The 72,089-nt window shown below is 37.4% G+C and overlaps 1 protein-coding gene across 3 annotated transcripts; it reads right to left on the bottom strand.

The window, feature by feature from the left end:
* Window positions 1-18,316: 18,316 nt before the first annotated feature.
* On the bottom strand, window positions 18,317-64,881 carry dag1 (dystroglycan 1). 3 transcript variants are annotated; one of them, XM_089117936.1, is made up of 3 exons: window positions 64,774-64,881; window positions 32,411-32,941; window positions 18,317-24,246 (listed from the first exon to the last, which is right to left on the bottom strand). In XM_089117936.1, exons 2-3 carry the CDS (start codon window positions 32,738-32,740, stop codon window positions 21,967-21,969), a joined length of 2,610 nt encoding a protein of 869 aa, XP_088974062.1. In that variant the 5' UTR covers window positions 32,741-32,941; window positions 64,774-64,881; the 3' UTR covers window positions 18,317-21,966. The 3 variants fall into 3 exon arrangements, with proteins under 3 accessions (XP_088974062.1, XP_039524542.2, XP_039524540.2); XM_039668608.2 differs by lacking the exon at window positions 64,774-64,881 and adding an exon at window positions 62,585-63,103; XM_039668606.2 differs by lacking the exon at window positions 64,774-64,881 and adding an exon at window positions 61,343-61,581.
* Window positions 64,882-72,089: the final 7,208 nt, after the last annotated feature.

The following is a 72,089-nucleotide window of genomic DNA, read 5'->3' as shown; positions in this document are numbered from 1 at the left end:
TAAATAAACTTATCTGATTGGCTTACGGTAACCAATGATTTTAAACTTCAGACAAGCGCCCCGTTGCCAGAGCGAAAACACTTCTCTATTATGCAATTCCAGACTCTGCCTATGAAGCAAAGTGAAGTAGCAGAGTCTGGTATCCAGGTTAGCCAATCGGCAGTGCAGCAGCAGAAATGATTGTCTTCAAATTTATTAACCACTGTGAATTGCTCAGATTCAGATGTGCTCAGATGTGGGATGATGATGATTATTTGAATGTACGTTCCATGAACCGTTTTTTTTTTTTTTTTTTTTTTTGCTATTTAGCAATTATTAATTATAATTTATTATAATTATTATATAATTATAATCATTCATCTAGAAACTGCATTAAGACAATACAGAAAACATTGCAATTTGCATTAATAGTGACTTGAAATTGGAATTTTTTTTGCTTTTTTGGCAAAATGACAAAAAAAAAAACAACGAACCCTTTTGTTAAACATTTCCTTCTTTTCCACTAATTAATACAAGAAAGAATTGACCTTGTAATCAAACATCCTATAGCTTTCCATCTCCTCTCACTTAATTGCCATAGTTAAATTCCATAACATGCCAATTACATGTGAAACCAATTTCAAGTGTTCGCACACATAACACATAACGCATAATTACATTTTTTAGTAGTTCTTAGTTATTGTCTTGATAATAGAAAATATGAGCTGGGCATCAGAAATGAAAGTTGCCAAAGTGAGATCACTTTGGCAACTGTCACAAAGAAAAAACTGCATAACAGTACAGTTGAAATTGTATATCTCTCTCTCTCTCTCTCTCTCTCTCTCTCTCTCTCTCTCTCTCTCTCTCTCTCTCTCTCTCTCTCTCTATATATATATATATATATGAAGAGTTCAGATGCAAAAGCCTCTAAGTGCCATTTGAAATTTTCTTCAAGAATGATCATTTGTATCAAGCTAGAAGAAACATTCAATGGCAATTAGAGGCTTTTGCATCTGAACTCTTCATATTTATTTATTTTAGCAATAGTGACATATACACTCTAAAAATGCTTTGGGTCAAACATGGACAAATCCAAATGTTGGGTTAAAAATGCAATTAAAAAATGTACAGTTGAAAGTGAAAGTTGAATTTGGGTTAAAATGACATTTTTAAAACAACATTTGGGTTTGCCCATATTTAACCCAAATTTGGGTTCAAACAACCCAGAATTGTTTAGAGTGTATGAGCTACAAATGACCAGATCCTGCCATGAGCTATAGGATAGCACTTATAAGTAAATATAAATATGTGGATATAAAGAAGCAATACGGGAGAATATGGCCTGTATATGCACATATGCACCTCAAATTGCCTATATGTGCCATATTTACATAAGCTACATATGCAGCATATATGCGGTAACACTTTACGGTAAGGGTACATGAATTATCATGAATTCATGTATAAGTTAATGCATGAATTATGCATTCATTCATGAATTAATATCTCATAAATCATCAGGAACTAACACGAGTTCAACGTTTTCCATTCATGACTTCATGAATGAACAACATCTTAATTAAAACATTAACTAAGATGAGCACATCATCATGAATTATGATTTATTACGCATGATCATGATGTTTTCTTAGTTCACATTTATGCCACCTTTCAATAGTACATTGTTCATCCGTGTTTCAAAGGACCTAGTCACCGCTTTAGTTAAGGGGCCACACACATGATGAAGTCATTGATAGATAATGCTTAGTTAATGATGACTTCTGTATTTGATTTACAGTATGTGTGTGCTATGAGCTGTGATTGGTCTATTATGGTGTCTGTCCAATAGTCATCATTAAGCATCTATTAATGACTTCATCATGTGTGTGGCCCCTTAACTAAAGTGGTGACTAGGTCACTGACCTAGACAAAGAACAAAGAATATCTTAGTTAATGTTTTAATTAAGGTGTTGTTCATTCATGAAGTCATGAATGAAAAACGTTGAACTTGTGTTAGTTCCTGATGATTTATGATAAAATAATGCATAATTCATGCATTAATTTATACATGAATTCATGACAATTCATGTACCCTTACCGTAAAGTGTTACCATATGCTGCATATAAACTGCATATAGGTTTCATATGCGCATATACTCATATTATCCTCATACTCTTTCCATGTGGGGTCTTACCTCAGTGAGTTTGACGATCACCCATCCTCCAGCTTCGGAATCGCTGGCGATAGGCTTCAGGAAAAGATTCGTAGGCCTTCAAAATAACCTTGTCATAATCCTTACGGTCCTTGTGAGCGATGCATATGCCTCCTAATTCCTGTGATCACCGTTTGAAGCATGACAATTCGGATAGACCTCGGCCAGTTCCTGTCTTCGGACATAGTTTCAAACAAAGAAAAAAAAAACATCAGGGTCACATTTATTAAATTTGGGAAGCAACCTTAGGCCAAGTCAAACCCTCCGGATAAACCCAAATAAACCTCTCTCCCCTGTATCTGACATTCTCCCTTCCCTTTCCAGCTCATGATCTGCGGACTTCTCAGCATCTTTTTATTTTTTCCAAGTTAATCTCACGTTGTCGGAGGACATTCTCATTTCTTTCTATCTCAAATTCATAACGTGTTGCTTCTTTCAACAACTGTTTATCGTGAAGCTGTTGCATGTGCAAAATCTCGGAGAACAATCAGGAGAAAAATCCGGAGAAAATATCTAAAGAACCCTTTGCCTCAATGTCGCACTTTTTCTGTGGAGAACCATAAGACCATTTTCACATAACCAATTCTTCACGTAATTCCCTTTTCCGTGTTTTCTTGTCTACCTCACTCATGATTTTAAAATGATCTACAAGTTCCCACAATTGTTGTTTTACAAAAGAGTTTAACATTTCCTCCGAAGGATCATCAATAAATTCTTCTATAGACGACATTATGTTCTCACTATATAGCAAATAGCCTAGGCCTACTGTTAAACAAAAAGCAAGTGCATTTATTTTCAGGTGAAACAATTATTCACTCTCCCCCCTTCTAAACTACATACCAAACCACTAAAGTAACTTATGCCTAGTCCGCGTGCATCTTTCCAGAGTCAAGAGACTTTTCAACACCAAAATACCGATGGCTTAAAAACTGAACAACGGTTCAATCCAAAACCACGGCGGTATACTTAACCCAAAAGCCTGCACAAAAATTAAAAAGGCAAAATAACAAATCAACGTTAATAAGCGTTGCTAATTCCTACCAGGGAGAAAATTAACAATGCACTTCCCTTACGAACTAGCCTCTCAAACTCGTGAGTCGACTTAAACGAAATAACTATTTACGTTACTCAGAACAACGTTTATATCGAAAGCTCAATATTTACATATTTTACTTCAATCGAATCGACATCAATGTATTCCAAATTTTAATCAAATTTCATTTTATGATACAAATTCGCTTTAGGACGAGCCCCCATTTGTTACGATCTCTTCCTAATCGCAACAAAATAAGAGTCACCACACGTAACACTGTCATAATTCATGAGTTTATTTATCCGTGTAAGACAGAACAACATTAATGATCAGTATAAATGATAATCATGATGTCAGCAAATGATTATAGGTGTACTTATGAAAAACAGCAGGCCAGCCCATCATGAAACGTTCAGAGACAACAGAGGTGGCTCAAGCGACGGTGGTGATCTCCCATACTCTGAACCTCTCAACGAGTCCTCCTCATCCTTGTGACAGGAACCCCAAAGTATTTCCAAGCGAACAAAAGAGCACAAGCTCAACCGACTCTCTTGCACTCATCTCAGTCCCAGTCTTTTATTGAGCCGCATGATGACATTCAGGTGTATGACCACGCCCTTCAGCCAAATCACCTGCAACTCGGAAATGACGAGTTACTCACTGAAACCGTCACAACTGTATGGGTATAATTCTTTATATATCTTTATATATAGGTATAACTGACCATTAGTTTTTTTCTACTTAATAGAAATTAAGTATTATGGGCATCTGAAGTCGAAAAATGTGACATTTCTCCAAAATGCTGCAGTAAAATGGTTTGATATATCATATGAGGTGTGTATACTGTATGGGATGCCCCCTACAAGAATTAGCCATTAGTTTTTTCTACTTATTAGAAATTAAGTATTTATGGACCTCTGAAGTAGAATAATGGGACATTTCTCCAAAATGATAGAGTAAAATGGTTTGATATGAGGTGTGTATACTGTAGAAATGACCTTTATTATTTTCTACTTATTAGAAATGAGGTATTTATGTGCCTCTGAAGTCGAATAATGTGACATTTCTCTAAAATGCTACAGTAAAATGGTAGAAAGAAAGAAAGAAAGAAAGAAAGAAAGAAAGAAAGAAAGAAAGAAAGAAAGAAAGAAAGAAAGAAAGAAAGAAAATGTAATGCGTTACTGTCCGCACCCACGTACAGTGATAGAGATTTTGTTTACATTTTTTGCCGCTCCAGTCAGAAAGACTAAGAGAAAATGAAAACAAGTTAAATTTAGTTTTAAAAACCTAAAAGATTCGGGACTTTTGACAAAACATTTGGGGCTTAAGTCCAATAAGCCAGAGCTGAGATATTGAGATATTTATAATGGCGTAAATGCTACGTGGAATCTCAATATCTCAGCTCTGGAAGGGTCTAGAGCCTCCAATTTTGCACTCCGGTCTAAGTCTCATGGCCCTCTATCAGAATCCAGAGTTTCAAGAAGTTCAGAGAAACTCAAAATTTCGACCCCCCCCCCCCCCCCCCCCCCAAAAAAAAACAAAACAAAACACAGGGTGCTTTTTCGGTGCAAGAAAATCAGTTTCTTTGATCTTCATAAAACTCTGAATTCTGATAGAGGGCCATGGGACTTAGACTGAGTGCAAAAACGGAGGCTCAGATTCTTCCAGAGCTGAGATAATGAGATTCCACGTTACATTGATTTATGCCATTATAAATATCTCAATATCTCAGCTCTGGAAGGGTCTAGAGACTACATTTTTGCTCTCAGGTCTAAGTCTCATGGCCCTCAATTCAATTCTCATGCAATTCAGAACTGTGGTTATACGTTCAAACTCCATATACAAAACGTTGCCATATTCATGTTAATCTGCACAGCGTTTTGCTAAAATACGTTTTTCCAATGATCCTTGGCTGCTTAGAAGGCCTTCTTGCCACTTGATTTGACATAATTCAATTTCATCTGATCATATGCTCCCTATAAATTTAGGGATTTGTTTAGGGATGATGAGCAATGTCAGATGTAAAATTATACTATTATGCCGATTATTTCTGTTGTTTTCTTTTCCGTTTTCTCAGATCCCACTTATGGTAATTTCTTGCTCAATGGCCACTACACAACCCCCAAAAGTCTGTATTTATACTAAAAAGCTCATTAGAGGGGAAATAACATGTAGAGGGCTTTATTAGAGACTGACAAGAGGACGTCAGGATTTATGTGACCTGGTAATGAAAAAGATTGCTAAAGTGTCATCCAGTCTGCTACTGCAATGATCCAATAATATGCGTCGAGCAGCCTCGGCAAGAAAGCTGGCATTAACAGCAGTGATCACACTTAAGGGCCATCATGCAGTTATCAGGCGGGCATTAATTCTCCTCGCCACTGACGAGATTTACAATCCCATTCCAACCAGTGAAGGAGGCTTCTGTGAAATCCCCCATAGAGGCTGAAGCCGATTTCCACATAAATTAGGTTCACTGGATTTGCTAGATTATTTCGATTTGTGGCACAATGGCAGGAAACTGATTGTTCTTAAGGCTTGTTTATTTTCGGTTCTAGACTAATCATAAGGATGTTTAAGGATCATAAGGATCATTGATGTAAGAGCAACTAACCCTGGCTGTTAGTCTAAACTTGACATAAACTGTAAACGTCTCCCTCAAATCTGATTGGTTGATTGGGATGTTGTTCCAGGATCCACAAAGATGTTGATCCAGGAACATGTTGTACTTGGTGAAATCTTGTTCACCCTAGCCAAATGGTGACAATTTTGTAGTAAGTCGTGACATTTTATTCATATAAATTAGATGTGAACAATATAAATTAGCTATATATTGGCATGGGACTGCATTGATTGTAACTTCGAATTAAAATTCTAAAAGAATTCATGGCAACACTTCCGTTCACTGTAAAAATAATCGTGATTTTAACGGTATAAGACTGTAAAAATGCTTCAGTGCAAAACTGTTAATTGGTTAGCAGAAAGTTTCCATAATATGTATGGTAAATAACTGTGATATAAATTTACTGTAAAATACCGTTAAATTTAGAGTTTTTGAAAGTGAAAAAGAACAACTTATTTTATAATTTACAGTGAAAAAACGTAAATTGACATTCTCACAATTCCCTGTTTGACACTTCACATTTTATGTATTTTGTTGAAATTATGGTTCCTCATAGTTTTCTTGTTTTTTTTTTCTAATCAATTATGTATATTAGGGTTTTATGTTACATTTAAGGCTCTTAAATTATTGTTTATTGCATTTTTTTTATATCATGTGTGTGTTACCATGATGGTCTTTACTGTTTGTGTGAATGACACTGTGCAGCTTCTTTATATAAGTATAATCTTTCTTGTGGAAAAATATTTGCGAGGAGCTTTGATTGATCATGTGTGACACATAACTGTTGTGATGATTTTTGATTGTCAGTGCATTACAATGATACAAAACAGATAGCCATACATCAACAGGTTGGTAAATTAACATTATATCAAGTAATGAAATACGGTTTATTACTGTAAATTTTAAGTTAAGTCTGCAAAACCATAACGTTGCTACCGTATTTTTGACAGTAAAGTTCTGGCAACCACAGCTGCATTTTTTTTTTTTTTAAATTACAGTTTTATTTTTTTTACAGTGTACATAATTTAATTGACTAATTTATAATTAAAAATAAAAAGTTGCATCTGTTAATATTAGTTGATTGACCTAACACGAACTAACCAACGTTTATAAAAATCAACAAATTCTTTAACAAATATACATTGTTTATTTATTTTATTTGAAATATCGTTTACATTCCTTTTTTAAAATCTTATTTTAAAACTATTTCATTTCAATCCCTTTAAAGTTTTAATTTTGTCAAATGTATCTGCATTGAATTTCTTGGACCCGAGTAGATTTCAATCACTCGCTGTGCACACATGGACGCACATGCTTGTACCAAAACGGGGCGCTTTGCCCCAAACCTCCATTTGCTTCTGAAGATTAAAAAATGATTCCATGCTAGCATGTAGAAAATGTGCATCTGTGGTCACATAACAATCCCTTATGGCTAACTAATGGGCCTGAAATAACGGCTTCCACTCAACAAGTACAAAGTAATGAGTTCTAGCTAGCTAGCCAACAAGAGAGGAAGGGAGGGAGAGAGATCGAGAGAGGCCAAATCTCATCATGCATAATAGATTGTGCCAACAGCCTGCGTGGAGCTCTTGAGGCCCAGTGCTTCATCATTCCTGGAACGGCGCAACGCGAGGGGACACCTGGGTTACTGAAGACGAATCTGAATGAGATCGCGAGAGCAGGAGCGGAGAGGAACATACTCATCTGATGTCCTCTGCTCTTTTATCTTCAAGTCCATCCAAGCTGACCTTTTTTTTTTTTTTGCTCTGGTATAACGGCACATCTGATCTGCGTTAAAAATAGTGTCCTTAAAGGGATAGTTCGCTGCAAAATAAGGATTTTGTTGGAGTTTACTCACCCTAATATTGTTTTGAACCAGTGTGATCTTCTTTCCTTATAGAAGATAGTTAGCAGAATGTCATTGGTTATGTTTCCATTACAGATTTGCGCTCAACTTTTGCAATAGTTTCTAAATGTCAATAAAAAACGAATCCGCAATGATGGCGTTTCCATTAACCGTTGTCATGCGACTTAGGGTATGTTTACACAACAATGGTATTCTTAAAACGGAGACGTTTTCCTTTGAGTTTTCCATGTACAGACGACACCATTGTCAAAACGATCCCCATTCACACAGATCCGCGAAAACGACTAAAAATGCTGTATTCTGCTCCAGGCCACTAGATGGCGCAGAGACACTATATATTGAACAAATAACACTCATGTGAATGACGATTCTCATTTTTGTTGTTTGCTGTTTTCAAAAACTTGTACTCCGAAACCCGTTTGCGTTTTCAGGCATTTTGGAACCTGTTTTCAGGCTCCAAAACACTGTTGCCGAACGACCAAAACGCATCAAAAGTTTTACGTTTTCAGTTGAAAATGGTTAAATAACAGCCCCTAAGATGTTTGTAAACAGCCCCTAAGATGTAATTGTTTCCTCTTGCGATAAGTCTTTACAAAAATCATGGCAACAGATGTTAGTAGGTTTTTGTATATCCAACACTATCTCACGACCAATTCGTACGAATTCGACGCATGATTAAAAAGTGGCTAATTCGTACTAATTCGTACGACCTCACTCGTACTAATTCGTACGATTTGTCTAAACCCACGTGATGGTTAGGTTTAGGGGCGGGGTAAGGGGTAGGTCATTCGTACGAATTCATACGAATTGGTCAATTCGTAAAATATGTACGATTTAGCAAAATCGTATTAATTCGCACGAGTGAGGTCGTATGAATTGCTACGAATTAGCCACTTTTTAATCATTCGTCGAATTCGTACGACTTGGTCGTGAGATCGAGTTGGTATATCTCAGCCACCACACTAGACACCATTTTTAATCGGAGGAGACTTGTTATCCAAGCGTAAATGGCAAAGAAAGTACTTTGTACTTGGAAGCTGTTTATCCCTTCTTCTGCTTCAAGGTCTTGATAAATTGTGGCATTTCTTTGTTGTGTTGTTTAGAATCCAGTGATACCTTTGTTTTTTATGAGTTTAATAAAGAAATCTGTCTCGTCTACTGTCGAAACACACTGCGTCATCTTTAAAGAATGATCGACTTTTACATACGCCAGGTGACCTTTAAATGCGCAAAAACTGTTTTAATCTCAGTTTTGCAAAATATTCCTTTTTTGAATTGCCAGAAAAAACACCTCATGCGAGCCTAAAAACCTTTGTGCGACATATGGGAGTTTTTGTGAATTTGACGTGTTTCCATTGGGCACATTTTCAGTTTAAATTTTTGAGTGTCAAGTTTAGGCTTAAAACCATGGTTATGTGCTTCTACAACAGTGTTATTCTCCTATCATTTCACTTCGATTTTAGGGAATAGGGATAACATATACTGTACACTCACCTAAAGTATTATTAGGAACACCATATTAAAACTGTGTTTGACCCCCTTTCGCCTCCAGAACTGCCTTAATTCTACGTGGAATTGATTCAACAAGACAAAGAAAGCGTCCTTTAGAAATGTTGGCCCAACATAGGATAGGATATGATTAGGAATCATGTTGTTCCAGATTCAGGTTAGTTGACTCAGGAATGCATTTAACTTGGAAAAGTCAGGACGTGCAAAACAGAAATTTGAAGACGGGACACTTTCTGCTTCCCATAGTGACGCTCTCACAGTGTATGTGTACTTTATCACAGACACCACTCGCACGAAGCTACTTTATGGCGTCACAATACCTGGAATATAGTGCTCAAATGATACAAGCTACTTTTTCGAAGCTTGGTAGCATTTTCCTTGTAAGAAAACGGAATTCGGGACATCCCGAAATATTGAGTCCAGGTGTCGTCAGGTTTGTTCAATTTGTAATCTGAGGTGTCGGTCCACATGAAGACGCGTTTCGCATACGTATACATTTTTTTTTTTTATCGTATTGGCATTTCATTCACACGGATCTGGCATTTTGGGAGAGTGAAACCGCAATGTTTTGAAACCGGGTCCCAAAGTGGATAAAACTACACCCTTGCTGTTTCGTGTGTACAGCCAATCCGTATATTTTGTGAAACGATGATGTCATCACATCACATGTCGGCTGCGTCACACGCCATCTTCTTCGTCTTCTTCTTGGTTCATATACAGCGCGCAAGGTTAATATGCGCATGCTTAAAGTCTTTGTGGCAGAATTACAGCGCCCCATATTGGTCTGGCTACATCGTTTTCAGTCGGTTTCAGTGGTTTCGTGTGTTCGCAGATATTTCTTGAGACGACGCTGTGTTAACAGATTTTTTGTTTTAGAACGAGGAAAAAAAATATCGGATTGGGAACGCACCAGCTTCATGTGGACGTGGCCTGCGAGATGACAGAGTAAATGTCACAGTTTTTCCTTAGATGCTGAGAAACTGCTTGCCATTGTTTATGTTCTCTGGAAACAACCCTTAAGTAACACTGGGAAAGGAAAGCTTAAAGCATTATAGAAGGCAGTGGTCTCTCAGAATACACATTTCAAAGGGATAAATGTAAGAGAATATTACTCCGGACCTGTTACCACTGGCGTTCCCCGCTCATATGGTGATGTCCTGAACAGAGACCGTGTTCGGCAAGCAAACAGCCTCGATTTAAAGCTGTGCATGTGGGCTTGATTCACACGTCTGCTCTAAATTGACAACAGACGTGGGTAATTTCTGTCTACGTGGTCCTTGAGATAAGCTCTCCCATCACAGTGCATGTCTGATTAGAATTTGCATAGATTTACTTCATGAATATTTCCGACTCATAATGATTTTTCCCTTTAGGTATAACAATCTAGTATACTCTTTTTACCAGTGAATCTATGAAATGCATCAGAAAAAAGTTTACTGTATATTTGAGCTCTGCCATATGTTGATTTTATGAATTTTTTAACCTTTATGTGTTGACTATAAAAAGTTATAATAATGGTAATACCATATTTTCATATTCAGCATATCATGGCATTTACACAAACAAAGACTAGCATCCACTTGTACTAAAAACAAGTATAGTGACATCACAGCAGTTTGATATATATATATATTAGGGCTGTCATACGATTAATCGAGATTAATCGCATCCAAAAGTTTGTGTTTACATAGTATATGTGGGTGCACTGTGTATAATTATTTTGTATATATATATATATAAATATAAATATTTTATATATAAATAATATTTTTTTTCTTAAATATACATGGATCTGTGTGTGTATTTATATATATATATATATATATATATACAACATAATTATACACAGTGCATTATACAGAGTTTTTATACAGAGTAATTATACAGAGTTTACATATAATGTAAACACAAACTTTTATTTTTGATGCGATTAATCGTGATTAATCATTTGACAGCCCTAATATATACAGTATATATATATATATATATATATATATATATATATAGTGTTTTCCCCAGTGTTTTCTCCAATCTTCTAAAAACTCTGGATTCTGATAGAGGGCCATGAGACTTAGACCTGAGTGCAAAAATTGAGGCTTTAGACCCTTCCAGAGCTGAGATATCAAAACTCTAAATTTCGACCAGAAAAAAAAAAAAAAACGACAGTGTTACCTCTTACGTTTTTTTTTTTTTTTTTTTTTTGGGCAAAAAATTAAGTATCCCCAATCTTCTTGAAACTCTGGATTCTAATAGAGGGCCATGAGACTTAGACCTGAGTGCAACAATGGAGGCTCTAGACCCTTCCAGAGCTTAGATATCGAAACTCAAAATTTCGACCAAAAAAAAAAAAAAACGACAGTGTTACCCCTTACGTTTTTTGTTTTGTTTTTTGTGCGAAAAATTACGTTTCCCCAATCTTCTCAAAACTCTGGATTCTTATAGAAGGCCATGAGTCTTAGACCTGAGTGCAACAATGGAGGCTCTATATATAGAGGCTCTATAGAGGCTATATATATATATATATATATATCATGGTACTGCATGATTGCCATATTCAAATACAATGGTTTTTAAATGGTATGTCACAAAGATAAATGATGGTACTGTATGTCTAAAATACATATTTAAATACAATTTGAACGGTATGTCACAAAAAAAAATAATCTAAAACACATTGTACAGTATGTTCAAAAACAAAACACGGTGATAAATATATTCAATGGTTTTTACAAGATGCCTCTAATTGTGTTACAGGAAAAAAATATTAACATGATTATCATGTGGTACATTTACAAAATGTGATGTGATGTTGTGTCATAATACCACGGTATTATCATAGAACGTTAAGAGCAAAAGAGAAAAGGTGGCAAACGTATACAAGCATACCTCACAGCAACGTGTTAAAATCTTGCTCATCCAACATTTTGACAATCAAACCCATTGGAATGAATTATATTCGGCTGTACCCAACATATCTCACCACATAAAGTCTCTTCCTCTTCTCCTACACTGAGACCCAATGGAACTGCAGTCCAGATTTCCGGCACGTTGCGAGCAGATCTTGGGAATAACTCCTGTTTGCGTCGCCACGTGGAGTCCCAGCTCCTCCGCTTGATGTTCTCAACCACATGCATTTCAATGCTGCATCAAACACACGTGAGATGATGAACTGCCACCATCTACCGCGTGGCGCCTGGATATTTTCAATGGGAGGAACACAAACATCGTTCTTGCATTTGTTACCAAGTTCTACATTCATGTTCTTGTTTTAAAATGGGAACAGTCTTACCTCAGAGAACAATTTCTTGAGTTCTTGAGTTTTCCTTGTTTTACATCATCTGATGTAAAACATATCACTCATGACCAATGCAATGCAACGACACAGCAAAGAGTACTCATATGCTACAAGAACAAAAAACATTGATTACTCTGGTAATTTTGGGTGTATTTACAGTGCTAAATGGGTGAATCTATAGCCCCTTTCACACAGAGATTAATGTGACCCGGCATTTGTCCCGGGATTGTTTGATTTCGGTTCATTCACACTGCCAGTGATTTGCCGGGATGTGTGAGTGCATTCACACACAACCCGGGAAGATCACGGAAAGACACACGACGTCAGGATGAGACGTGTAAAGTACGCGTCGATGTACATCCGCATAACGTTCCGCAAAGCTGGTGAACGATCTCCGCTTCAGCACGGATAGTGAGGAGCTCCTGGTCTCTGCTTCGTTCCAATTTGCAGACATTTGTTAGTCCTTTTTTTGTTGATTACGAACACAAACTTCTTGCGTCATCAATGTGACACACCCCTTATGGCATTGGTCCTGGCTTTTGTTCACTCAGCGCACGTTCCGGGACTGATTCCGGCAATGTTACTACTGTAGGTCCCCAACCCGGCATCGATGCCTGTATCAATCCCGGGTCGTGTTTGCGTTCACACAGAAGGCGTTCTGGCAACGCGAAAGGGTGAAAGGGGCTTAACAAAAATGCTGGTAACACTTCATTTTTAAGTTGACACAGTTACACGTTACTACATGTACTTACTATAGTAATAACAATAGATTATGCATTATTAAGTTAACTAACTCTAAACCAAACCTTAACCATAACTCTATGGTTATATATATATAATATATATATATATAAATAAGTAAGTTGATGATTTTATAATACTTTTACTTAAAGGAGTAGTTCACTTAAAAAAAATGCTGATAATTTACTCACCCCCATGTCATCCAAGATGTCCATGTCATTCTTTCTTCAGTCGAAAAGAAATTAAGGTTTTTGATGAAAACATTCCAGGATTTTCCTCCATTCAATGGTCCAAATGAGAGTTTCAGTGCAGCTTCAAAGGGCTTTAAACGGCACCAGACAATGAATAAGGGTCTTATATATATCTCATCAAATTGAACAAATCTTTTTTTCGAGTCATTTCATTCATTTTGATGACCGAGTTCAAACAGGAGAGTAACAAACGAGCATCACAGAACAGAGCAAGGCGAGCATTTGTGCTTATAAAACTTAAACTTTACTTATTTATTAAATGAGCGATCGTTTCGCTTGATAAGAACCTTATTCATCGTCTGGAATCGTTTAAAGCCCTTTGAACAGTTTGCACTGAAACTGTCATTTGGACCTTGCAATTATTTTCGGTTCCCATTGAAGTCCATTATATGGAGAAAAATCCTGGAATGTTTTCATCAAAAACTATAATTTCTTTTCGACTGAAGAAAGACAGACATGCACATCTTGGATGACATGGGTTTTTTTTTTTTTTTTTAAAGTGAACTACTCCTTTAATTGAGTAAATGAAACTAGAAAAAGAAAGTAAATGAGTAAATGAAATCATAAAAAGAAGCCCTATTTCAGGAACAATATTTTCATAGCAATTAAGCACCAACATTACCGTAATGAGTCCAAACATTCTCCCCGCAATTATTTTCTTTACCGCGATACATCATTTTTGTACCAACTTTTTATTTGAACATTAATCTACATAAAGCAGCAGAACAACTACTGGAATAATGTTTAATTAATTATATTTACGTTTTGGCTTTATGCTAATGAGAAGTGGGGGCAAAAGTGCTCAATTGTCATGAAAATGTTCTCATTTCTTCAGATTTTTGGGGGTGAAATACCGGCCATATTCTTGATGCATTTGAAGAGTTTTGAGGAGGTGCGACTAAACCACAACAACGATATACATCATTTTGAATCGTAAGTACAAATAAACCCAGTAATGGTGTAAAGCTCCCGAGTTTGACATATGTTCATTTTAAAATTCAATAGTGCAAACACACCAAGAACGCCCGGCCATCTCGAGTTTTCGTTTTGTGGGGAATCATTGCAGTATCTGGAGAGAGTAAAAGGCTCATCCATCCTAATGCCCATGGCTAAGTAAACACAAGAGTTTAGAGACAGAACCATCTGTACGTTTTAACAAGAGGCGTCCTTAGAGGCGAAACGCCTTTAATCTTCATATGTACTCGGCACTAAAACTACAATCTGTAAACTGCTACACTGCGTCCTATTAGAAACTTCAAGGGCTTAACGTCGCAGTCCATGTGGAGGCGAGGAAACGTTGTCCTTAATGTGATCTGAACAGCTCAGAGAATTGGGAGAACATTATTAAAATACATTGAATGCCCGCTATTATTGTACATGCAGCATCTGGATGTTTTTCAGCTCACAACCATTGAGAAAAACACAATGCGACTATGAACTGGTTCATATTTTTTAAGCCATCAATGCAATGGAAATAATCCTGTTAATCTTGAAATCTTCCTGTGAGGGAAGAACAGGGAAATAAAAGACGATTGAAACTGGCGTTGGAAACACATCTTTCATCTTTGCCTGCTCGACACCTTGTCTACTTGTGTTTCTTATTCTAAATTAAGACAAAGGGAATGTAACGGGTATGGTGTGTATAATTTATCTTGTGGAACAGATGAATCTTGTTTGTGATGGATGAGCAGTAAATGAACAGAAAGATGTGGGATCTCTAGCTGTCTCGGGGGGAGATGGGGGGTTAAAGGCCGCGATGCCATCGAGGGCGCTTCAGATCCTCACAAACGAAAGGGTTTTATCAAGGGTGCTCTACCCAAAAGGTCACTTGCTGGAGGGTTCACGGGCTTTGATGGTAATGAGGGGTCTTAGTGAGGAGGATCCTTTGGAAAAAGTGCTGTAGATGTACAAAAAATAAATGTTTGAGATTGTGGGGAATACCAAAGGATTTTGTGAAATGGAAGACGGATATGTTAATCCGTGAATATGATATTCCAAAGTAATTAAAGAAATGTTTCTGGAGCTCTTTGTGAGTGTCTGTCAAAAAGTAATGTTTTATTATTTAATTGTACTATGCTTTAGTTCGAGTTTTTTTGTAATTCAATATTTTTAGGGGATTTTATGCAAGATTATATTTACGCTGTATTTTAATCCATTCCAATTTAAACTGTCGTAAATCTTGAATGCTTTAAAGCACAAACTTAAGTTTGATCTCTTTTCAAAGACGACACTTGGCAGTGGACGACACTTGAAAAACGTTTAAAAAAGTGAACTTAAGTTACAGAATTTTACATTTATTGTTTTGAAAAATGCACATTTTTTATAAGTGATATATATTTTCAAAAACACGTTTTATTTAAAACCGCAAGAAAATCAAAGCCATAAACCTAAACAAGTTGTGCTCCAAATTTGAGCCCAATATCTCAAAATAATTGCTTTCAGGAAGATTTTGGCCCCGTTTACACAAAGGGAAAACGCAGATATTTCCATGCGGATCGGCCTCTCGGGTACACGAAAACCCCGTTTTTAAAAACTCCGGCCAAAGTGGAGATTTGTGAAAACGCCGGTTATGTGTTGTCGTGTGAACTGGGAGAAACGGCGTTTTAGGTTCTCTCTTGTCGATTCTGATTAGCTAGCATGGCTTTATCCTTAATCCCTACACTGCCGCCAAACGGTTTGGCAGTTATGATGGCCTCGACGGCGTATTTATGCGGGTGTGTGAACGATGTTATTTTTGAAAACGGAGAGGGGGAAAATATTTGTTTTGCTAAATACCCGGCTTTGTGTAAACGTGGCCTTTGTTTCCACTAGGATAGATGAAATTAATCCCCATTCATTTCCAATACGCACATTTTTGACTGCAAGGAGCACAATTGTGACTATTTTTTTTCGGGTCCATTCCCAGATAGCAAACTGACATTGAATCAACGTGGAAATATGACATCGAAACAACGTTGATCTGACATTGTTTTGCTCATCGAATTAACGTTGAACCAACGTCAGACGCGTCATTCTTTCAAAACTAACGGAAAATCAACTTAAAAATAAACGCGTTGTTTCAACGTTATGAAAGCAAACCAATTTTCGATTTTCATTTAGCTTTGAAGAATGCCGCGTCTGACGTTGGTTCAACGTTAATTCGATGAGCAAAATCAACGTTGTTTCAATGTCATGAGAGACGTCGTTTCCACGTTGATTCAATGTCAGTTTGCTGTCTGGGTTTAACCTTTTCGAAGTCGATGTTTTTTTTTTATGTTCACATAGCAAGTGCCAAAATATTTACCAAGTTTTGTACCGTTGCGATGGAGTTAAAATTTCTAAAAAAAAATAAATAAAAAAAAAACTTAAAATTTTTCTGTCAAAAATAACTGAAGAGAACCAGAGGGTTAACACAAATTGAGTTGTGAAATGAGGCCAGTTACATCAGAATATAAATACTGCAATCCAACGCATTCTCACCCCAAGGCGTCACCTTTGACCATGCTTCAATATTTGACGTTTTTAGGCGCCCTTTAGCGTCACTTACATGACGCGATCCTACGGCGTCATCTAACTGACGCTAAAGGAAAGCGTCAGTTAGAGGACGCGGTTAGGTTTAGGTGTGGGGGTAGGGTACACGCGATCCTAGGGCGTCATCTAACTGACGCTAAAGGGCGCCTAAAGCGTCAGATATTGAAGCATGTCCAAATGCTTCCCAAGGCGTCAGTTAGGTGACGCCTTGGGAGTGAGAATGGGCTGTGCAATCCCATGAAGCACTACAAACAGAATAATGTAATTAAAATGGAGAAATATAAAACTACTCATTCAAAAATGTTGATATATATACAATATATTTTAAGTTTATTTTATTTTAAGTTAATATGCATACACTGTAAAAATGAATATGCTTTATCTAATCAATAAAATTGAGGCAACAGATTACAGCAATATTATTAATTAAATTGAACAAATTAGAATTGAACAAATAATAATTAATCAAAAAACTTAACAAAAATATCTGAATAACAGACAGACGTCCAAGATTAATTAAGAACCCTTTATTTTAAATTGCCAACTCTGAAGACACCTGATGTTAACAAGCAGAATCACTGCGGAGAAAACCGTAATTTTAAAACAAACACAGATCACCATATAATGGTGACTTATGTCTGTTTTTTTTTTGTTTTACTCATTTTAAATGGTTAACTTTTAAGGAATTAATTTGATTAATTATTACTCAATTCTATTTTTAAATTGAATTAATAATATTGCCACAATTTTTTTTGATTAGATAAAGCGCATTAATTTTATATATTCAAATATGTCAGCATTTTGAGTGCATAGGGAGATTGACTCTATGCTATTCACTGTGCTCATTGGAAGAGGGCGAGGCTAACGAGATCTTTTGACAGGTTTTGCTTCTTTCTGATTGGTGGAATTTTCTGTACGGCAACATGGGTAATGTAGTTTTGTCTATTAATTTTCCAAAGTTAAACACGATTATTTTAAGACCAAGTTGAAAAAATGCAGACTGACGGTTCAACAAAAGCAAAAACTATTGATTCCACCAATTCCTAGCTCATTGTCTTTAAAAGTTTCTAAGTTAAGGTTAAAAATCAATTTCCCTCACTTTCAATGCGCATTACCGTAACCACAATTTATATTTGTTTCAACAAATTTAGCCACAAGTCAAATTATAATCAGCGAACTAGTTAATGCATCTTAGTTGTTTGAACCCAGAACATTTCTTTAATCCCAAACTATGAATGAAATGGTTATATGATATGAAATTTCTAAATAATGAATTATCAAAGAGCCCACACACATTCCCGGTGAGAACACTTTTTAATACAAGATTCAAACATACAGTGTTTGGTGGTATAAATGAACCAATGCCGTTTAACATGAAAGAGAATGAATAAAGTGGTTTTCGTCATTACGTTGGTGTTGAATTCTTTACTAGGTTGCACTTCATCGCAGCATCTGCGTGTTGTCAGACCTCAAAGGCGTCTCATTTAACACATCACTGTCATTTGTTACACCTGGCCCCCAAGGTCAACCTCAGCACCTTTAGAAATGCATTGCTTAAATGTTCGACGTCAACTCGGCTTGTCTCTGCAATACAGCTTGCACACATCGATAAAAACAAAAAGAAACAGAACTCATACACACAAAACATACTGACCGTTTCCCCCTCTTATCAAACGTAAAAGCATGATATTCCAGTTTTACGTATTAAAGTTATATTCATACTAATCAAACAAAATGCATATGATTTTTTTTTCTTCTGCAGGCTGAAATTCTGTAAAAAAAAAAAAAAAAATTAAGGCTAACTTGATTTCACAATTAAAAAAAATGTATAGACATCATAACTGTGCCGGAGAATGAAACGAATATTGCGATACAGATTAAAATCTTTAGCTCAGGGTTTGTGAAAATAACCATATAGATTGAATATATGTAATCTTATTCTCCATTGACCTACAACACTTGTAGGAAAAACAAGCAACCATTCTTAAAAGGGGAAACTGTTGTACTTTTACATATTCGTCATTCCGTTTAACAACATAAAGCAGCAGACTTAACATTGGCAAACAACAGCTATTTTGTAATCTGCATCTTTGGTTTTTTCCAAGTAAAATATTTATTCAGAGTTGTGCTAATGAGAAAGCAGTAGACTTAATGCTACGTAAACGTATAAATAATGTATTGAAACAAAAGAATCTGTTTCTTTGCTGATTTTGTATTCCTGTAAATTATAAAAGTGATTTCTTACCTTACTGGCAAATTGCTCGAACTTTAGTTTCAACTAGGGCTGTGAAACGATTAATCGCGATTGATCGCATCCAAAAAAAAGTTTGTGTTTATATAATATACGAGTGTGTAGTGTAATTATTTTGTATATATAAAAACACACACATGCATATATTTCTTAAATATATACATGCATATGTGTGTATTTATATATACAAAATAATTATACACACTGCACAGTGCGCACACATATAATAATGTAAACAAAAACTTTTATTTTGGATTCGATTAATCGCGATTAATCATTTCACAGCCCTAACAGATAACTTTGCTTCTTTGTTAAACTGCAAAAATAATCAGTATTTTTTTTTTCAACGTCGTACCAAGATGAAGTGCATGTTGCAATATTTTTGTACCTCAATCCTAACTTGTATCTTTTGCAAGACCGACATTTCCAACTTGAAACTGCTGGTACGTACTAAAGAGACATGGATATTGGTTAACTGATAAATGGAAGCATTAAAAAACGAGTTAGCATTACACCCCAAAAGTAAGCTACATCCATACATAACTCTCTGCATGGCCAAACAATTCAGTCATCTAGGGTTGTCAGAATCGAGGACGCATCACACACATCTTGCACACTACTCATACTGACCAGCCGTGACTACGTCACACCTTTATTATTGCAAATGTCACTTTTGAAATCAAACCTCAAAACAAAGGAGCGTAAAAAGGAATCAGAAAAAAAAACACGAATCAGAAAGAAAAAAAAAATATTACAAAAGGGCAACATTTTTCCCGACAACACAATCCGCCTTTTCTATTTTGTTAAATAAATTTAAAGCAAACAAAGAAATCCACTTAAAAAATAAGACAGATGAGGAAAAGCTATAGATAATGAATCAATCAATTACCAAGACTAAAGATTTACAAATTGCAGAACACTATATATTTATTGTTCTTAATAAACAATTTGAGGCTGTATCAAAAACTTTATAAAAAATTAGATCGTGATTTTATCAACCTTTTTTTCTGTGACGATTTTGTAAATGAAACCGGCTCTTTTCACTCCTATTCCAGGCCTTGCGCAAAGATTTTTTTTGTTAAATAACCATCACTATATATGTATAAAAAATAATCACCCCTCATCTAAAACAAACGGTAATTTTTTTTCTCCTATTTTTTTTTTCTTTTTTTTTTTTTACCATATCTGATTTACACACGTTTTGACTATAAATACAGTTATATCCACAGGCAGAATATTATGTACAGAAGACACTTGCTGCGATACCACCAAGGCAAAATATGGCATTCAACTGCAAATATATAATAATAATGACATGACATAATAAACAATGCCGTTGTGTAGAGGATTGGGTCACTATTATCAAAATCATCAGTTTTTATTTAGAATTATTTTGAGTGGATCCAAGGCATATACTCCATAATCATCACTGAAATTATACATATATATATATATATATATATATATATATATAATTTTTTTATTTTAAATAACAACAGAAAAAGAAAAGAAAAAGAAACTACAAATCATTTGAAACCAGAACTTGTTCTGATTAAATCAAGTCTGAAATTGAGCAATCGGTCTCAATGGCTGTCAGTAGCTTGAGTTTAACTGGTGAAACAGTATATTGGTGGTTTTGACTTGAGGGTGCTGAACATTGTTCCTGCAGTTTTATGAGAGAATTAAGGACACGGAGATGCCGTCATCCAATTACATCACAAGATTTCTTGATGACCTATGGGAAATATGACTAAGTGAGATCAGTACTGGGCTTCAGCCTGACAGGTCAAAGGCAGAATCTGCATAGACGACTCACTCATGAGATTACCTCCTCCAAAAGTTTCACATGGCCTGCACGAAACTATACAGCACTATACATTTCTCAAGTCAGAACACACTTTGCGATGTTCACTCAGTGATTTAATATTAGCTTTTTTTTCTTCAGAATTGAGGGGTGGAAAATAGTGTTTTCAGTGTGATACTTAAAAAAAGTAATAAAAATATATATAATAAAAATTAAAGATGTTCTAGCATAACTTTCAAATATACAGTGGATTAAACAAATCTTTCGTTTTGGCTACCTCTTCTTGTAGTGATTTAACTAGACATGTGAATAACAATAAAAACAGTTTAATTTTGTGTTAAAAGGCAAAACCATAATGAATCGACATCCCACAAAACTGTCTGCATGCCTGTCCAAGTCTCTCAAGGCCATTCTTCTATTCCCCTCCTCTTATTGAATTTCTCTATGAAACATTTTGCACCTGCAGTCAGCTTTATTGTCCGCTTATATTATTCAAGATTAACGAATTCAGAAGATAAAAAGAGTGCTGTTAGGCAAGGAGTTTGATTCTGAGTCAAAAAAAAGGAAAATCAAAAAACAAAGAAATAAAACAAAACCAAAAATTAGTGAAAAAAAGCCCATCTAGACACAAAAGCGCCAGGACTGGAGGGTACATCCCCAACAGTTTAGCAATAACCAGAGTAGTCAGAGGCTGAGGTTGTTCTTGCTGTCCTTCGCAGACTATCCACTCACCCCACCCTCCCACTTCTCCTTAAGAGTCCTGTTTAACAAAAACCTTCCCATCACATTCAAACCCAAACCCCCTTCTAAAAATCCCATAATGCAAAGAGACAACACTGGTGTGGAACTACAAGTTCCCCATCCTCCTGCTCCGGAGGTTTCAGCAAACATTAGGGTGGCACGTAAGGGGGTGGAGATCTGTATGGGGTCATGTTCTTAGGACGGGATCCTTTCCCCTCCATTGGGACAGTGAAGGGTGGTGGTGGCTGGTAGGGAGGGGCGTTAGGATCCTCATCGTGTAGAGGGGTGTACTCTCCCAAAAGGTCCTGGTTCAGAGGTGTTGTCTCTGGACTAGCCATGTTGGGATACTCTGGTGGAGGAAGCGGAGGCTTTTCCTCTTGAAGGATAAGGGGCATGCTGGAAGAGGGGGGTGGCTTAGAGTCATCGAGCTCATCAGCAAAAATAATGGGCACTCCTTTCTTGATGAAAGTTGCTTGGTCTTCTATAGTCAGCTTGCCCTTGCGCTTCTTGCGATAGCAAATCATGGCAATGATTCCGGCAATCAGCAAAATGGCTGCAACCACCACTGCCGGTATGACGGTGTGAAGATAAACATCATCAGTGCTCTGTCTTCCCGCGCCCACAGCGGGAGTAACAGGAGATGGGGTCGGATCGGGGATCTCACCTAGCGGTACAAACATGTAGTTACGGCAGCTTCCTGTGCCCCTGACAGTGATATTTATTGGCTTGAAGTCGGGCTCCATGACTTTGGTGAATTGTACAGAAGGTTTACCCTCATTATCAGAGATCTTTCTGCTCAATTGCTGTATTTGCTCTTTTGGGCAGGGGTTTTGCTGAAGGCTGTTGTTGGTCCATTCCACGATGATGGAGCCCTTGATGATGTTCTTCAGTGTAACAGTGCTGCCGTTTCGATCACCGAAAGACTGTGCCAGTTTCTTGACGAGAAGGATTTTCTTGTGAATGTCATTGGTGACTGTACGTGCATCCCCCTCAAACACAGCAGTAAACAACACCGGTGACTTAGCACTGGCACCCCATCGATTGACACGGACCTCAAAGGCATCTATTGAATAAAGACCTCCTTTGTCAGTTGCTTGCATGAAATACTCATGTTTTCCTTCGTGCCCCTGGTCTGGTAATCCATACAGCAACTGGCTTGTGCTATTGAACTGTATCCAGGAATCATCCCCAACTACCTCATTGCCTTTGCGCAAGGTGAGCCTTAACTTATCTGTAGTTCCATCCTCTTTGTCGAAAAATGTATCAGATGGAACCTTCACCTCAAAGTAGGTGCCAACGTAGGCATTCACCTGATCGATTGGGTTACGCAGCTGGGGTTTTACATTGCCATCAATAACCGCGGGAGTGGTGCGTCTTGGTGGTTTGGTTGTGGTGGACTTGGGTTCTTTTGGTGTTGGTGTTGTCTTGGGTTTCTTTGGAGGCCTTTTTGTTGGTTTTGTCCTGGTGGTGGGTGTTGCTGGGGTCACAGAGGTTCCCACATATACAGGCCTGGTCATGGTGGGCTGGATGCCAATAGTGCTGGTGGTTTCCATTACACGTGTTGGTTGAGGGGGGCCTAAGGTTGGAGTGTAGGCAATAGGATCTTTGTTGTGAATGGTAGGTTTCACGGGAAGTGGCATAGGACCACGAACAGGTGGGGCAGAACTTTCTGAGGTAGGGGCAATAGAAGGAGAGGTTGGTGTGGGGACAATACGGATCGGGGGCTCAGGGTAAGCTGTTGGGGGGAGTAATGAGGGAATGGGAGTGGGGGTGTTGTTGAGCTGCCTTCGCACCCTTTTGGGTACATGGGGCTTTTTGTTAGCGATATGCCATCCAACAACTGGATACCCCAACTGTGCGGACATGGTACCCTCTTTTGCCGGGACCTGAACACTACTAATATCAGGAATGCTGCTTTGATCCAGACTGCAGCCAAGTTTCCAGGACAAAAGGGCTCCGTTTTCAACCACCTTCTTGGCATTTCCTGGTCCTGCCATGAAAGCAGACATGTCAAACAAACGGTTGTTAACCACTGGCAAAATCTTCATGTGCTGAAGCCCCATGCCAGAGAACTTTTTCATGTTGGCAAGTAGTCCAACCCTCTGCTTTGAGCTCATCTTTGTGAGGTCAGCATCCAGAATGACGGTAAGCACAGTAACGGGCTCCTCATTGCCACAGATGAAAGGTTGGACATCATTGCTGGCTGATTGCTGGATTGCAAGCTGAAAAGGGTCTGTATCAGCATGCTCCTCTGGGTGCACCTCAATGGAGAACACATCTGGGCTCTGGGAGACTTGGCTTTCATTGGAAACAGAAACAGATATGTAGTGAACGCCCTTGTCTGTCTCTAGAGGAAGGCCTTGAAGTGTGACACTCTCTGCATCCCAATGCAACCATGCTGGGAGCACATCCTTGCTTGCTTCTGTGATCTGTAAAATGGGAGGAGAAATAACGATTACTGCAACTGAATGACTCGCATCTGAAATTTAACAAGACAAATGAGCTTACAGTGATGCCAGACATGCACTGCCAAGTAAAACACGTAAAAAAACTGAAAGTAAATTTCACTTTTATAATGCGACTAATCACATGAATCAAAGTCGTCTTTCTCAAATGATACATCATTTTTAGTTTTTGTATATCTTTCCTGGTTGTGAGCATGAATTCAGTAACACAGGAGGAATGAAGACTATAATGAATGAGTGCTCTCAGAGTGGCATAGAGCTCCCTGCGGCATGAGATTCTCCACCAGCTGGAGAGCCATTCAATGAGCGCTCAGTCAAAAATAACCAATAATGAATCAATGGCATTGCGATGATCCGTTAACATAAGTCTCTTTGTAAATTCAAAAATGCATCCTTTCCTTCCATTCCCTTATTTGATTGGTAATTAATCCTGGTTAATACATTATGTAGAGCCAGCGCCCATGAGTTGGGCCATTAAAACTCAAACCAGTACATAACAGTCACTAAGGGAGCAGTGGCATCAGCAGATGGGCTTTTTATTTCAATTGACAGGCTTCAAAAGTTTAGACACAAAAATCCAACAGCACCGCGCCCCTCTCTGCCTTTCGCAATCCTGCTTTTGAATATTCCCATCTACCAGTCAGAGCATGTGTGCGAGTTTGACTGTGGACCTATTTGATCGCTTAGAGACATTAATAATTCAGGTGAGAGTCTAATTATAGGCTGATCTATAGTCTTGTTGATTGATAGTGTGCTTGAAACATCAACACTGCTGCACTTCAAATAGTACTTGGCTTGCACAGAACAGTTGTATTTTGAGGGTTTAAAGGGTTAGCACACACAATTACAATTCTGTCATCATTTACATAGTCGCAGCTTTCAAATTCAATTTGCTTCCAGATATTTTTAAATATGGCACCTTAAGAGGGGTCATAAACCATAAAGTGAAATGACAATTTAGTTATCATACTAAGCTAAACCTCTCCTTTTGTATTCCATGAAAGTCAAACCAAACTAAAATGACATGAGTACCAGCCTATATAATGGCAGTATTTTTATTTTTTGGGTGAACTACTCCTTTAAAACACAAAAATGGGCCACAGCTATCCATTACAGAATGTGTCAAACTACGATCAATTGTAGAATTATCCTTCAATTAGTGAATTGATTCGGCAATGCCACTGAATCTATATTTACTTTTCACCTCATTATCTGTAAAAACCACAGCAATATCTAATAGGCCTATACGGCACTGACAAAAAATACCTTACATATTCTGTTTATAGCCAAACTGACACCATACATGCATTGAAACATATGGTGCAGATGGCATGCGTCTACTTTCGGTGCCTTTTTAGACCTTGGTTTAGATTAAAACAGAAGGTTAAGGCAAGTATTTTTCTTCTGAAACTAGAGCATCAGTGGCAACACACACACAGCCACTGACATTTAGGGAACCACATAGTTTCCATAGTGATGATTCATGCAACCCACACTAAAGACAGTATAACTTCTGCCAAAGGCATGTTTCTCTTGACTTAAGTGAAGAAAGCAAGGAAAGGCAGAAACGAGTGCAGAGAGACTGTCAACAACAAGAATATTAGGGAGTTGGGTTTTTTCTTTCATATTTCAATTGCTGCGGCAAGCCTGTCAGGATGCTTCTGAATGGCACATGTAGAATGGGAAAGAAAATATTGCTACAGATCCAAGGGCCACAAAACCAATAAACCAACAAGGAACCTAAAAATGAAAACTGGATTCCATACAAGGAATTGCATTCTGACATTCTGTTAAACCGTTCTGTTCAACAGGAAAGAGAAAAGTCAAGAAGGTGCAAGACAGTGAGCAATCGATGACCGAATTTTCCTTTTAGATGAACTATCCCTTTAAAGCGGTGATGAACTGAGAAATCAAATTTTCCTTGAGCTTTTGACATATAAGAGGTTATGATATTATAACACGCATAGCTAAATAATACCTTGTGATGACAAACTGGATCGAGCTACCGACAGAATACAAAATATAGTGCAGTGCCTGGTTGTGGAAGAAGACAGTCGCTGCATAAGATTCCTCTGTATTCCAATATGACTGATAAACTTTATTTTTAACGATGTTCCAGCTGATGAGGTAACACATTGTCCATCTGTTCGCTTCATTTCACTGAGGATTGTTTTGTAAACAAGACTGGATTTGTAGACTGATTAAGAGTAAAGAACGGTGCTGTGCCGTCTATATTGGATCTGACAGGTATGGTGCAACACACGGACTCTGGGTCGAACATGTACGGGCGAATCATTCCGGTTGCCATTTTACAACATTGGACGTTTTCAAAACAATTTCCCCCAAGTGTATCGACGGTAGGGGTGGGCGATATGACCAAAATTGTGTTTCACGATATGACTAATTTTATTTCACGGTAACGATATATTTCACGATATAGTTATTTATATAGTTATCCTCAAAAAAAATAAAAATAAATAAAAATCGACAAAAAGGGCTTTGTATAATAAATACACCCAAATACTTTAGAAATGAAAAGTATGTCACCTTGTTTTATTTTTATTTTATTTGGTAAATTATTTATTTGGTAAACTATTTTTATATCAAAATATATTTAACAAAAAACACTCAAACTTTTAGATGAACTTCCCACAACAGATTGATATTAAATACAACTCATAGGTGCATTTCAACTTTAAATAATTTTTCAATCTCATGCATTGCTTTACTTCATCAATCAGTTTATTATATAATTATAATAGATATAATATAATTATAATATTTTTTTACCACATGTGCTTATTATACTGCGTTTTTAACGGAGAAGGGTATTCCTGCACAACCGGACTCTGCACACACTGTTGTTTTAACGGGCTTGTTTTTGTTATATTCTTTTTGTTATATCTGGCAACCCGTCAGTTCAGAAGTGACAAGAAGGAGAGCAGCAATATGAAAACCAAACCGCAGCTACTGTTAGTGTTGACTAAGTAGTTTAAATTATACACAACTTATAACAGTGCGTCGAACACCGCGCGCTCCCTCTCAGTGGTTGTGCATGCGCGCGTCTTTTACATCAACAAAATGCGGTCGATTAATTTGAGAGTGAAGTTGTAATCACGGATCGAATCAAAGGAAGATTTTATCAACTGGTCCAGTAGGCAATTGTTTGGAGTTAAAAATATATATATAACTCGCGCTGCATATTTAGTAATTTTGCCTCAGAAACAAGATTATACATTCGTTTTAACAAGCAGGATGTTCATTCATGCTGAAAGCGATTTTCATGTTTAAAAAGTAACTATACATAAGAGAAGGAAAGATGCAGATAACTATACATCATTTAAGGTTATTTCTCGTAATGATATTGATATAGCCTATGAAATGTTGTTATCAAGTAACTTCATGCTTTCCCTGTTGCGAACGTGCACTCCTCTAAACTGTAGCCTGGGTGCTGCTGCTCTGCTCAAGTTGACGGCTGCCTTTCCCCCCCGAAGATATCACGTTAACAACAATCCTTTAGAAAATGTAATTCCTTTGTGGATCCTCTTGATCTGCTTTCTCCATGTTTCTTTGACAAATCTCAGCATCAGTGTCAAGCGCGCTGCATGGGAGTTAACCACGCCCCCTTATTTGCATTTCGCGGTATACACGGAATAAAAAAATCTGTTACGACTAATGTTTTCTATCGCGGTAACGATATATATCGCCATATCGCCCAGCCCTAATCGACGGGTGAATCGAAACTCATTATAATATGCAAACTGTTATCCACTCACATTAGTGGGCGTTTACTTCCAAGTCTTCAGTGCGACACGCCCATAAAAACCGAGCGTTTTTCAGCTAGGCTCAAAACTAGGGTACAAATTAGCCTATTACTTATTCGTTTTGATGTTTTTGAATGCGAAAACCAAGCGAACGTCATAAATTGACATCAGACAACAATATAATAAAATTTAAAAAGCCAGTTCATGACCCCTTTAACAACCTGTAGGACCTCAGTGATAGGGTTGAAATATTAAAATCTTTAAAGACCTGATGAGAAGAATAAACTTTTCCCCCCTGAAATGAAGGAATTACACGGATGAATCGAAACTCCCTTGGTTGTGGGTCGAATAAAGCTGCTCATTGTTAGAGCATGCTAGTGGGGGAGTCTGCAGGAAGAATAGATCCCATTGTTGGGATATGAAGACAGCTGAAAAGATAAGATTCATAGTTCTGAAGGAGTAGGCTCAGGCATGTCTTTGTGATATTAGAGAGAGAAACGGAGACAAAGGAGGCAGTGGGGGAACCAGCTTGAAGAGCCTTTTAGTTTGGTCAAGCAGATGTTTACATGAAATGACTAACCCATTTTCTTTGGTTAAAAATTCATGCGTGGTCTCGGAATACATTTAAATAAAGACCCATCACATTTTAAGGACAGAAGCATTTGCACTTCCAATTTTGAGACAGAATGACGACAGAATGATCTTTGAAAATAACCCACTCTTACCTACAGGGAAAACGGCAGACCTTTTTCAGCGGACTGTGGAACATGACCCATTTTTCTGCCGAAAATTACAAATGAAATGTGGGGTGTGTTCAGGTCACTTGAGAGAGGGATTTGCAAAATGTGTGACCGAGCTGCCCGTGTTGCAGAAATCAAAACAGGCTTCAAGTTGCCAATAGAAGTCCTTCATCTAGGTAAATGAAAGTTATCAAATGAATGCCGATTCTGCTTGCTGACATTATTCAGACAGGGAAAGAAAAGGTAACAGAATAAAGGCTCACCGGGAGAGCTGCTGTTTGTTTATAACAAAACTTTAAATTGCTATTCGGTGAGGAGGGAATGTCAGCTTTTGATCCATGCTGCGGAACAAGCATGAACAAAGGAGAAAACAGTAAATGTGCAGAGGGAAAAAAAATTGGGCCGTGAAGATAAAACTCATGAATGGCAAGCAGCATTCTTCAACGTGGATCGGTATCGAAACACGGTCACATTATGAAAGAGGGAAAATTACAGCTCCTTGGGCTGTGTCATTGTGGCGGGCAGGTGGAGATTGGGTATATGCAGTAACTCGACATTTGAATTCAACATAAGACCTATTTCATAGGACCTACCGGGAACCCTGAATAAAGAGGGATAAATACTAAACGAGGGGCTTATTTATGGTATAAATCCACAGAGCTCCATTTTCTGAAACAATCACAAGGAGAACAGTCAAGGGCACTTAAATAGTCAACCCGTAACTGCCCTCTAGTGGACATAACAGGAACGGCACGGCAGGTTCCTCTGTTGATTCATTCACACACTGCATTTTGCTCCCTTTGTTTCCAAACCCACCTAAAATGAGGAATTATAGGCCCTTTTTTCCTGAAAAGGAGAGACTTGTCGAGACTGCGTAAAGACTGTGAAGGGGCAGTGGTGCGGCAGAGTAATTCTAGACTGCAATGACACTGGCACCGCAAAAGCTGGTTGCTATGCAGACAGTACCATAACAAATAAACGTGAATATGCATCCACAAGACCCAAACGGAGCGGTCTTGAGTTACATGCATCTCCCAGTCAACATAAAGTGACTCATATTTCCAAAGCCATTTTATTATCAGCTGCAGGAGTACAACTTTTCCACTGCCTCACTGCTGAGGCTAATTAGGTTTCAGTGCCAGTCTTTGTGCTGAAAAAGGGAGGGGCTGGGGAGAATACGAAGATTCCTGCCATCACGGACGAGAGTGGAGGAGCAGGAGGAGAGGAATTCAGAGAAATGAAAGGACAAGGGAGAGAGAAGCTCGCCGTTTCAACATAAACGACAACTAAAACAGCTGCCTATCGAGATGATTGAGCATTTCGTCAATTGGCTTTGGCATTTAAGACTAGAGCAATGTCCTGTTTTGAACATAAATAAAAAAAAGCACAAAGGGAAGTTTTTAAGATGAGCTTGGCTTTTCTCTCTTTTAAGCATATCCCCTTGGTTCCTTTTGATAAAATGGAGGCTAGAAATTTAAAAGCATGAAGTAGGTCAGTGACTTCAAAAGGATCTTTTGCACAGTAGGTTATTTATGAATATCTGAGGGTCCAAGTATTTCGTGGAAATCATGCTGATGGGTCTGGTGTGAACAGAGCTTTGGACATGACAGACTTAATATATTATAGTTTAGCAGCAAAGACCAACTGCAATACTATACACTAATAATACTATAAGAAATTAAAAAAAGCAAATCAAAATAGATGTTAAAATGTAAACAAGTGTCCTGGAAATGCATTATTGGGGTTTACATTTTAACATTTCATTTGATTTCATTTGATATAAGATGTTAATGTAAACAGGACTCCTGAAAATGCATTATTGGTGTTTACATTTATATTTGATTTGCCTTAAGATGTTAAAATGTAAACAGGAGTCCTGGAAATGCATTATTGGTGTATGTTCAGGCAAGCACAACTATTAGGGACTACTATTTTCCATGCTTATGTCTCTGATAAGCCTAAATGTGAAAGGTACTTTAAATCTCGTATGATTTTAAGTCAAAAAACCCTGGCCCAGGGACCCACAGAGTGCGATTTCAGAGAATGGACAAAAAGAAAATTTAATTTTCAAGCTGTACTTAACATTTTCACTTAAGAGGTTAAGCGTTTAATGTGATGTATATCTATTTTTATATTAATATTTAACAAAAAATACATATATTCATATTTTTTTTATATTGTAATAAATCAGTTGTATGCTAAGAAATATATGGATGCTTAATTATAGAAAGTGGGCAACAAAAAAATAAATTTTAAAGTTATTTATAAGGGATAAGGAATCTTTTTTTCCCCATTTTTCCCCCCATACATCTTTGTGTAGAACTGATCACTTTTAACACTAAACACACCCCTCATTATAGAGAGAAACAACAAATTAATGCAATTATATATTATGACAAAATATTTACCAGCAAAAGACATTTTAGAAAAAAATCTTGGGTGCAAAATTTATATAAAACCGGCATACAAATATATATTTGTATACATTTATTTAAAATGCATTTATTTCAAAGCTTTTTAATGGGGTAACAAGATATGATCGATATGACAGATTACCAGTAAATTCAAGCGCATGCTTTATAAAATGGAAAAAAGGCAGCAGAGGCAATTCTGTTACATAGTATTGGATCGGTGCGTCCTTATCTATTTCCGAGCCTTTAAGCAACTACCTAGCAAACTCATAGCTAGTCTCTGATAATCTTCAACACTCAACTTTTTGTCCTGGCTCTCTGCTTTTTCTGAGGCTTTAAAATCTTCTAAATGCTCTTAAAGAAGAAAAGGGGAAGTTCATCATAGGCTATTGGTCTGGACAGGTCTGAATGGCTATGGAAGGGAACAGCTGTAGGCAGCTTTAACTGTTGGGCGTTAGATTCTTTGGCACAGCTGTCAAGACAGATTTTCCAAAAGTGCACAAAGGGGTTTGTGGTTTCAACTTAAAAAAATGCGCTTGACAGGGCAGAAATGATCCAGTGAATGTAGGATTACATAGAAGGCCTGGGAGAGCCGCCCAACATTTAGACGGGACAGAGAAACACAATGAACAGATTCAGACAGGGGTCACGCTTTTAACAACAGTTGACATGGACTGGTTGGTTAAAAACGTCTCATCAACTGTTGGGTGGTCAACAAAAGATGCCTGGTCAGGGCTGCATTGTGTTTGTGCCATTAGCGCATCGATTGGTCTTCGGGAAAGCAAGAAATGCTAGCTGACAGAGAATGGACACACCTTGCTGGGGTTTATACAGATAACCAGCAGAAGCGGATTAAACACCATGCTAATGTTGGTAAATGTGTTGATCTAAAATGTAAAAAGTGCACCCCATGATGGCAGTTCCCAGAGAGCTCTATGCCATAAAGCATGCAGACCACGTGTTTTCAAGTAGCATTGCATTATTACAGGGACCAACACATTTTATGGTCCATCAGTCATAAGGAAAGCGTAGAATAAGATTTGAGCAGTGCTTGGGGCAAAGTCACGTCTTTTGCACTGACTGAGTACATTGGCTGGGGAGTGTTGATGTGGAGCTATCTGACGATCCGCTGAGCACCAGAGGACAAATTTGTTTGCATACATTTGCAACACATTTTTAAGGATACCATAAACTTTAAAGGAAGACACCTCACCTTTACTACACCCCTGGCGTCCTTTGCTTTGATGGGCAGCCCCATTTGGAACACCCTGCCCACCACCGCTGAGGAGTCTGGGAAGCCGCTGGGCTGCGACACGGACACAACCGCCGCTTCAGCCTCACGTAGGTCCGACAAGACCGCCGAGTGCATAGACGCCTCCAGCTGCCTTACATCGCCTAGAACTTCCATAGGGTTCTGATCCCAGGAAGCCCGCACTTCCGTTACGGTCAGCACCATTGCGATCAGCAGCACCACAAGAGTCCTGTCCCTCTGCCCCAGCATGGGGCGTCCCCCATCCCGGAACTCTTTCAGTTTATTGCGCATGCCTGCTTTTATTTTCTCTCGCACAAAAGAGGACGTCCAGTTGAGGGGGCAGCATGCACCCCACAGAGTCCGAAAGAACTGATCCTCTTTTCAAAAGCTCAATCCTCTCCTTTTGTTCTCGATTACGCCTCTTTTCCCTCCTTTTGTGAAAGTGCCCTCAGTAGTTTTGAAATCCCATAGTTAAGGGGCTGCCTCTAAGACCTGTGTTGAGAAAGAGAAAGAGAGGAATTCATTAACAAGCATTTCAATAGCAAAAGACTACACTGACATGTCTGACCAACGCAACTTAAAGGAGTGGTTCACTTTTGAAAAAACTTTTGCTGATTATTTACTCACCCCCATGTCATCCAAGATGTCCATATTTTTCTTTCTTCAGTCGAACAGAAATTAAGGTTTTTGATGAAAACATTCCAGCATTTTTCTCCATATAATGGACTTTACTGGTAACCAAACGGTTCATGGTCCGAAAGACAGTTTCAGTGCAAACTGTTCAAAGGGCTTTAAACGATTCCAGACGGAAATGGTCGGAGACAGGGGGTCAGTCCATAGCGACCGACCGGTTTAAACACTTCAGAGGAATGCACACCATCTGAAATTGTCTCATGGGGGGTGAATAAGGGTCTTATCAAGCGAAACGATCGCTCATTTACGATCGCTCATTTAATAAATACATACCAAACTTTAAATTTTATTAGCTCAAATGCTCACCTTGCTCTGTTCTGTGATGCGCGTTCATGACTCTCCTGTTCGAACTCGTTTATCAAAATGAAAGAATATTTTTTCATGTCATTTGGTTCATTCAACGAACGAAATGAACGAATTAACTCTGGAAAAGATTTGTTTATTTTGATAAACGAGTTCGAATAGCAGAGTCATGAACGCGCATCACACCCTAACCGTAACCCTAATAGAGCAAGGCGAGCATTTGAGCTTATAAATCTTAAACATTTTTTTTTTTAATGAATGATCGTTTCGCTTGATAAGATCCTTATTCATCGCCTGGAACCCTTTGAACAGTTTGCACTGAAACTGTCGTTTGGACCTTGAACCGTTTGGTTCCCATTGAAGTCCATTATATGGAGAAAAATCCTGGAATGTTTTCATCAAAAACCTTAATTTCTTTTCGACTGAAGAAAGAAAGACATGGACATCTTGGATGACATGGGGGTGAGTAAATTATCAGCAAAAGTTTTTTTGAAAAGTGAACTACTCCTTTAAGATTGATACATCATGTTGGCGTCGTAAAGAGCCTGAAATGGCTTACTGGTAAAAGCTAGAGATGTGCAAAAAAAGAACTAGATGCAGAAGGCTAAAACAAGCAAGGTATTTTTGTTTAAAGTGTTTAACCATTTAACAATATTTTTTCAACAAATATTAAAAAAAAATTAAGTGCACACGACACAAAACAAAAGGGAGTGCGAGATAAACTTGTTGACCTTCCTATTATGTTGTTTGTTAAATGATTAGTCAATTAGATCCGATTTCAAATACTGATCAAGGTATCTAATAAGTGACGTATCATGGTGCCATAAATCACTTTAGGTTAATGGTATAAGCCAGATCTTCGGTCTCTGCCAGTGCTGATGTTTCGCACTGCTTGCTTACCCACAAGCACACATACACAGGTGGATCAAGACTAATCTGATTACCATTCACAGCTTTCTCTCCCTTTTCTGCTCTCACACTGTGCTTTTCATTCCCGTTCTGCCTCATTCATCATCGAACATGTCCCTGAAAAAACACCCAGCACTTGAAGAGTAACCTGCTCCATGAGTGTTGACGGAAATGGTCGGAGACAGGGGGTCAGTCCATAGCGACCGACCGGTTTAAACACTTCAGAGGAATGCACACCATCTGAAATTGTCTCATGGGGGGGGAGCTCTACACTCTAGAGGTTTGTTATTCATGCAGGTCTTTCACTCCGAGAGGAAGGAGAAAAGGCCTGCGGTGAAAAGAGGGATGGGTTTAGTGCAGGGTGGGCCGGAGATTTTTATGCATTTGAAGAGGGAGCAGCTCCATACAATGCAGCTGATTTCCCCCGAGAACTGCTCTCGAGTCCTCGTGTCTAACCTATGAACGAGGGAAGTGGTTTCGAGAGGGGTGGGGCGGTCTCTCACGCTCCCCGTGTTCGGTGGGGGTTCGAGAGGAGCTTCTTCAGAAGACTCCCAAACAACAACACTGTAGACCCAACTCTCTATCCTTTGGAGATTAATTCTGAAAGCCAGCAGGAGAGTTACTCCTATAACAAAGTCCAAATAATCAACAACCCTTTTTCAAAGTCAGGTTTGTTTTGCAGTCTCAACCAGACGCCGACAAAACACCGTCCTCGAATGTTTAAAAAGACATCGAATGAAAATTAAAGACACATGGTTGACAGAAAAACATGGATACTACTGAGAGCAATAACATTGTGTTGTGGAGATAGAACATAAGGTGTGTTTTCGGGTTACGAGCAAGAATTTCAGGGAATGTTTAACAAAATATTTCATATTTACTCAACAGTGTGTAGGCCAAGGATCATCAATGGCCGACAAACTGCCGAGACGCTTCCTCCAAAGATTTTCAGATAAAATTAGGTTCACATTAGATTCTTACAGTTCGATAAGCTATTCATTTCAAGTCACCACAAATATAATCATTGGGATTTAGTGTCTGACTCTAATCTGTGCTTGCTCTCAGGTTCAGAGCTATTTGGAAAAAGTCACTGAAGTCCCTGACTTGTTAGTTTTCAAGAGGAACTTTCATTATGCCAGTGGATAATCTATAATGACTGCTGATGTACCTCATTACATAGACCAGAGGCACACACACAAAAGCCACCAATCCAACCGTTTTAAACTTAAGTCAATCTTACTTCACATGAACTGACTAAAGAGGAGTAACTCCTGCTGAAAACCCTGCCACCTTTCGACAAGTTTTTTTTAAAGACTTTTATTAGAAATTTGCAGAATGCCTGAAGTCTTATCGCACATCATTTATCCGTACAGGTATGGCTGGAGGTACAGTCAGTAGCGTGACCCTCTTCAGCTTTACGCACTTTTCCACTACAGTCCCACCATTGAGCATTCACAAAGAGCCAGATGAAATTGGCAGGTACATGAAAGAACTTAAACCTCATCTCCGGTTGCGGATAAAGACGTCCTTTCAGCTCTCAGGAATGGCGGGCTGATCTCTAAAAGGTGGAAAAAGGGGCCCATCACAGAATTCCTCCCTTGATCAGCCCGGCACAAGAAGCTGCACTGGTCACAGGAACCCTGCCGCCAGACTCACCGGCAATGGACTCGGACCCTTTCAGCAGTCAAAATGACCTGAGAAGAAATGGGCCATTCTGTTCTAAAGACAAAATGGAAATCACTTCATGCGTGAAAAAAAGAGAGAGAGAATCACGAAGGCCAGTGCCTACTACACACCAGCAAAACTACAGAGGGCCATTGTGTTGGAGGCCTGAAACAGTCCACTGGACGCTCCGGGAGATTAGGATTTGACAGGGATGTATATAGGTTGGGGGAGAGGGCAAGCAGTAAGAGGCTTGCAGACAACAGTTCAGTTGGCAAAGGGGGAAGAGTGCCCTTTGCCCTGGTACCATGGCGACACCCCTTGTCCATCACCCCCAGGGGGCCATGCTATTGGACAAGCTTATAAAAAGGATTGAGTCATGCATTCCAGTTGATGCAATACAACAATATTTACTTGCAGCCAAGGCAGGGCTCCAGACAAAATAAATAGACTATAATAATAGTCTAATAGGCTAATAATCAATTCATGATTGGCTCCTATTAGGGATTTTTTTTTACTATGAATCATTTAATTATTTTTTAAGTGCACAAAAGAATACATGTTTCAATTTTGTCATGCGTTGTCACGTCTGCCCTCCTTTTACAGCATCAGCATTTTCATCCATCTTGTGGATGTCCTGGGAACCAACCAAGCTTTTCCATTCGACTCGGCTCGCTTTGGCTCGGCTCGACTCAGCTCGCTTTTCGTTCCATTTTCCATTGCAGACAATACCGACACAAATAGTACCCGGTCGTCATAGCGACACCTTTTCGTTTCTCATTGCCCTATCAATCTCTCGCTGGATCCTCTCTTCGGCAACCAAACAAAGGAAAGTCTGCACCTCCTCGTTTGACCACGGTGTATTCTTCTAAGTTGCCATAATAATAGTAGTTAGTTTAGTAACCATCTCTGGCCAAAATATTTAAACGTGGCGGGGTTATTCTGGAGACTCCATCTGGCGCGTGTAATGATGACGCAGTGAATGGTGACAATTCTCTCTGACCAATCAGCAGTCTGCATTGTTTTCACATGACATTTTAGTACTGCCTTAGCTCGCCTCAGCTCGATCAGAACCTTGCCGGAGGTGGTACAAAAAAGTACCCGAAAGCAGGAACAGGTACAACTTTTACACAGTGGAAAACCAAACAAAGGCAAGCCGAGTCGAGTCGAGCTGGTACTGTGTAGTGGAAAAGTGCCATAAGATTCACTTATAGTAGGGACTGAATTGTTTTTCCAACTTGAGAACATAGTCACAAAGATTTGTCCTTCACACACAATCTGAGCCTTTGTCACTGACCATTATAATGCCAGCTTTACTTGGCCAAAAAGTCTAGTTTGGACAAAGTACAGTACATCCTATAAATGTTTTTAGCTCCTTGCATCTCATGTAGACAACAGGTTAAGTACAAATATAAGAATTATGTGCAATAGTGCATATGTTTAGCAAAATTACCCTTTCTATATTTATTTGCCTGACTAATTTATTTGTCGTTGACCTTTCAATGGCTTTTCTGAGGTAAATTTGACATTATGTAACATGATTGTTCTCAAGCCTTTTTATAAAGGCTCTTTTCCAAGGTCGAAATGCTAAGTGAGCGGTCCGTAAAGCCACATTAAATAGCACCAAAACGACATTACTTGTATATTAACAAACTTTCAGCTTTCAAATTCTGTCAATTTTATATTGTTTACTAAAATTAACAAAACACATTAAAGGTGACAAATAAGTACAAATCTTACTGCGTTTAATGGATGGCTGAGCTACAAATAATGTGAAGTTCATGGAGTAAAAGAAAACAGCAAAGATTAAAAGATATTGAGAATAAGAATCCATATTAGTATCAATCAAAACTGAGGATTGTTAACGATTAGTTCGTGTCCACATAGCTGACATATTTATCCATGTTGTGTGCACAAAATAGCCAAGGCACTGTCTTCCATGTTCATTCATTGACACGTCTCTGTCGTTTTCTCTCTCATGCTGGCACAGCCATCAGCGTCGTTGCTCGATAGAGATGAGGGCTTTGAAAAAAGCCCTCATCTTTTTTTTGGTTTGACGTGCGTTTCTGACGTTGAAAGCTGATCCTGAGCATATTTTGGCGCTCGGTGAGGTAGAACTCAGTGATAGATTTTTCCACAGCAAAAAACATCATCTCATTTTATTATGGCAAAACAACAAAAGACGTGTTGTGCTATTCATCACAGAACATGCTTGTAAAAAACCAAAACATGTTATTTTTTATTGCCACCATAGCGATCTCAGCAAACATTAATTTTTTTTTATCGCAAATGCGACCGTTTTAGTCACAGTCTGGAACCCTGCAAATGTGCCTTGTTGGATAATTCCAACAGCACACTTTTTTTTTTTTACAATCTTTTTATTTCTTTATTTATTTATATGTAATGTGACTGAAAACTATTCAAAATTCAAGCAATATGACAATTAAAATGCTGCAAGCTGAGAACTGAGAATATGACCACAAGCAAGATGATCTCAAACAGGAATTTTATTAAAGTTAAATAAACTTTTTTTGGTTTTTAATGAGAGAGAGAGAGAGAGAGAGAGAGAGAGAGAGAGAGAGAGAGAGAGAGAGAGAGAGAGAGAGAGATGGTCTCTTTTATTTTACAAAAAAATATATTCCTTCATGTATAAAAATATATTACACTCTAAGAATTTTTCCCCTTAAAACCAGAAGGGAAAGGCAATCATACCATAGATAACCAACAATGCACCATAGGAAGAAAACAACAACTATTTTTCCACCTTAGACATTAACTTGCAGATTACCATCAATGTGTACTTCACACACAAGTCAATTAGCTCATAATAAGCATACTCTATTTTAACATGTGTTTTTATCAATCCCTTCAAAACAGATAAAACATCAGTTGACCCCGTGTCATTTAATTTTCCTTAACGTGACAACCATATTGCCATTTTAAAGAAATGTATTAAAACAAGTACTTCTACTGTACCTTGGCCCTTAAATAAAGACCCTTGGGGTAAAAACAATGCCCAACGTTTTGCACCATCTCTCTAAATCAGCAAAAAGCATCTTCAATCTCCCACAATTAAAAAACAAATGGAAAATTGAGAGAGAGAGAAAGAGAGAGAAAGAGAGAGAGAGAGAGAGAGAGAGAGAGAGAGAGAGAGAGAGAGAGAGAGAGAGAGAGAGAATACATTAAGCCATCTGCAGCAGCTCACTTAGGTCAACTCATACTGCATTTCTGTATTTCCCTCACTGGTGTTGGCAAGCCACTTGACGCCATGACTTTAAATAGCTACCAAACGAAAGTACTGCCAAAACAGTCAAATCCTGCAATGCTCTCTCTGTCATAGTACTAGTTTGGAGAGTCCCTCAGCAGTACTCGGTAGTCTTTCCCATTATAGTGTGGTATGCACCCTCAGCAGGGTCAGAGGTTAGAACCACACTCCTCATTTGGCGATTGAGTAACGGAGAGAGCGGGCCTCTCCCTGAGAGACTGACTGCGGTGATTAATGACTCCGATACAGTGCCATCAATAGGACGCTGTACGTGTGAGCAGTCAGCCTGGCTGTCCGCAGCCCCTGGAAAACCTCCAGAAGCCAATCAGAATGCTTGCTTTTACCTAAGCCCTGGTCGGCTCAAAGCTGACCTTTTCCACTTCGCACTGTACTCCTTCCCCACCCTGCTCTGACATAGCTGAGCCTTCTATTAATGGCAACTGCGGGGCACGAGGAAAAGAAGATAGAGGCTGGCTAAAGAAGTCATTCACGACCGGCCCTGGCAACAGGATAAAAGTCGCCAATGCAGCCCAGACTCTGGCCAGTTTACATGAGCAAAGACAGTTAATGATATAAATAGAAATCCGTCCCCTCATTTGACTGAAACGATTAAAGTTGCTCATTAGCAGATAATGATACATAAAGCATTTCATATGGATCTACAATTATAAACAGTCCTTCCAGAAAAACGCAGAGTTTTTTTGTGATTGTTGCGGGCAAAAATCCTTGATTACGTGGCCCGTTTTCTTTAAAAATGCGATGGAATATGCGGGATATTTATGCAATTTTATGCAATGAAATTTAGGGCTGGGTATCGATTCACATTTCAATTTCGATTCGATTTCGATTCACAAGCTCTCAGTTCGATTCGATTCTCGATTCAATTTTCGATTTCGATTCCTGATTTGATTCTCGATTCGACTATAATGAAGATGTAATACAAATCCTATATTTATAAAAAAGAACAGTGGACATAAGTTTACTAGTGGTTAGGGGTGTAACGGTACACAAAAATCACGGTTCGGTACGTACCTCGGTTTTAAAGTCACGGTTCGGTACGTTTTCGATACAGCAAAAAGAAAGAAATGCCAGAGAAATTTCCTATTTGTTTAAAGAAAAAATATTTTTAAATAAGTGTGAGTTTTCCTAGATCTTGAAACTTTCAGGTTTATAAATGGCGGTCATCTTTGAAGGATGAACAAATAATGTTTTGGTCATCACACAAAAAAGGAACAAAGGTTTTCACTGGGGCTGTACCTTTTCAAAAGGTAAACTTTTGTCCATTTCACAAGCTAATAAGTACATTTAGGTGTTAATATGTACATTTTGGGTGCTAATATGTACATTTTAAGAGTTAATATGTACATTTAAGTGTTAATATGTACATTTTAGGTGCTAATATGTCCATTTCAGGAGGTAATATGTCAATTTCATGAGCTAATATGTCCATTTTAGGTGGTAATATGTACATTTGAGGTACTAATATGTACATTTTAAGTGTTAATATGTACATTTTAGGTGCTAATATGTCAATGTCATGAGCTAATATGTCCTTTTCAGGTGGTAATATGTCCCTTTTAGGTGCTAATATGTACCACTAAGGTACCAATATGCAGCCTTTGGGTACAAAAGTGTACCTTTTGAAAAGGTACAGCCCCAGTGACAGCTTTTGTACCTTTTTTTTCTGAGAGTGCATTAAACATAACATTTAAATATATATATTTATTTATATAATATTTGAATTTTGAAGTGCTGGAAAAAGATGTCTGAAGTACTTGAAAGCATTTCACCATTCCAGCCAAACTGGTTCCAGTTAGTGTTACTATATTAAATCCATGGTGAATGTTGCTGGTCTGTGGACGTAAAGTATTACTAGTTCATTCACGGCACAGTGTTTCTCCTGGTTTCCATGACAGCGCTGTTTGATCTAATAGAGATCTACGGTTAATAACGGAGAAATGTGAACGCTTCTCACTAGATCTCGCAGCGATGTTATTACCTCAGTGGCGAATTCAAATGTGTTCTTTACCGGATCTCTTAGCGCTGTGTATTAACAGTGTCGCTTGATCGAGATCGGCTCGCGCTGCACAGGTGTTGCTGGTCCGAACTGATAAACGATCCATGAAGCACATAACGAGTAGCGTAGTTTCGTTCTGCTTTCATTACGCTTGCCATTTGATGTTGCGCAACGTTGTGTTGGCCGCGTCAGCACGAATTTTGCCGGCAGGAAAAATGGTCCAAGCAATCGTTCGGTTTGTATGCGTACCGAACCGGAAGCCTCGAACCGAAACGGTTCAATACGAATACATGTACCGTTACACCCCTACTAGTGGTTAATTAATACAAAGAAATTAAGAGCCATAAACCTGTATATAAAACTCTTTTTATTTTAGGTACACTAAATGCATACAGAGAATAAACAGGATTTTGATGCAATATGCAAAAAAAGTCAGAACAGTCGCACAGCTTGATCAAACAGTATCAGGTTATTTTATGTTTAAGATAGATATAGATAAATAAATATATAAATATTTAAACTTTTTTTTTTTACATTGATCTTACCTAAATGGTAATGTAATTTTTTGTTTATTTTTGTTTTAAGAGTTTATGTATGGAAGCTTGATTTCAATCTTTGAATTAAAATGGAAAAAAGTAGCACAAATAAATACAATAGAATAAAGACACAAATTAAGAGACATTTTGGGGATGTCAGAAATACTACAGAAACTGAATAAAGTAATCCAATGTAAAATAACACTGGATAGTCTTTTTAGTCCAGATTGAATTAAATACAAAGGCTATTAATTCTGATTGCTTACAATTAATACTATATTCTGTTGTTATGACAACAGAATTAATGACTGACACAAATGGCTGCGTTCACTTTAAGAACTAGTGCGCGAATCCATTACTGTTTCATTAATTTTCTGTCACACACGTTTAATGCTAATTTAAGACATTACCGACTGTCTTTAGGAGGTTACTCACCAATACCAGAGTTTTGACATAATGTCGCGTGTTTTAACTGTTAAAGTGATATAATCCAGGGATAAAACTTTTGTTTCTGGCGAGCTGTTTGTGAGGCAGATTTAGGCTGTAACGTTACTGTGCACGCAGTGAAAGACATCTCTGAGAGTGCGCGAGCACGGGATAGTTTAACATTGCTTGTAAAACTCAAAAAGACGTGAAAATGATAAACGTTAGTTACGATCATAGGTTACGATGCAATGCTGGCCCGATTGTTAAGTGAATATTCCGTCATGTCCCGACTCCTAAACGCGTGTGTGTATCGACAGCTGCAGCGCTTGGCGCTTGCCTAGTGCAGAGAGACGAGAAGACGCCGCACCGCGTCCGCGAGCCCTTTATATGGAAAAAATCGATTCCGGCCGTTGAGAATCGATTTTGAATCGAACACATTTTAAAAACGATTAATCGAAAAATCGATTTTTTTGCCCAGCCCTAATGAAATTGCGGGAATTTGCAAAAATTGTGGAAACTTGCAAAAATTGCGGGAATTTGCAAAAACTGCTGTTTGATGAAAAAGAGAAAAAACAGTGATTCCCCCAACACCCTGTTCTCACTAGGCTACTACCTAAATGTAAAGAGTCATTTCTTATTACTTCCTTTGATAAGCTACATCATAGAAAGTGCTGGGAATATTTAATTTCTCATCTTGTTTTATTTCAGACTGTAACGAGTGTAAATATTGTGTGGCCCTTTAAGAGCTGCGCGCTCCCTGTTGAACTCTCTGCAGTGTTATATGTGAGCCTCGAACACCCCATGTGTGCGGGTAATTTCTGTTTGATGTTACTTCTTTTATCTTATTTTGTTTATTAAGTAACGATGTGATGGTAGAACGTGTGACAGACAGAATACGAGTTCGATTTGTGAGATGTCAATCGCCTCCGTGAGTCTGTCTGGCCTCTGCAATAACTTCAGCTGTGAGCTATCCCGTCGCGTAATTGCGTCACTTCATAACGTTCCCATGGAAACAGGGGGAAATGAACCCCCTGTTCTCTTGCGTGAAGCAAACACAACATTTTTCAACTTTCTGCTAAGATATATGTGACTTTTTTGCAACAAAAATGCGAGGATTATGAAATCATGCAAACCCCGCATATTTTGCAAAAGTGCGGCGTATTTGAAAAAATGCGGCCCCCGCATAAATATGCGGACTTTGGCTGATTTTGCATTGAATTCAGCGATCGCATAATCGCGTTTTTCTGCAGGAACTGTATAAAGAATGATTTCAAAAGGAATTTTGAAAGTAATTTCACTGATAAATATTTTATATTTTAGAAGGGAGAGTTTTAGACAAAAATAAGTAGGGATGCATTGATATGAAAATTTTGGCCGATACCGATAATTCTCTATATTTAAAAGCCAATAAATACATTTTTGAGAGCCTGGTTACAACAGCAAAACTCACCATTTAAACCCATGTCTGAAGCCTATATGACAGACTTGCGCTGCACGTTGCACTTCCCTATATTTTCCTTTTTTTAAGCGATTGAATCATATTTCAAGCAATTCAAAACTATAATGGTGAACAGTGCACATCTGAAGTGTCCAAGCTGTAGGCAGCAATCCATTATTTATCGCCTTTAATATACCAGCCTAATTTAATACCAACGCTGATATGCTGGCTGTTACATCGCGCATCCAAAAATTAGGTTATATTCAACCTTTAAATTTAAAATATTTATATTTTATAGCATGATTTGATTAACTTCCACTATTCATTTTTTGGCCTAAGGTTGATCCCTTGACAGTAAAAAATGTTTGGAAGGAAAGGAACACTAGCCACGTTTCCACTGTCGGGCATGCTAGTGCGTGCCAGGGCCAGTCGCGCGTCCACTGTCACTTCCGGGGCTTCCTCGGGTCAATGGCCAGTGTTTTCTGCCGAATACCTTGGTCCAAAGCGGGCCAGCTTGGGCTTGAGGAGTGGTTACACATTAAAGACTTTTAAAACAATTTACCTCAACTCCCTTTCATGTTTGAATGCCTTCTGTTTGTGATCCGATGTGGATTCAGGTCACCATATAAATATTTATACGCAATGCAAAAGACTGCGCAGGCTAACTATTAGCATAGTAAACGTGGTAAATATGAACGCTTGAAGAAATCAGACAAATCATAATACGTTTACATAATACATAATACGTAATCAAGTTTAATTTTATCTGTCAGTAGCCTGCGTGTCTCTTTAAACCTGACTATCACAAAATAAAGCTTTTTTTTTTTTCCTCTGTTTCTCTGACTGAAAATATAACTGTAGCCTACTGGGAGAGAGTGCTAAAGCTCCTCAGGTCGTATTGTTGGTGGCATATTTGTAAAAATTATGCTTTCTAAATGTGATGCAAATACCTGTAACTACCAAATAAACAGAAACAGACACAACTGAATAAGTAAGTGTGTCCTCTTTCTTTTGTGAAATAGACCTAACCGTAGGCTAAACCACTTTATTTCTGTGTGACTAATGTGCAATTTTGAGACAAATTAATTCATTATGATCAATGTAGGCCTATCACTTTTTATTGTAAACCGGTAGCAAAACATCTATGCTTGGGTTTTAAACATTCAACAAGTAAACAACAAAAACGCCAGCAAACGGTCGCTTCTATCCTGTTTGTTTTGCGATCACGTGGTTTCCAGTGATTTCTTTCTGATTCGTTTTCTGATAAAACTTCCATTTGTTGGTGAAATGATGTGTTTGTGTGACGTTGTTCCAGAGAGGCGCTTCTTAGCTAAGCTAGTGAGCTTCTGGCCCGACAGAGGAAACGCAGCAGATTTTGAGCCCGAGGCTATTAGCCCGGCACGGCCCGTTTAAAGCCCTGGCTCACACTGGCCCGACAGTGGAAACGCGGCTACTGGGCAACTACCAGTTGCATGCAGACCTACTTGATTTTTCTTCCATGTCCTTGTGAGTCACCATCCCCTGAACTCAAAATCAATGGATTTGCAGAGTTCTTTAATGCAGACGCTAGTGTGCAAGCACGCCAAGAGCAGCGGCCATGTTATGTCCCTTAACAATTTAATTCATGAGATGCATGAGTGAGCCTTTGAGCTCCACAACAGGAAAGAGCAGTATGGGGTAAATCCATATTAAAACAAACAAAAAAAGCCATCAGCAGGCCTACTGCAGCTGGGGGTGGACCATCACACCCAGGGTCCTTTTTGCCCTCGGAAAAACACCGGCCCAAACATGCTTGTAGAGCAAACATGAACCGGACGACCTGTCAGCATCCCGATACTTGAGAAAAGGGTGTGGAAGACATATTGACCCCACATGCATACCTACAACAATGGGAGTCTTTAGTGCCTCCGGCTTATTGCGGTGACTATCTGGAGTTTCAACGCCCACCTGTAGGCCACTGCAAAATATGTAGGCTCTTAAATGGATTATGTCGCAATTAAGTACACCCCCACATTCTCTTATCGTGATAATAAACGATGAACGCGCTAGAAGCTTGAAAACAAAGCTATCGTATGATAGCAACATGCATGACATAACTTGATTTTTCTGCTCGTGTCTTGCATGGAAAGCAGCATTTGATGCCTCAGTGCTTAAGATGTGAAAAAAGCCAGGGTAGCGGTGCTATACACCTCTCTAATGCGTTTTTAATTTGATGACGAGCTAAAATGAATCGTGAAAAACAATTTAGGGAATTGCGGCGCTTTCCCAAACGAGAAGGAACGCATGTTCACTTTGATTAAAACTCGGTAAAGTCAGTCGTCAGCTTTTTCTTTCAGATGGCAGTACGGCTTGAGTCTGACTGGATTTTAAAGCTTTCTCCGTTGACTGTAAAATCTGCAAAGCAACAAAATTAAACGATTACCAAAAAAATAAAAAGTGATACTTGTCATATCTTCAGAATTTGCAGGTAAGAGGATGATGTCGACTCTTTTCAGCACAAACCGCTATTTACGAAACTGACAAAAATGCCTAGACAATAATAATAATAAAAAGCACTGTACTTCAACAGGGCTTCAGACTAACTTTTTTTACTAGGAGCACTGTAGCCACTTACACCTTGCTGACCTTGCAATCCAATTATTTACATTTTGCCCCAAAATAACTATTACTAACAGTTCAAAAGGCTCCAGACTAACATTGGAGAGCAGCAGCACCGGAGCCACTGACAATGAAGCACTGAGCTTAATTTGAGATGTAGATGAATTTAACTTCAATTATTATCATTCATAATTTCTTAATATAAATTCAAAAGCAAAACGAGTGAAAAATAGATATTAGGGAGTGAAAACAGCCAATAAGTGTCCTCTGCAGCTGCAGCTATACCTACTGTGTACAATGGTATTTTATTATTATTATTTTTTTTTTAAGTAAGTGTGAGTTTTTCTACATCTTGTAACTTTTAGTTTTATGAATGGGGACAATCTTTGAAAGATTCACTTTTTTTGGTGCATCACATTTAAATAAATAACATTTAAATATGATATTATAGTTTTGAAGGACTGGAAAAAGATGTGCAGTACTTGTAAGTAGGGCTGCAACAAACGATTATTTTGAGAATCGATTAATCTAACGATTATTAGAACGATTAATCGACTAATCGCCGATTATTTTGCTGGCTAATCAGTAAGTTTGGAAGGATTATTCAGCTTTTTCAATTAGTTAAAACATTGAGTTATACATATTCTTACTATAATATAAAGTTCAGCTTTTGAAATAATTGTTTTAATGAACTTTGAGCCAACTAAACAGGTCATTCTCTTTAAGTTTTCAGATTTCAGTCCAACTCAAATCACACACAAATGCTCTCTAAGCATTGTTTAATTGAACCACTGCTTTCTTAGAACTGAAACATACACGGCACATTTACTCCAGGACACAAAGAATGGTAAAATATTAATCTGCAAACCATTATTATAAGTATAAAATTACAATCTTTTTTTTATATGAGAATTGAGCTGACAGAGACAGATACTCATCCACCTTTTAATTTACAGTATGAAAAAGAAAAAGTAACTGCCATGATATTCTTCCTAACATCTCATTTTGTAAGTTTTCATGATTATGGAACAAAATACAGGCAAGTGATAAGACTATAATACCTAATAGTGTTACAATAATAAAAACAGCCCTGACTCCTAAGCTCAATGAAGCTTTATTCTATGCAAAATAAATCACATTACTGTAATTGTATTACTATTGATAATATTATTACTATTATTAGTAGTATTGCATTATCTAAAAGAGATTAACGTTAGCACTAGATAGTTAGATCCAGCTGGAGAACACTTGATTTTCACCGGCTTCTCTTTTGCCGGGATGTTTCCTCTTTAAGTGCTCCAACATGCATGTTGTGCTCCCGTGAAAAGCAAGTTCCGCCTTGCATGTATTGCACATGACCGCATTGTTGGTTTTAAGTTTTGTGAAACTTTCCCAAACCTTGCTAGTTCGGATTCGTTTGCACTCCATCATAATTTGCGTTTTTTTCTTTTACCGCAATAACATTTGCAAAGGGCTGCATTGCACTGCACCACTGCTCCGTAGCGGTCAAATCACAAAATTGCACGCCCTTACATTAGGTCACGTGAGATCAAACGACTACTCGACAACAAAGATATTTGTCGACAATTTCGACTAATCATTTCAGCCCCACTTGTAAGTGTTTGACTATCTATGTCAATACAATAGTTTCGTTTAGTGCTACTACATTAAATCCATGGTGAATGTTTCTGATGTGTGGACTTAAAGCCTTCTATAACTTGTTCATTCATGGCACACTGTTTCTCCTGGTTTTCACATCAGTGCCGTTTGATCTGATATCTATGGTTCATAACAGAGAACTCTGGATCTAAATGTTTCTCACTGGATCTCGCAGCGATGTTATTAATTCAGAGTCGAATTCAAAGGTTTTCTTTACTGGATCTCCCAGTGCCGTGTGGCAATGATGTCGCATGATCGAGATCAGCCCGCGACTGGCGAGTAGCTCGAAGCGCTGCACTTTTAAACGGTCCATGAATCAAAAATTAGTAGTGCAGTTTCGTTCCGCTTTGGTCGCAGTCTGGATCCCTGTTCAAGATGCCTACATCCAGGCATGTATTAACAGAAGTTTAATAGCGAGTTGTTCGATTGATTCAGTTATTGAAATGATTGTCCTCGGGTGATCCATTCCAGACCCAGTCATTTTGGAGAAGAGCTTGACACACTGGGACAAGACTGCAACTTAAAATCTGAAGACTTTGAATTTTGGAAAATAAATGACGTTTGCTTCATTAAATTAAAAATCACATAGGGCAACAGGGGCCTCAGTAGGGAGACCTTAACAATCTTGTCTGATTAGAGCTTTACTCAACTCTGATTGCCAAAAATGAACATCTTGACAGAATTCCCAGATTTAAAAAAAGAGCAAACCACGGAGGGTCCTCTGGGATCTAAAAGGGCAGGTTCTCAGGCAGGTGCTCTTTAGGGGCAGATCAGATTCTTAAGGACCACCAGCAAAAAAAAAAAAAAAAAACATTGTGGGGCAGATAGGCAATTGGGGCCAGTTGGTAAAGGATACCAGTGACAGCTGGGAACCCCCAGGCTCTTAACATGTACCAGGACACCATCCTGACCCAAAAACACTCGAGATATACACCCAAATGCTAGGAGGGCAGCCCTTGAATTCCTGGCACAATTCATGGTTGCAGGGATTGATTTAATTTTTTAATTAACTTACAATGGTAGATATGCAATGATGACCAGCTTATCTCTAAAAAGTCAACATTAAATAGTTTGAAAACCATTTTTCTAACTTTAATCAATCTGTAATGTAACATCTTTGAAAAAAAAGGTAGGGTGGACTGATTTTTGGACTGGGATTGGGTGGACTGGGAGTATTTACCCATCAATTATCAATCTAACAATTATTTTTTTTTCCAATTAGCAGATTAAATAAAATTAACTGATTATTTTTAGATTGTATTTTGTATTTTTTTGTATTTATTTATTTTGTATTTAGATTGGTCAATCAATAATAGACCAATAAATAATATCTTCCATTATTTGTTTTTATTTTTTTCCAAATGTGTTTGGTTATGCCACCAAATTTCAGATACCAGTGAAATTTCACAATACTAAATTCCAATTTTTATACCACAGCAAGAACTAGCCTAACTAATATACATTTCAAATATCATTAAAGACAAGTAAACCGTCAGCAAGAGCTGAAATCATTTGGTTAAAATTTAAGCAGCAAATATAACGCATGGCATATTATCTTTGGCCACCCAGATGAAATGTTTTTGTTGCTAAAATCTTAAGCTGTAAAGAAATAGTTTCTACATGGTCAAATCAAAAGAGCACCAGAAAATGGATACATCTGCTCTGTAAATGATGAACCACAAGGTGGAGAACCAAATCACCTGTCCTAATGAATCGGAAATGGTGAAATGCTAAACTGACCAAAAAAAGGAAATTAAATTAGATACAGCAAAAAAATCCAGTTCAAGGACATAAGAAACTGAATGATGCGGCTCTTATTTCTGGCAGAAAAAAAAAAAAAACCAAAACACACACATATCCTGCCCTATGAATGTATCAGCATTTAAAATATCATTCATGATTCAGAATATCATGTCTGAAACCGTAAGATGGCCAGATGGCCCTGCTTCACACACACACCGGCATTAACGCCACATGGCAGCAAAGGGAGGGAGAGAATCTACAATATCTGTGAATGAGCTGCAAAGTCTCAAGGTGATGAGCTGAAGCAGTGGAAAGCTGGGACTGTCACATTCAGCACACGGATATGGACGGCAGGAGGGATGACGGGATGTCAGACAGGAGGAGGGGGTGCTGGACTTTACTAATGTGTGAAAATGAAGGACAACTCGCAAGGGGCCACCGATGGCATTCGGCGCCTATTACAATCAGCATTTCTGTTCTTTGAGCCTATAAAGCCACCGAACAAGGGCCTGCTTATACACACAACAGGAGCGTGCTTGTTTTTCTAGCATATGCAAGAGGCAACCAAAGGAGAGCTCTTCAAAGAAGATCAATGTTTGTTCAGAACAAACGACAGCACAGCAAACTGCAAGGAACCTTTTTTTTTTTACTTGCTGCAACTTTGATGGTAAGGACTGATCAAGGCCACTGTTTTTCCAAAGAGTAAACCGACTGGACGCGGCAAAAGTGGTAAGTAGTCCCCTTAACCCAAAACAGAAGGGCAACAGATGGCCTGAGAGACATAACCACTGACTTGTTAAACACAAAGTGTCTTAGATCAATGGTCTGTGTCAATAAACACCTCACAGTAGACATCAACAACCCAACTGCGTATTTAGCATAGATGCTGAGATACACGTGGGTTTGTGTTAGACAATAACTCTCGAGGATATCTTCTGTTTGTTATGAAACCAGAAAGGCTGGAACTGTACCCTGCGGATAAGGACACAAAACAGGGCAAATCACTGATAAGACTGTGCCGAGAGATCTTCCTATATATCTGTGATACTTGAGAAAACGGTACAGCAGTCGAAGATCTCATAGATTTTTGCTTGCTCTCAAATATAAGCCACATAAATCAAATATACTGAAATATTACAAAAACAGAGAAGCCAAAGAAGACGCAAAAATAATCACAGTGAGAGACTCTATTTGGATGAGAACCCCCAGTGATCCTATTCTTCTTGTCATACGCTTACAGAGAGCTGTAGTTTCAGATGAAACATTTGCATAAAATAACTAATCCACTGTACCAAATGACTTTTCTTCACTGCATTGATGGCAGAAGGGTGCCAGTGTATTAAAATCACTCACACTTTTCCACAAATTTCTGGAATGAAATCAGCTCAAACTGCTTTCAGGCTCATTTATTCATTCATTGTAGGGCCGTCACTAACAATTATTTTGGTAACCGAGTAATCAAGCAATTATTTTGGTAATTAAGTAATAGGTCTATTTTTATTACAAAATAAAAATGTGAACTGAAGTGAACAATAGCCTTTAAAATGGCTTCAAATAATGAGACAATTGGTTCAAATAAAGTATTAAAAGCAAGCAATCATATGGTTTTATTGAGCGAGACTTAAAATACATAAAAATTGACTTTTGTACATTGCATATTATAACAAATTCCTGCAGAAGGCACCAACAGCCCGGTGAGTGTTATCACTCTTTACAGCTCAAATCCTTGTTTAATATTTGCCAAACATTTAATTAAAATATTCACTTAATCTTTAATATTTGGTCATTTTTCTATGATAGAAATGATACAGCCACTGTAATTTCATGAGCAATAACATGGACATAAAAACTCGCAATCAACAATTTGCATAAAGAAACATATTGATGTATTCTGCTGTTGGCGTAGGTTTATAAACGATTTGCCTTACAAATCTTATCAATTTGATGTGATATTGATTTTGTTTTTAATAAAATTTACACTTGAAATTTAACATCACAATTTAATAATGTTCTGTTGACTAGGACCGGCAATGTTTAACCATAAGATTCAGGTAAAGAAAAGTAAAATTAGTTTTCACTGTATTAAATATAGATTAATCTTTGTAAAAGCTGTGTTTTGTTGTTTGATTAACATTAATGACTGTGAGCAGCAGGTTATAGGCTACTGTTGTTTAACGCACAGATCCATTGTAACGATACACATCCTCAACTGTTTACATTCACTTAAGACATAACTGACTGAGTGTATGAGAATACTTGCAGAGATGGTTAATTAATTTTTTTTTTAAATGTGTACGTGTATATTTAAGCGCAAGGAGACACCAAAGAGGAATTAATTAGAAGTTTGTGAAATCGGAAACACACACGCACCAACGCGCAAGTACTGAATTGAGTTCTCTTCTGCGAGAAGATGGTTTAAAATTGCTTGAATGTGTAAATTGGTAAGACAAAAACACATGCAAATGATAAACTTTCACTCTATGATGGTTAACATGCAATTAACATGCGTGCCAAACCATGAGGTCATTACAGATCACAGACCTAAGATCCGTTTCACTGTTAGACAAAATAATCAAGTATTCAAATATTCATTAAAAATCTAGACGCTAACGGCCATTTTACCAATGCATTGTTAAATTATGCCAATTTAAATGTCACCAAGCCAGTGTTAGCAGACTAACACAAGACTTGTCATATTTGTGTGAATGACATGTGATTCAGTTAGAATTAGTTGAAATAGTTATAAACAAGTAGGCTAAAGCTTTGCACCACGTGCCATTGTTTTCCAACAAAAGTATTAAGAGAAATAGGGAATAGCCTATTTGGTCACAATGCAGAACCATTTAAAATTAACTAGTGGGGATTAAAATTGGTGAAAATTGATGACCTGAGATTTGATGGCCTGGCCGGGCCAGCAGAAGGAAAGAAAAAAAGTTGAGAACTATAACCAAAGGACAAATTTAAAAGACTTAACTACTGTCAAAATAAGTGGTGTGTTGGTGGAAAATATTCAACAATGACTGAGGTTTGGAAATTAGGCTAGATGCTTTGACTAAATAAAGAAATAAGTGCATGAGAAAAATCCATATATTTGTCATATGGAGCAACAGAAAATCATTATTTCGGTCACATCCTTCTTTCCTACCTCTTTCCAACCACCCACCTTCATTCATAAATGAGATAGGCCTAATACTCTCAAAGCAATACTGCATTTCTCCTCACAGACAAGCATTCCTGAAGCAGCCTTACCTTGCCAAGGTAACAACCTTCCCACACACATTTGAAAAGCTGAACAATGCGAATAAACCCTTGGCAATACCAGGTCCTCTTCTCTACACGTACAAAAAGGAAGCTACTGGGATTCAAAATTGTGGGTTTTATAGTATGTGAGGGAGCACTTACATCCATCAATGTGAAATATCTCAAGAGCCTGGTGGTCTCAAATAATAAGGACAATGTCCATCTTTGTCTCCACAGACACCAGGCAGTGTGAAGACAGGCAGTGGTGGTGTTGACTTGTAAGAAATAACACTCACACGTTCCTCCAGTTCCACAGCGGTTCTGCTGTATTTACTTGGTCATCACTGCAAGTTATGAACCAGCTGGAAGGTTGCATTGTTTGTCAGCGTCAAACACACCTGGACTGGCCCATTTCCACTACCTCTATAGTCTCTTTAAAGTATACATTATCAGAGGCCAAGATCTTGACACCAAAGCCAGTGTGAAAAGCACGCTCTAGCCAGTGTGATGTTTGCCGTCCAAGTCGTTTAATGATTTAAGGACTGCTGGGTAAGATGTGGCCTAACTAATGACTTGTGTCGGCACATATTACAGGCTAGCTTCTGCACTAGACCCAACCCCAGAGTTGAATACTTTGGGTTAGGTTTAATAATTAGCAATACTTGTCTTGTTGTGGAAAAAGGGAAAGAATTATTGGTGCATGCTGCATGTTTTTCAAAAGAACAGAAGGAGCTTTGTTTCTGACATTTGTGGGAAGGTGGATTTACAGAGAAATCCACTAGGCACTTGGTCCGATTCCTTAAAGTGATATTCCACAAATTGACACCCCCTCCTCCACACCAGTGCCATTCAAGGAAAATTAAATTGACGGATTTAAGATTCACATGGAGTGGGCAGAGCGTGGCCTGGCACATGCCCTGAATTTTAAACTCTAATCAGACCCCCTGCTTTATTGCCGGCAGTGATTTCAATTGGCGGTGGAAGTGGGGTAGCAGAAGACAGAGAGTCTGCAAAGATAACAAAAGCGTTTGTCTGATTTCACATTTACAGAAGATTTATTCATTTATTACAAAAAGGAAGGTAAATGAGAAGATCGTCTCTAAACACGAGAAGAAAGAGCAAATGACCTACACTAAGGACGTATGAATGTTAAAACAGTGATCGATAACAAGCGAAAGACTATAGAGTAGGTCCAGCTAAGAGTGTTAAGACTGCTATTTCTGCACGCCATAAAGACAACCCACTGAAAACTGTTGGCTAAGAGTTTCCACTTTATTACTGTCGTTCTCAAACCTTTTGACTCCAGGGCAACACATTGTCCAAAACAATACTTGAAGGACCCATGACTCTTACTTTCATTTGTGAAATACTGGCTATGGGTTTTTTTTTAAAAAAAAAATACTTTCTCACAATTTCTACCTGTTAAACCATTTCAGAGTGTCAAAAATGTCTCGCACACATGAATCGTAGGTGCTGTGAATGACATTACAATGTAAACTAGAATACATCAATCCCACACACTCAATTTTTCACAATCGACCCCATTTACTTTGTTAGTTCTCCTTCTCAATCCATTTCACTCAGAAAAAAGTCGGGCACATCTTCACGGTGACGTTAATGAGCAATGAAAGCTTAACATACACACACACACACACTAAAAATGTCCATGGAGTTTTTCATGGTCTAGAAAGCAAACTTTTAAAACATTTTCCAAGAACATAGAAATCCTGGTTCTTCGTAGGAAAGAAAGAGTTGTTGATGGGGTCACATGACCAAGATCACCACAACCAAGTAGTTAAAGGAGCTGTATGCAAGATTGTGGCCAAAACCGGATACTGCAATCACTTTCAAATTAGGGTGTATCCCCGCCTTCCACCATGACTCGAGGTTGCCAGATATGCTTCAGGATCTAGCAGGAACGTAGGCTGCGACAAGAAGCTTCCAATGGCAAGTGATGAGTCCTACATAGCAAGTTTTTTTTCTGTTAATTATTTAACAGAACTTTGAAACAAACTTGTAACAAAGTATTTAGGATTCATACCGAGTTTTTGGGGGTTTCGCAACGTTAGAATTTTTTTCTGATTCCGACACGTTTGTATCTGCAGCTGTGGTAACTAGAGAAGAGCTGGCAACCCGAATGCCTCAACACTACTGACTCCGTGATTGGTAGATCGGTGGAGGGTGACGCATCAGATCAAAACACAACTTGACAACATCAACATCAGTCAAGGGCTGCGACTTCACTTTTTAAATGACAATATCCTGGCCGGACTACTGTTGTCACTGATAGTAGTATTTGAAATGAACATGATTTCTTAATGTCTAGTGACGTATCAGGGAAAATGTATGATTCATTGAAATAAATTTATTGCATATAGCTCCTTTAAACTAAGGCCTAGATTTAGCTTTCAGCTTGAATTAGCTTTTAAATGCAATAAGCAGCAGAGAATGGAAAAAAAAAAAGATCTGGCCGAATCATAAATGGTTAATATATCATTGTTTAAACAGCACATTGTAAATCACTAACTTTAAGTAGACGTTTCAAGGCCCAAGGCGTTCACGTGACTCCCACTTTTGTGAATGTGTAGCTGGCCTGAGTACAACTGGCACTCTAGTCCACAACCAGCCTCACCCTTTACGGTTTACTGGCCTAATCGGTTAACAAACTGTGAGTGTTTCCTCCAGTCTAGGTTTGGTTCTGAAGGTAGTAGCAGTTCGAAGCTCACTCAAGACAACTCCACAATTACCCTCCTATAGCATTCTCGCGAAGATCACGATAGACCCAGTCGCACTTCGGTAAACAGCAGGCAATTTGTGTAGGAGTCAAAGATCACCTCAAAGCAGCGGCTCAGTAGGGGTAAACCGAGAGCCTCCCTTCATCCAAAAGGCTGCTGGTCACAAATTGGTGCATGCAAACATTAAACAGGTCCAATGTTTCATTTTCCTCTCAAATCCTTAGACGCAACCCCCAACTGTTATCGATCAGCCAGACACAACATCAGACATGGTAATATGTAAACAACATCTTTAAAAATCAATATTATTGCATTTGTAAGCAGGTAATTTAAGCGCGTCTGTGTGAGTTGGCCTTTATCTGCCCAGTTTCTCCCATCCACAGCTGACAACATGTCTCAGTCTCCAGGCCATCACGTTAACATCCTATGCTACATTAAACTTGTGTTTCTACAGCATGCTGAGCTAGTGAATCACGCCGTCTTCCCTGTAAGACAGATCTTCCTTCCCGTTTTCCCTCTGCTGAGACCACAGGCCAGGACGTCTCCATTGAGCCCATAGAAATCCAAAAAGAAAAACACTGTTGCGTTTGCCACCACAAGAACTCGGCATGTCGACCGCCGATGAAAAGCTGCTATTTTTTAAATCGCTGCTTTGTGTTCAAGGTACGCGGAGGAGAAGGTCGCGCGATGTACTCAGAGCTGTTTTCTGCCGAAATGTCAAAGTGCAGCTTTAGTCTAAAGGCCTCTGACACTACAGAAAGTCTTGACCCGATTACAGCTACATCAAACAAGTTTTTTTTTATTTCCCTACACTGTACTATTTTTGTTTTTTCCACTCTCTCCCATCTCTCTCTCTCTCTCTTAAAAACTAAGTGTTAAGCTGTTGTTGCTAATATTGGTTTTGCCGATACAAATTATACAGCTGAACCCTGCCATTACAGTTCTGCAGGATAACATTATATGTAGAGCTTGTAGACTCAAAAACCATCTGAGCAATGGCCCTATTTGAAAGAAAGAAACACAGAAATAAGGTTTATTAACAACCTTATTTCCAGCAAAAAATAACTTCATTACAACGATTTTTGTGAAATAAAATGACTTGTATTTATAATGCACACTATCTACGGTAAACCTGTATGAATCAATTATAAAATGTACACTTCATTTATGGAACAGAAAAGGAGGAGATTCAAAAAAAAGTTTCAGAGTTGTTGTTTTTTGATACAATGACAGTCAATGGGGTTTAATGTTGTTCTTCAAACTATCTTTGCATTCAGCAGAAGAAAAATGCATGTTTCGATCAATGAAATTATAGTGCACTGTAAAATGAAAGCGCTTCATCTAATCAAAGAAATTGTGGCAACAGATTAGCAATATTATTAATTCAATTTAACACATTAGAATTGAGTAATAGGCTAATTAATCAAATTAATTCCTTAAAAGTTATCCATTTAAAATAAGTAAACCTTAAAAAAAAGTACACTTAAGTCACCATTATGGTGATCGGTGTTTGTTTAGGTTTGTTTTAAAATTACGGTTTTCTCCTTTAGTGATTCTGCTTGTTAACATCAGGTGTCTTCAATGTTGACAATAAAGAGTTCTTAATTAATCTTTGATGTCTGTCTGTTATTCAGATATTTTTGTTTAGTTTTTTGGTGTAAATTTTACTCATTTTAAATGGTTAATTTTAAGGAATAATTTACTCAATTCTAATTTGTTCATTTTTATTAATGATATTGCTTGTAATCTGTAGCCACAATTTTCTTGATTAGAAAAAGCATATTCATTTTTACAGTGCGAGTAGATGACAGAACTGCATTAAGTACAATCAACTTGAATGTTTAAGTCATTTTCAACTTAAATTACATTATTGATCGTTTTGATAAGTATTTAAATCAATGTAAAAACAACCTACTGATCATTGATATTTAACGTAAAAATAAAAATTGATAAGACAAATTATTGAAATGGGGACTCTGGAAAACATGGGTTTACTGAAAGCAGCTGAAAGATATTAACGTGCACCGCTAAATCGTTGACAAAGAACGTGTATTAAGAATACACAGTCAGGTTAATTTCCTGTCGACTTTAAACCTCAGTGAAAGAGCTGGTCAATTCTGACGTTACGGAGACTGCAAACTAAGCTTGGGCCACATGGGCAAAGCAATGTGGCAGAACATTAACTCATTAAGCGAACGCACGTCTCCTCGGCAGGACTGCATGTTATTGCATATTATGGAGGTCCACAGTATTGGAAGGGAAATCTATTTGCTGGGTGCCAGGCGGTAGCATGGATATTTCTCAGCTTTCTTCTTCTCAGCTCCACACCTCTGCTGATGATGCAAGTCTTATCACAGTGCCGATAGTACGCAGCCTTGCATTAGAGTCGTTTCCCGCTGCCTTTAAAGCCCCCTCCCTCAGAACAGAGCCCCAGGGTTATTTACAAGCAGTGCTACAGAAATCTAGGTTAGGCTGCAATTGAAGTGTGAACTATTGCACACTGCAGCAGACAGTGCCTCCAAAGACTGAAGCAGCTTACTGGAAAATAAACAAGAGATCTGCATGCGTGCGAGAAAAAGACATGTTTGTGGTAGTGTAGCTCTAGCGTCATCTCAAATCCAATCGCCCTACAAGATTACGTGTCCGATTACGAAAGCACAGGAGTTATGAGGGGTCCGGTGCATAACTCCACACTGGGAATTTTCCCGAGGGCGCACCTTTTCCGCTCAGCCCCGCCTCGTGGTCCGCACCGGTATGGCGTAATCCAAGTTTAAGGCTTTATTTGCGCAAAGCCCAAATAGGTACTTTACAGACTCAACCCTGCAATCATCTACAATAAACTTTCAAGCACCTGTTCGGGGGGTCGGCTCATACTTTTTTGTGTCTATTTTTATAACTCAAAGTCACATGTGCAGGAAATAAATCAATATTGTCATCCTCTACAAACATTTTCTCAGCACTCCTCTCCAGAAGGGTTGCACCATAAAAGGACGTTTTTACAAGGTGCATCAGGAATAAATATCTCCGTGGACTGGTTAGCTCAAACAAATTAAGGCATAAATGAACATGCAATTACAGAGCCAAGAGAGTTCTTCTCAGGGGCAAAGTGAATCAATAACACTTGACAAGTGCAACAGTACAACAGACCAGAACATCTTCTGCAAGACGATCAGCCCAAAGGGGTATTGCAATACCTGCAATCACAATTAAATTAAGGCCACCTGAAGAGAAAAAAAGAAAAGAATTGGGGCAAATTAGCCTCCAACCACAGACTTTCAATAGGGTTCAATGTAGAAATGAAATGGCAGAAAGAATATGAAACTAAAACATACAGAAGAAACAGACATGTTGTGTTGTAAGAGTACTTAAAAAAGGGGGCAGGAAGGAAACTTATACCTGTCCTCTAATTTTATCCCCCTTTACTCACTGGATTTTCCCTTGGGAAGGAATGAGGGGGTTGCAGAAAATAGACTCAACTACACGGCAAGGCAGAGATGTGGCCTTATTCCAGAACAACTCACTTTAAACCTCGTCCATATGAGACATTCAGTGACTAAACGACCAACCGACTCAACACGGAGAAAGTTACGTGGGAGTTTTTGGTTTTAAATCTGGGTGGAACAACGACTAAAAACTAGATGTACAGTTTATAACGTTAAGTTTTGGGTCAGATGGGAATATACAATTTGAAAAGATATTTGAAATTTTGTTCAAACAATTCTCGACTTCCCCTCAATGGAATAACTTGTATTGATTGCATAAATTGCACAACTTTATGCAAACACTTTCTCAAATGCATAACATTTTAAAGCAATGATTAAAGCAAAACAACAGCATAAATATAACAGGAACACTATTTTAAAGTGACAGTAATATTGAACTCAATTAAGCATTGAGTATAATATTAATAAACTACACGTATATAGTTATGGTTAGGTTTAGGGATAGACTTGTAATCATGAATAATTTGCTGGTGGTATTACTGTAAGTAACTACATCACCTTAAAACATCATGTTACCAAAGACATGAATAATGAATATCCTAATAATGAGTAATAACATGACATGTTTTGATTGTTGAAATCTAGGCCTAATGATTTCGATATTAGTGTGTCAAAAAGCAGAGCTTTTTTAAAACCAAGGTTTGCAACGACATTTAATTATTGTAATTGTATCTAAAACAACAATAGTCGATATCTATATTAAATGTGGATAAACACGGTTGGAATTCAAGTGTTTGGTTACAACAGATTCATGATTCTTTTGATTAAAATCATTGTAATGTCATATAATGTTGTGTCTATACATTTGGAGGCTTTTTTCTTCCAAAACCAGTACACAATTTCACCACTGCCTTATTTTGGAGTCAACCATGTGTTCAGTTAAAACCGACTGCATGTTCGCAGAGGAGCATAAGAAGAAATAGTAAAATACTGAAGGATAATGTGGAAACCAAATGTCTGGCGTGCGCATGGAGGTCTTGGTGTCCCTTGACAAGAAGGGAAAAAACCCCTCACACAGCTGAAAGGTTTAAAAACGTCTCCATGGAGAGGCAGACGTGATGAACATGCTAAAAAGCCAAACAAGCCAATAAGTGGGAAAAAAATCCTCTTGGTTCATTAGAGCCACACACTGAGGTTACTTTGTTATGTCTATATGAGGATAAAGAGACTAAAACAAAATCACAAAACCATGGGAAAGTCACAATTTGATTTAAACTCAAATGCAAACCCCTTTCATCAACATTTCTTTACGAAAACGTCAGACACAACAATATTATTTATTTACATCGCCCAGCAAGCGATCAAAGCCTAACCTGAGGTGAAAACACGCAAAACGAGACAGTGTATTAAAACACAATCCTCAATCAAAAGTATGAAAAGGCGCTAGAAAGGGTTAAAAAAAAGAAACCAAAATCTGAAAGCAAATTCAACGCGGAAATTAAATTTGACTGCACCATGTTTGACATTACAGATTTTAACCTTTTGTTTAGACTTGACATTATTGATCTGTTGGTAACCCATCTAAAACGACCCAATAATGTCCTTTAGGATGGTAATAAGCGGCATAATAACCCGGGTGATGATAATAACGAGAGATAATAATGATGTTATACCGGAAACGAGTTACCTTTATCGCTTTTCGGCACATAAATTCAAAAGTTAGGTCACTGACATCGAAATATAACCAACTTGACAGATTAATTAATCGATCGCCCGAGACCTTCACCTAAACCTCCTAAAATAAACATAAACGATTGGAATCATCACAACTGTACCAACACTGAGCTCGCTATTTGGGTCATTAGAGGAAGGGGAAACGGGACAAACGCGACGTTGATTCGAATCTTATTTTAATAATCGAATCTGAAACGGCTTTATGCTTTTTAGGTAGTGCTAACGTAAAAGCGTTAAAGCCCATCTTACGACGTGACGCGTTTGACGCGACGCGGAAAACTAAAAGACCCACGAAGCTTGTTCGATTAAATTAAACGTCTTGGGTTGTCGCGTCGCCGCTCGTTTGCGGTGAAGATGGGGCTGTTACACCTGTTTGCATTTGGTTTGCATTTGGAGCGTCAGTCTCTATGCAGCACACACACAGCCGAGCCTAAAAATATTACATACAATCCAGTCCAACTGCCTCAAAAGCACTTTTACACGATGTCTTACCTCGGTGGGGATAGATCGGCGTCACATCGCAGCTATTAACATATCTTGATTTCAAGCTTATAGACGCATCCGTGCGCAAAGGAGGAGAAGAAATCTCGCCCTTCTACCCCTCTTCTCTCTCCATCTACACGAATCAATCCGCACACACACACACTTTCACTGTTCAGGCTCCAGACCCGACCAGTCGAGCACAGAGTGGACTACATCGATTGAACCAATTCACCGTGCAACCGCGAGACGCGACCAGCCGAACACAGACTTATAGATACATTATTTTTTATTTATTTATTTATTTTGATTTTTTTATTAATGCCAAGGTATCAAAAATAGAAGTAGATTACAACAATATACAAACTGCATATAGGAAAAATATAGATACGTTAATGGACCCTTTTCGCAGACTGTGATGACGCGTTTTAACAGTCATCCACACCTGCAAAGTTTTTTTATATTATTTTTCTTTCTTTTTTTTGTAAAGGCATGCACATTTGCAACACTATACTGTGTAACATTATATATTACCTTTGCATCAGATTTCAAGAAACTAGTTAAAATGTTTCTACAGCGGCTGTAGGAGTGACGGTAAAAACAACATCTTTCTCTCTTTTGACTTCTGTTATCAGTCTCTATATTTTTCCCTTTTGTGAAAGTTGTCAAAACACTATTGTGGAGTGTTGGGAACACACAAAAATATATACATATTCAATGTAGTCTCATCACCACTATAGAAGTTTACCCAACTATGATGACTTCCGCTTCTGAAAAACCCCGAAATGTAAAAGAGGTCGATTTACGCACTTATTTATTTTATTTATTTATTTTTTACAGTCCACATCCTCTAATTTGTACTGTTTGATTAAATACATTTGACATAAATACATTTGATCAAATACATTTATTATTTATTTAACACTATTCTTTGTCTATTTTTATATCTATTATTAATCTGCTTTTCGACTTCTTTAAGAACTATTTTTCAATAGGCTGATTGTTTTGAACTTAATAATAAAAAAAATTAAAAATAAACTTTTATTATATTATATTTACTAGATATTATTATTATTATTGTGCCTCCTTGCTGCATCTCAACGTCTTCCCTATTGAAATGAATGATGTGAGACCCTGATTTGTACTGCTAAAAAACTTTCACTGTTCAGACTCGACCAGCAGAGTCTGTCCACTCGATCCCAGAGTCCTCTAAAATAAAAATTCCAACACAGCAACAAAACAAGCGATATTTACCGTTTCCCAGTGGTGGAGATGAACAGACTCGATTCCCAACGCGGTAAAATCCGTTTCAATGCTTCTCCAATGGCGAATAATACAGGCTGCTGTTGTTTAAACCAAAGGTCTTCTCGTCTAGTTAGCCTATAGCTGGAGGTCAGTACGATGTTTTCATCCACTTGTTAATTCACTTGCTCCTTTCCCGTCTGTCCTTACTTAGCTTGTAAGATTCGTTACGAGAAACAAGAAAGAATTGGAAAATGAGGATGAATTATTCCTGGCAAATCCACAGGACGACGAGTGCGCAGCGCTTGATTACCAGTCCTGTTTTGAGCCTTAATGACGAAGAAAATCAAATAAAAAAAGAAAGATAAAAATGAAAGTACATAACGATGGCCGGGAGCGGTCACATGTCGAGGGTTTCTGCAGGCTCGCGCCCCGATGAAGAGGGTTGCTGAAGAAATGCTGTTTGTCCAGCGTGTTTTATCGGACTGTGAGCTGCTCTGCACTTGCTGTGGAACTCAGAGAGTCTGTCTCTGGGCTTTGAAGAATATTATCTGCCCCTTCAGATGCAAGAGGAGGAGGAGGAGGAGGATGTACCTTCACACTCCACCCCTTACATGACTCCACCTCACTGCTACTGTTCACACATACTTGACATGACAAAGCACACCATATATAGATAAAAAGGTAGGAAGATAGACAGATACCTATCTACCTAGATACCTGGCTACCTACCTACCTACCTACCTACCTACCGATAGATAGATAGATAGATATATATATATATATATATATATATATATATATATATATTAGAGAGAGAGAGAGAGAGAGAGGTAGGTAGGTAGGAAGATAGTTCCCTACCTACGATTTAAAAAAAATCAGGAAATACTTTATTATTTTTTTAAATGCCTAACATGCTTATAATTATTATTATTATTATTGAAATATTTATGTAACATAGCAAATATAATATAATAATAATGTATAATAATGTATAACTTGTTAATATTTATTAAACACAATGATTATGGTGATGATGATTATATGATACACTTTTTGATATACAACTTTGATTAACAATAGCACATATTACATGATAATGCTTAACATGCATGTTATTACTATTGTTCATATTATTATTATTGAAATACTTTATGTAACAATAATTATATGATAACATATGTTTTATATTTGAATTCATAATATAAATACAAAAATGTATTATGTTAAATGTCATACTAATCATGTTATATGTTCAACTTAAATATGTATGTATTATATTACATTAACACAATTTTAATAGTATTGATTAAAACACACACATATATATATATATATACATATATATACATATATATATATATATATATATATATATAACATTATACATTTCAATAATCTATGTGTTAATAGACCTTTTATCATGTTACATTAATAAAATGATTATGAAGGTATTAAAGAAATAATTATTATAGAACAGATAAATAGATACAGTAGAAATATTGTGTATCTACATTGTTTTCACACTTTCTTATCCCATGCATGTTTTTGCTTAACCTCTACTTTGTCTTTCCACTGTGGAGTAAGATAAGGTTTCCTCATTTCTCATGAGGTGTTCAGGCCTCTGTACGTCTCAAACGATTCCCTGTAGACACAGATATGTGTCGTCGTGCACAAATCTTGGTCTGAACACCAGGTAAGATATCATCAGCAGCTCATTTTTTCATCAGCATATACACCTCGGCGCTATAGAGGCAATTGTTAGTACATAAGCCAACATTTGAATTGGACTGTGAAAAGCCATATTTGAAGGGAAACAAGGAGACCTTTAGTCCCGGGTGTTTCTCTGGTTTTTCCGCAGAGGATAAGATTATCAACATCTCCTCAGTTTCTCATTCTGCAATCAATATCCAGCAATTTCTGGATATAAAGAGGACCATCTGAGAGACAACCTGGGGTGGCTATCACAGATCAATACAGGCCATCTTTAATAAGGGCGAATGTCCCCAGCAGTACCTGAGATCGCATTTAAAGGAAAGAGTCTAAAAGCATCCAGACATTTGATTGATGGGGTAACGCCTGGAAGCTTCCAGAAAGGCTGATTAGAAATATAAAGCTGGCCAAAAAGCAATATTACTGTATACTTCATAGCAAGATATCTGTCCTTAAAAACGTGTTTTATACAATATGTTTTATCTTACCTCAAGGGCATCCAAGATGTAGGTGTCTTTGTTTCCACAGGATTTTCAATTTTGACATTTTTCAGTCAAACCGTTCTTGTCTGTCAGTCATATGGAGGCTAAGGGGGTCCACCTCAAAAAGCATGCACAGAGAAGTCAAAATTAAACATGATTTAATGACTCGTAAATGTAAGTACACATTGATGGCCTAAGACACGAAACGAGCGGTTTGTGTGAGAAAACGAACATTAACTCATGGACGAGGTCGAACTGGAAGCCATGTTAATCTTGGACTACATTGGCCACCGTAGGAGTTAAAACGAAATCAGAATTGAGAGGAACAGAAACTAATATTCACTAAATGGTCATATACCTTTTCACCGCTAGATGGGGGTAAAAATCACACAGTGTAGCTTTAAAGGCACTATCTCTTTAAATAATTTCAGATACAAGTCAGTTTGAGGTTCTTAGTTTTCTGTGCACAGGTAAGTTCATCTTAAGAAATGGTAAGTATTTCAGGAAAATAAATGTCCGGTAATCACACTATCAGCTATTTTCTTCATGCTAGGAATAATGTTAATAGATTCATAAATAAAAATAATATATTGCAAATGCCAAATGGTGGTACACAAACTACAGAGGGACACAGTTATAGTCAGAGGAAATCCATTTGAGTGTGTCTAATGTAAAGTGACAAAGCAATGTCCCTGAGAGCAGTCACGTTTGCAGGGCTTCAAATCCTATTTGCTTTTTCACTTAAGGTATTAAAAAGGAATGACAGGCCAGAAACAATAGTGTTCCTGGCTTTTTTTGAGGTAGTGATAACTAATACTGTACAGCCATACTGTATGCATGTCCCAGAAATCTAAAAAAGAACATTTTACAGAGTCATAGGGAATGAATATGACAAACTATAGCCTAGATTATCAAAGGCAGCCTTAGCCTTCAGAAGAAGTAGTGAATCGAGAACAATCAATCACATTTTAGAGTGGCCTTTTATTGTGGGCTGCCTAAGGCACACCTGTGCAATGATCATGCTGTCTCATCAGTATCTTGATATTCCACAACAGTGAGGTGGATGGATTATCTCGGCAAAGGAGAAGTGCTCACTAACACTGATTTAGACAGATTTGTCAACAATATTTAAGAAAAATAGGCCTTTTGTGTACATAAAAAAGTTTTAGATCTTTGAGTTCAGCTCATGAAAAACAAAAGTGTTGCATTTATAATTTTGTTCAGTGTATATATATATATATATATATATATATATAGGGCTGTCAAACGATTAATCGCATCCAAAATAAAAGTTTGTGTTTACATAATATATGTGGGTGCACTGTGTATAATTTATATATATATATATATATATATATATATACATGCTTGTATATATTTAAGAAATATTTTCATGTATATACTGTATATAGATTTATATTACATATAAATATTTTACATATAAATAATCTTTTTTTCTTAAAGATACATGTATGTTTGTATATATATATATATATATATATATATATATACACACACAAAATAATTATACACAGTGCATCCACATTATCTATTATGTGTAAACTTATTTTGAATGCGATTAATCGTTTGACTGCCATAATATATATATATATATATATATATATATATATGATCATACTACAAGTATTATATGTATGATCATATGTATAATGTATGATATTTACAACATGAGCATTTTATATTAATATTAGTATCTGTTGACTGCCTTTAATTGAGGCTGAATTTAATATTTTAAAAAAGATTGACTAGACTACAGTAATGAGAATCCAATGAGAATCATCAAAGCAAATAATTACATTTACAAGCAAACTGGAAAGCAAATCATCCGGAAACACTACAGTAATAAGAATGGTTGGAGAAAATGGGCTTAGTTATCAAAATAATTATGTTTTATGATCATAATTATGTGACATCTTTATTTTCAATATTACACGTACAAACGATATGTATCCTCATAAAAAGGTGCTTTTGTGGAATTTATAGCATTTTTTTGTACCTTTATTGTTTTTTGTGTGCAAACATGACCCTGAGATTCAGCCACTTTATTTCATTAGGCTATAGTTCTATCCATCTATAATAACAATTGAGTACTGTGATTTGCAACAAACAAACGTGCCCATTGTGATCTACAGGAGTCATCCGGATCATGCCGTATCAGTCTGTCTAGGTCTCAGCTGTTCACATCTTCAGTTGTTTGGATGGATGGGATTCTGGGCGTTTCTCCTCTGCCAAAGGATTTAGTTTGTTCACAGCGGTTCTTGAAATCAGAGAGCACCAGCACTCAGCATTAAGCATCTGCTTGCCTGGGATACAGAGTGCCATGAATATTTAATACAGAGGATATGTTAACTGCTCAGGTTGTGTTAAAGTGCGTTGACTAGAAAATGACATCTACATGCTTTGACGCATGAACGTTCGCTCGTAATGCGCGTGTCTGCTTTAGTTTCGGCTGCACATTCGAGCACACCTAGATGCAGATGGGCAAGAAGTCTGCCATCATTTCGCGCATGCCTACCTGCGACGGCCCGCTTTATTTTACGCTCCAGAGGCGATTAACCCAGTCACACCAGGACACCTCGGTGAACACGATGTCTTTCTGATTAATAATTTATTGCCACCACAAATGGGCTCATGCTGTATGAGGAGAGCAAGTAGACAGACAAAGAAGACAGCTGAACGCCCCAAAAACTTGGCATCATTGCTCTAAAGCAACTGTTCCAATTAGGACATTTGTTCATCATTATGGTCATCGGTGTGGCATCTGTTTTTTTTTTTTTTTTTAAAGGCGTCTCTGTTGGTCATTTTATTTGTAAAGTAGCCAAAAATGTCTCAATTACTAGGTTAAATGAGTTCAGTGGTGCATGTGAGGACATTGCTTTGTTCATTCGTGTCTAAAAAAAGAAAAACTGCTGCAAAATATGAATGCTGACATATGCGATGTGGCAAGCCCATAATGCATAGCGTCAATCTGTGCGGCTTCCCTCTGAGCTGCATCACACTGAAAAACAAAAACACATTTAGATTCATAAATGAAATTATCATATCTTTATGGGTGGCCTGTCCTGACATGCAATACTTTCCACATGCAATTGCGAAAATGCAGCAGTCTGCATCAATTACAACCCTGATAAGATCAGTTTTGGGAACATAAACATTGTGGAGGCAAATGTTATTATTTCTTAACCCAGCAATCATATATATCTCATATTGATCTATTCTTTAACACTGCATTGGAAAAACATTCAGCTTGAGCTAAATAAATAAATAAGTTAATAAATATAAACAATTGTAACAAAAGCCATTTTTTGAAACGATTTTTCAATTCATTTTAAAACAGTAACACAACATTGGTAAATAAATCTTCCAAACCCAGACAGCAAACTGACATTGAATCAACGTGGAAACGACGTCTCTCATGACATTGAAACAACGTTGATTTTGCTCATCGAATTAACGCTGAACCAACGTCAGACGCGGCATTCTTCAAAGCTAAATGAAAATCGAAAATTGGTTTGCTTTCATAACGTTGAAACAACGTTGATTTCAAGTTGATTTTCCGTTAGTTTTGAAAGAATGACGCATCTGACGTTGGTTCAACGTTAATTCGATGAGCAAAACAATGTCAGATCAACGTTGTTTCGATGTCATGTTTCCACGTTGATTCAATGTCAGTTTGCTATCTGGGAAGGAAACAAATAAAATACAATAATTAAAAATAAACAAATAAAAACAATTGTCACTTATAAAATGATTTTGAATTCGTTTAAAACACTAGCTAAAGGCTCGATCACACCAATGATGATAACTATATAGATAATGATAAAGATATAGTTCTAAAAAATCGTTCTCAATATTGAATAAAAGCAGAGTTATAACGTCATAAGAGTCACACCACAGCTATTACGAGAACGGCAATCACTTTCAGAATGATTTTATCCAGCTGATGAACGATTAAAACAGTGACAGCCAATCAGAATCCAGCCTGCTGTCACGAGCTCGAGCGTTTAAAGCGACAGACAAGCACGCGCTTAGAATAAACACATCGATGTCGTTCGCTATATACATAGTTCCCACATGACGTCACAACATACGGGCATTTGCCGACCCGGCGCCATTGCTTAGGGCAAAACATAAGAAGAAGCAATACGAGTTGAACGAAGTGAAATGAGTTTCGTGCTATAAAGTAAAAATGGTCATCTCCTGCTGAGTCAATGGATGATAAAATCGTGCCGGAGGTTCAGTTAAATCGGGATTTTACACTATACCCGTCATTAGACTCCATATGGATGTGAGAAGACTAAGCTTTTGTCCGAACAACGACGGAGATTATGGCTGGCGAGCATAAACAGGAAAGAAACTCACTCAAAACACGCAAGAATTTGTTTGACAAAAGCACAATGTTGTGTTTTATTGCGAGTGTAAATAAATATAAGTTAACACGTTGCAGTTTGAATAATGTCCTGTATGAACAAAATGACGAGGTATTAAAAACATACAAAACAACATTGTTTCCTCTGTTTGATCTCACATTCCAGCATTGCAATCTCAGATTATGTCCCTAAAGATCCCGCGTATAATGTAGTTCCTCATTTATTACATTATTAAATTGCACGCGAGTTATTTATTTTAATATTCATGCACCGAACCATGACGCCCGCAAGTACATGCATATAACAGAAATCACCGGTGACTGGGGAACATAGGAATTAAGTTGTGCAGGCTATGGCTTTTTAATAGACAGATTAGCATCATGCTACTTCGCTATGATGACTTAAGTTACTTTTCCATTGATTGCACTTGAGCAAACGTCACCAAACCAACCCCACGTCAATCTGATCGTACACCTCCAGTGATTTCCAGGCTTGGAATTGCTCACATGTGTAAAAACTCCTCACCAATACCAGATAATTGTACACATGAAAATACTGTATCTGAGGCAAAGTTGCATAATCGGTGCTCAGTGCTTCTTTTGTTGCATAAGGATACATTTATGAATGAAATTTTCGCATTGTACCTCTCTATGTCTTGTTTTAATAGTCTCTTTATAATCTATTACACTTTGTCTTTTCATGATTTGCATAACAATATAAACAGACATAAATATTTGTTTGTAAAACGACATTCTCTGATAAAACGTTGTAAACGCCTATGGTAAACACAGCGGTTTTGCCCTCAAAGATGGCGTCTCCGGGGAGGTCACGTGACAATTTTTTTGCCTGTGGGAACTATGTATAGTTATCTTTATAGTTATTGTTCTTGGTGTGAACAGGCCTTTACACGGTGTTAGTAAAAAATCTTCCAAAAACAAACAAAAAATTTAAACACAAACAAACAAATGAATATAATTTTTAAACAATTGTTAAAATACATTTTTGAAACAATTATAATTTATTGAAATGATTTTTAATTATTTTAAAACACTAACACTGCATTGGTAAATGTAAATAAATAAATAATTTAAAAAAAAGTAAAAAAAAAAAAAAAAAAAAATTGTAGTGAATGATTCTGAATGAACGCTTTATTGCAGCAGGTGACCTGACCCGTGTACTTTCACTACAAAAAGCATCCTGTTGGAAATGAGAGATTGAATCACATTAGCATCTAAATGGTGTGTCAGAGGCCGAGAAATCACATAAATATGTAATCTTGTCTGTGTTATATTAGACCGCACACTGTTAGAGAATCATTAACTCACATTTAAAGACAAATGCTGTCACAATCCATCACTCAACTGCACATGCTGTTGTGTCATAACTGTAGGAGATTTTGATAAATGTGAACTGAAAATTTAATTTTGTCAAAAAACAAAACAACAACAACAACAAAAAAAACATTAAAATGAAAGGTTAGATGTGATTAAGGCAAATGTGGGTCTGGTAGAAATGCCCTCCTATCTTCAAATTTGCACACACTACACTAAAAAACAAACAAACAAACAAAAAAAAACAGATTTACACCTTTAACCACTTTAAAAAAAATTAAAACATGATATTTAAAACTGTATTTAGCAAACTTTTTTATCACAAATTGTAAATTTTATAACTATTTTTAAAATATGTATTTTAATACATTATTAACATTTAAAACAGATTATATTTTGTGTGTTCCCAAAGCTCAAAGAGTCCAGCAAACATTTATGAACTGGAAAAAAAGTATGGTCTCAAAATAATTCAACGGTAATTCTTCAGATAAAAGCATCGATCAAATGCATAAATAAACCATTTAGAGAGGGTGGTTGAGAAACTTATATAACAAAATACATCAAAACATTATGCATGTATGTATTGTTCTGTGTAACTGCTTTTATGAAAGATGTATACTGTAAAAAATATTTTCATGATTTGCAACATGTAACATTTTTTATTTTTTTTTTGTCAAATGAACTTAAATAATTTATGTGGTTCAGATAACATAATATTTTGGGTTTCTGATGATTAAATCTATCTCCTTCATTCTATTAACTCAATTTTTCCATTTCAATGAACTTAAAATTTTAAGGCAACCAGGTTACAAATTTTTTAAGTTAAACCAACAATATTTTTTTTACAGTGTTGGTGTAATTGACCTACAAACATTATAATTGTAACAATAATTTTGTATGCACTTTCCACAGTGTCGAAAATTTGCATAATCCTAAATAATTGGCATAAAATCAAGGAAAAATTAACCCGTATTTCCAAATCATACAAAATCTTAAGACTAAGAATAATTTATATTAAAATTTACATACTTAATTTTTTTTATCACCAGTGTTTCTAATCCAGTGCCATTTAATCTAATTTTAGTTTTACATCAATCAATTGGGAAACAGAAGAACTTTTATGGACAAAAAAAAATAAAAAATAAAAAATAAAAAATATATATATATATATATATATAATTTATGACATAAACAAATATGTTTTTACATTGTTTTAACTCATCAAAATAACTTAAGCAATTTTACAAATTCAACTAATTTTTGAAGTCAGTTTAAGTTAAAAATGACTTAAACATCCAAGTTGAATGTACTTAAAACTAAAACTTTGATCAAATAGTTTAAATAAGAAGTTAATATTGAGTAACTTATATTTTAAACACAATATTATTGTCTTTAGAGACTATACATTTACAAAAAAACACTTATGCTAAAATTATATAGATGCATTCTTTAAAAAAAAAGCTGTCAATATCATTCAGCAAGTTGTAAACATCAGCAGTCAGATTCAGAAAATGCATGGTCAGACATGCATTCGAGCAGCTGAGCAAACAACAAGGGAACAATGAGAACTAATCACTCTGATTAAGCTTGTAATGCAGAT

This window comes from Pimephales promelas, chromosome 2 (genome assembly GCF_988280905.1).
Source record: "Pimephales promelas chromosome 2, fPimPro1.hap1.1, whole genome shotgun sequence".
NCBI lineage: Eukaryota > Metazoa > Chordata > Actinopteri > Cypriniformes > Leuciscidae > Pimephales > Pimephales promelas.
Note: the sequence above shows the minus strand (reverse complement) of the source record. Positions and strands in the feature narration are given on the sequence as shown.

Bases quoted from the DNA above. Each gene is read 5' to 3' on its own strand.
- dag1 (XM_089117936.1), bottom strand. From the start codon at position 32,740: ATGCGCAATAAACTGAAAGAGTTCCGGGATGGGGGACGCCCCATGCTG. The intron at 24,247-32,410 runs GTGAGGTGTCTT...CCCATTTTACAG, and splicing joins ACGCCAGGGGTGTAGTAAAG to ATCACAGAAGCAAGCAAGGA.